Source organism: Trichosurus vulpecula, chromosome 5 (genome assembly GCF_011100635.1).
Source record: "Trichosurus vulpecula isolate mTriVul1 chromosome 5, mTriVul1.pri, whole genome shotgun sequence".
Taxonomy (NCBI): domain Eukaryota; kingdom Metazoa; phylum Chordata; class Mammalia; order Diprotodontia; family Phalangeridae; genus Trichosurus; species Trichosurus vulpecula.
This window is the reverse complement of record NC_050577.1, coordinates 271,665,380-271,737,110: the sequence shown is the minus strand read 5'-3', so window position 1 is coordinate 271,737,110 and position 71,731 is coordinate 271,665,380. Positions and strand designations below refer to the sequence as shown.

The following is a 71,731-nucleotide window of genomic DNA, read 5'->3' as shown; positions in this document are numbered from 1 at the left end:
ATTGCTTTAATAAGGCAAGCAGGTGTTGTAGTGGATAGAACACTGGACTTGGGAATTGGGATGACTTGAGTTAAATCCCTGGCTCATTCACTTACTAGATTGCGACACTTAACCTCCCCCAGCCTCAGTTTTCTCACCTGTAAAATAATAGCACCTCCCTTACTGTCGTAAGGCTCAAATGAGATAATATATGTAAAATGCTCTGCAAATCTTTGCAAATGCAATCTTTGTAAAATGCTTTACAAAATCACGATGCTGTTATTATTAATATTAGTACCAACACTAAGAAGAAGAACCTTTTACTAGCTTGTTCTTGGCAGTCATTTATCTCTCTTTGGTTAGGATATCAATTATTTGTTGACTGAGCAATTTCTAGGTTCTTTTGGATTGTTGATTGTTGTAACTGTCTTACATTCATTAAATTTCTCTAAGAAATGATCATAATGAATCCATATCTTTCTTTTTATCCATTTCCCATTTTTTCAAACTCAGTAGCTCACTTGAATAGGCTAGGGCATTTGTAATTATATGCAATGTATTCCCTTCATCATTAGCCTTTCTTCTAATTTAGTATTGATTTTGACCTGAATTCTAACAAATCCATGATCTGACTGCACAAAGATAACTGATTCACAAAACATTTTCACATCAGTAGCCAGCAATTTTTTTTTGAGGGGAGAAGGCAGGGCAATTGGGGTTAAGTGACTTGCCCAAGGTCACGCAGCTAGTGTGTCAAGTGTCTGAGGCTGGATTTGAACTCAGGTCTTCCTGATTCCAAGGCTGGTGCTCTACTCACTGTACCACCTAGCTGCCCCCAGCCAGCAATTTTCTATCTGTTAAGGTATAGTCTATTTCATTTTTAAGGATATTGTTCAGAATTCACCTTATCCAGCACCTTCTAATTCTTTTCTTGAAGAATACATTTGAGAGAGAATTCTAGGAAGATGGTGGAATAAGGAAAGAAATTTCTCTCCTAAATTCCCACACAAACAATATAAAATAATGCCTCAGAGAGACAGCAGTGGACATAATTTAAAGTCAGGTAAAGTAAATGTCTGCTTAAGACAACTTCCCAGGTTCAAAAAGCCCTGACCTCCTGGGTAGTGGTTTGGCTTGACAATACCTCCAGGCAGTACTGCTGCATCAACCAACAACAAGCCATAGGGGTAGTTGTGTAGGCTGCAGCCTTAACTTCAAGGACTTTTGCCTCACAGACAGTGTGGGGATCAGACAGCTTGATCAGGGAAGATTTCAGGGCCCTCAGATGGTTCTGGGCACCAGGCCCAGGCTGTGGATGTGGGTGAGTAGGAGCAAGTGCACACTGGTAAATACAGTTGTAGGGGGTGGGGACCTCACTGACTGTGGGCACTCATAGAGTCCCTGGATTTCATTCCAGGGAAGAGGAGTGAGCTAAAGCTTGTAGCTGCAGAAGGGACCACAGGAAACAAGAGCATTTGCAGTGACAATGTTACAGGGGACCCTGGTCATGGCTCTGGAGCATAGAAGAGTACTTGAAGTCAGGTCCCCAGATATGTCTCAGAAAACAACAACACAAAAAACCTGAAGCCTGAGATATTATCCCCCACACCTCAGGACTAGAGCCCAACTTTAACACAAAATTAAAAGACAAGAAATAATTTGTAAAAAAAAAAAAAAAAGAGTAAGCAAAAGAGGAGGAACCCAACCATAGATAGCTATGGTGATAGAGGAGATTTGGGTTCAAACTCAGAAGAATATAGTGAAATTAAAACATCAAAATGGTTACAAGCCCAAAAAGAGTTTTTAGAGGAGCTTAAAAAGGACTTTAAAAATCAAATAAGAGACATTGAGGAGAAATTTAGCAAAAAAAATGAGTAATGTAAGAAAATCAAGAAAATTATGAAAAGTCAACCAATTGGGAAAAAACTTATGGAAGAAAATAACTCCTTAAAAATTAGAATTGGGTGAGGGAAAGCTAATGACTTCATAAGACACCAAGAAATAATAAAACAAAATCAAAAGAATGAAAAAATAGAAGAGAATATGAAACATCTCTTTAGAAAAACAACTGACCTGAAGAACAGATCAATATAAGAATTGCTGTACTACCTAAAAGTTATGAACAACAACAAAAAAAGAGTCTAGATATAATACTTCAAGAGATTATTAAGGAAAACTGCCCTGAAGTTTTAGAATGAATTTCAATTTAGAATTTAAAATTTCAATAGAAGTTGAAAAAACCCACCAATCACCACCTGAAAGAGATCCCAACATGAAAAAAGTTTCAGAGCTCCGAGGTCAAAGAGAAAATACTACAAGCATATAGAAAAAAAAAATTTGAATAGTGTGGAACAGGATAGTCAGGATAACACAAGATCTAGCAACTTCTGTATTCAAAGGCCAGAGGTCATGGAACAATATATTCCAAAGAGCTGGGCTTGCAACCAAGAATAACTAACCCAGCAAAGCTGTGTATTGTCTTGAATGGGGGGAAAATGGATATTTAATGAACTAAAGGACTTTCAGGTATTTGTGAAGAAAAGACCAGAACTAAATGGAAAATTTGACCTACTAGACTAAGGAGAAACATAGGAAAGTAAGCATTAAAAACCAATTAAAGGGGCAGCTAGGTGGTGCAGTGAGTAGAGCACTGGCCCTGGAGTCAGGAGGACCTGAGTTCAAATCTGGCCTTAGACACTTGACACATCTACTAGCTATGTGACCTTGGGCAAGTCACTTAACCCCAATTGCCCTGCCTTCCCCCCTGCAAAAAAAAATAAAAATAAAAACCAATTAAAATTGACTTAATAAAGTCAAAATCTTTATTTCTTCTATGGGAAAAAGCTTATCTGTAATGCTTAAGAATGTTATCATTACTTGAAGTAGTTTTAAAGAGCACACATAGATAGAAGGCTTGGGGTTGAGTTGAGTATAATGGGATGATCCTAAAAAATACAATTAGGTAAGGAGAGATAAAATGGAGCAATTATGATATAAATAAGACTACAGTAGAAGCAAGAGGGTGCAGAGTGCTGGTAATTCTTATTCTCATCAGAACTGGGTAAAGAAGGAATAATATATACATCTATAAGGATATAAAAGTCTTCTTAACTTAGAAATAGGGCAAGGAGATAGGATAAGGGAGGGAATATTAGAAGAGTGAGTAAATTAAGAAACAGGAGAATAAGAGGAGAAGATAAGGAAGAGATTCTTAAAAAGGGGGAGAGGAAGGGGAGGGACTCTTAGAAGGGTAGGTAGATTAAGGAATTTGAAGGTAAAGAGAGAAAAAGGGGAGGATTCTTAGAAGGGGTGCAGATTAGGGAGGTAGTGCTTAGAAATCAATCAGATGTTTGAGTAGGGATTAGGGTAAAAAGAGAGGGAGATAAGGACAAACAGTGACAAAAAAAATAGGATGGAGGGAAATGCACAGTTAGTGATTATAACTTTGAATGTAAATGGGATGAAATCACCCATAAAATAGAAACAGACAGCAGAAACCAGAATCTAACGATGTGTTGTTTACAAGAAACACATTTGAAAATAAAAGAACGCGTGGAGTAACAATAATGGACTGGAGTTGAATTTATTATGCTTCAGCTGATGCAAAATAAGCAGGGATAGCAATCATGGTCTCAAAGTTAAAGCTAAAATAGATTTAATTAAAAGAGATAAACAGAGAAACTACATTATGATAAAAGGCATCATAGGTAATGAAGTAATATCAATACTAAAGCTACATACATAAATACTATAGCATCCAAATTTTTAAAGGAAAAGCTAAGTGAATTATAGATGGAAATAGATAGCAAAACTATAGTACTGGGGGACTTCAATCTCCCCCTCTCAGAACTATATAAATCTAACCAAAAAATAAATAAGAAAGAAGTTGAGATGAATAGAATCTTAGATAAGTTAAATATGATAAATATCTGGAAAGAATTAATGGAAATAGAAAGGAATACACCTTTTTTTTTTTAGCATTATATGGCACCTTTACAAAAATTGATCATATATTTGGGCATAAAAACTTTATAGTCAAATGCAGAAAAGCATAAATATTAAATGCAGCCTTTTCAGATCATAATGCAATAAAATTATATTTAATAATGGACCATGGAAATACAGATTAAAAATTATTGGAAACTAAATAGCCTAATCTTAAAGAATGAGTGGATTAAAGAACAAGTCATAGAAATAATAAATAATTTTATTAAAGAGAATAATAATAATGAAACAAGATATCAAAGCCTATGGGATGCAACAAAAGTGGTAACTAGAGGAAATTTTACATCTCTAAATGCTTACATCAATAAAATAGAGAAAGAGTGGACCAATGAATTGGCTATGCAATTAAAAAAAACTAGAAAAAGAACAAACTAAATCTCCCCAATTTAACACTAAATTGGAACTCCTAAGAGTTGAAGGTGAGGTTAATAAAATTGAGTGGAAAAAAACCATTGAATTAATAAATAAAACTAGGAGCTAGTTTTATGAAAAAACCAATAAAAGAGATAAACCATTGGTTAATTTGATTTTTAAAAAGAGAGAAGAAAACCAAATTGCTAATATAAAAAATGAAAAGGATAAATATATCACTAATGAAGATGAAATCAAAGCAATTGTTAGGAGTTATTTTGTTTAATTATATGCCAATAACTTAAAGAATTTAAGTGAAATGGAAGAACATTTACAAAAAATATAAATTGTCTAACGGAAAAGGAAATAGACTATCTAAATAAACCCATTTTAGAAAAAGAAATTGAATAGGCCATGAATGAGCTTCCTAAGAAAAAAGCATCAGGAGCAGATGGATTTATTGAGTTCTACCAAACATTTAAAAATCAACTAATTTCAATACTAAATAAATTATTTGGAATAATAGGCAAAGGAGTCCTATGAAACTCCTTCTATGAAACAAACATGGTGCTGATACCTAAACCAGGAAGAGAAAAAACAGAGAAAGAAAATTATAGGCCAATTTCATTAATGAATATGGATGCAAAAATTCTAAATAAAATGCTAGCCAGAAGACTACAACAATAATCACAAAGCTTGTACATAGTGACCAAGTGGGATTTATACCAGGAATGCAGGTGTGGTTTAACATAAGGAAAACTATTACCATAATTTATTATATCAATAACAAAAGTAACAAAAGTCATAATTATATCAATAGATACAGAAAAAGCTTTTTGACAAAATACAACACTTATTCCTACTAAAAACACTGAAAAGCATAGATATAAATGGATTTTTCTTTTAAATGATAAGAACATCTACCTAAAACCATCACCAAGCAATATGTGTAATGGGGATAAGCCAGAAGTCTTCCCAGTAAGATCAGGAGTGAAACAAGGATGCCCATTATCACCAATGTTATTCAGTATTGTACTAGACATACTAGCAATAGCAGTAAGAGAAAAAAAAAAGAAATTGAAGGAATCAGAACAGGCAATAAGGTAATAAAACTATCTCTCTTTACAGATGATATGATGATATACTTGGAAAATCTCAGAGATTCAGCAAAAACATTAGTTGAAACAATTAATAATTTTAGGAAAGTAGCAGGATATAAAATAAACCAACATAAATCATCAGCATTTCCATATATCACCAAGGTCATAAGTTATACCCCATGTAAAATAGCTGTAAACTGTATAAAATACCTGGGAGTATACCTGCCAAGACAAACCCAGGAACTACATGAACATAATTGTAAAATGCCTTTTACATAAAGTCAGATTTAAATAATTGGAGAAGTATTAATTGTTCATTGGCAGAGCCGATATAATAAAAATAACAGTTCTACCTAATCTAGTCTTATTCAATGCCATCCCAATTAAACTACCAAAAATTATTTTATTGAGCTAGAAAAAATAATATTAAAATTCATTTGGAAGAACAAAAGGTCAAGAATATCAAAGGAACTAATGGGAAAAAATGTAAAGGAAGGAGGTTTAGCAGTCCTAGATCATAAAGTATATTATAAGGCAATAATTTTCAAAACTATCTGGTACTGGCCAAGACATAAAAAGGTGGATCAGTGGAACAGGGTAGACATACAATACAAAGCAGTAAATTATTATAGTAACCTAGTGTTTGACAAAAGTAGATTTAAGTTTTGAGGGTAAGAATACACTATTTGGTAAAAAAAAAAAAATTGTTGGGAAAACTAGGAATCTGTCTGGCAGAAATTGGATAGCTTATACCATTTACCAAGATAAAGTCAAAATGGATACATGACATAGATATAAAGGGAGATATAAGAAAACTAGAAGAACATGGAACACATTACCTATCAGACTTATGGGTAGGAAAAAACTTCATGAACAAAAAAGAGAACATTGTGAGATATAAAATGGATAATTTTGATTACATTAAACCAAAAAGAGTTTATACAAATAAAACCGATATAGCCAAGATTAGAAGGAAAGCAGAAAATTGGTGGGGGAAATTTTATACAGACAGTTTCTCAGATAAAGGTCTCATATCTCAAATATATAGAGAGAACTTTGTCAAACTTATAAGAATGAGTCATTCCTCAAGTGATAAATGGTCAAAGTTTATGAACAGTTTTCGATGAAGAAAGCAAAACTATATATAATCATATAAAAATGCTCAGTCATTATTGATTAGAGAAATGCACATTAAAACAACTTTGAGATATCATCTCACAGCTATCAGATTGTCTAAAATAATAGAAGAGGAAAATGACGTGTTGGAGGGGATGTGGAAAAATTGGGACATTAATACGTTGTCAGTGGAACTGCGAACAATTCAACCATTTTGGAAAACAATCTGGAGTTATGCCCAAAGAGTTAAAAAACTGTGTATACCCTTTGACCCTGCAATACCACTAATAGATCTGTTTCCCCAAGTGATCAGAGAAAAAGGAAAAGAACCTACACGTTCTAAAATATTTATAGCACTTCTCTTTTGTGGCAGCAAAGAGCTGGAAATTGAAGTCATGCCTATCAATTGGGAAATGGCTAAACAAGTTGGTGGTATATGATTATTATGGAATATAATTATGCTATAAGAAATGGTGATGATTTCAGAAAAACCTGGAAAGACTTATATGAACTGATGCAGAGTGAAGTGAGTGGAACCAAGGGAATGTTGTTGTATACAGTTAACAGCAATATTGTTTAAAGAATAATTATGAATGGGGCAGCTAGGTGGTGTCAGGAGGACCTAAGTTCAAATCTGACCTTAGACACTTGACACACTTACTAACTGTGTGACCTTGGGCAATTGCCCTGCCTTCCCCCTTCCAAAAAAAAACAAATAAAGAATAATTGTGAACAACCAAGTTATTCTGAGTACTATAAATACTCAAATAAACTATAAAGCACCTATAAAGGAAGATGTTATGTACTTCCAGAGAAAGAACTGATTAATAAAAGCACACACAGTATGTTTTTACTTATATTTATAAATCTGTGTCAAATGATGGCCTTTTCTAGTGCGGGATGGGAAGGGATGGAGGGAAATAGGTTGAACTTAAAATGTAACCAAAAATAAATAAGTAAAGAGAAAAAACAAAAACAAGAACAAAAGAAGAATGCATTCATGATAGACAGGCTTGAGAATCTGGAGTAATTACAAGTTCTTTTGCCTTTTTTCATTTCTTATTAATGCTGCAGGAGGAGGAACCGGCAACTGGCCTTGGCAGTTAAACCCCTTCTCCCTCTAAATGTCTTATGGCAAAATTGGAATTCTCTCACTACTTCACAAATAATGGTTTTTGTTCTAACATTGTCTAAAGCTCATGGATTTATTCATGCCCTCTTGGACGTGGGTGTATTTATTCATACACTCTTGGACATGGATTTTAATAAAGACTACAAATAGCGAAAACAGTCAAAGATGCAAGTGTTTTGGGAAGATACACTAATACAGTTTTGGTGGAGCTACAAGTTATTACAATTGTTCTGGAAAACAATTTGGAGCTATGTGAGAAAAGTTAATAAACTATTCTTACCTTCAGCTCATTTGAACATAGCTGTTTGCCTTTCTTTGTAAGAGTGCACACAGTAGGTACTTGATAAATGCTTATCATCCCACTACTGTGAATATTCCCCATGGAAATCAAAGACAAGGCCTATATTAACCAAAATGTTTATAGTATCACTTGCTTGGTAGCAAAGAACTAGAAACGAGTAGGTGCCTATTGAAGGGCTGAACAAATTGAGGTAAATGAATGCAATAGAATATTATTGTGCAGTAAGAAGAAATGACAAATATAAAGAATTCAGAGAAACCATGTTCCGGACCAGTGTTCAAGACTCAAGCTAGGTCACTTTTGAGATTCAAATTTGGAACAAAACAAGACACTCCTAGACTAGCCATACATTTACCAAAATAGTTTATTTAACATTCCTGTGAAAAGGGCAGCCAGCAAGGATATAACATTGATTCAACAAGGGCACAGATCCCTTATTATGCAGTTTGCCATAGTAAAGCCTAACTCCGTGTGTGCTGAGCTTTTTATGTTTATGTGACCAGGAAACTGTCAGTGGTTCAAGGCTTAGTTTCCTGGACCAACTGAATCTTGGGATCATTGCCTTAAAGGGACCTTAGTAAAGGTCTCAGAGGCCTTAGTGTCATGAATCTTAGTAAGATATTCCTACAATACATGGAAAGACTTGTATGAACTGATACATAGTAAAGAAAGCAGAATCAGGAGAAAAAATATAAAAATAAAATTTCAATATTACAAAAAGTGTAAAAAAAATTACAATTCCAAAAATGTAAAAAAATCCTACAAATTACAAAAATTACAATATAAATTGAAACAACACTAAACAGAGTCAAACTCACAGTAATTGTAATGATCAACCTTGGCCCAAAAGAAACAGATAGTATCTCCTTCCCTGGAAGATCATAAATGTGTATTTAGCATATATAGTTAGACTTGGTCACTGTATTAGTTGATCTTATTTACTGTTTTTCTCCATGCAAGGGAAAATTGAAAAAAGGGTTTGTAGTGGAGGAAGCTATATCCAAAAATGATTGTGAAATAAAAATGTATCAATAAAGCTTATTTTTAATCATTATTTATTTTTAACATTCGTTTAAAAAAAATTTTAAGTTCCAAATTCTCTCCCTCTCACCCCTTCCCCACCCATTGTGAAGGTAAGAAATGCAATGTCAATTATACATGAGAAATAATGTAAAACATTTCCATAATAGCCATGTTAACAAAAAGGAAAAATAAAGAAAGTATGAAAAAATTATGCTTTAGTCTTCACTCAGTTCTTTCTCTGGAGGTGAATAGCATTTTTCATCATAAGTCCTTCAGAACTGTCTTGCATTATTATATTGATCAGAATAGCTAAGTCATTCACAATTAATCATCCATCACACAATATTGCTATTACTGTGTACAATGTTCTCCTGGTTCTGCTCACTTCACTTTGAATCAGTTCATATAGGTCTTCCCAGATTTTTCTGAAATTATGTTGCTCATCATTTCTTATAGCACAATAGTGTTCCATCACAATCATATGCCACAGCTTGTTTAGCCATTCTTCAATTGATGGGCATACCCTCAATTTCCAAATCTTTGTCACTACAAAAAGAATAACTATAAATATAAGTCCTTTTCTTTTTTTCTTTGATCTCTTTGGGATACAGACCTACTCATGGTATTGCTAGGTCAAAGGGTATGCACAGTTCTATAGCCCTTTGGGCATAGTGCCAAATTGCTCTCCAGAATGGTTGGATCAGTTCACAACTCCATCAACAATGTGTTAGTGTCACAATTTTTCCACAACCCATCCAACATTTGTCATTTTCCTTTTCTGTCATATTAGCCAATCTGATAGGTGTGAGGTGGTACCTCAAAGTTCTTTTAATTTGCATTTCTCTATCAATAGCAATTTAGAGCATTTTTTCATATTACTATAAAATAGCTTTGATTTTCGTCATCTGAAAACTGCCTGTTCATATCCTTTGACCATTGATCAATTGGGGAATGACTCTTATTCTTGTAAATTTGAAAATGAACTTAGAAATGAGGCCTTTATTAGAGAAACTTACTATAAATTACTATAAATTTACTCCCTAATTTCTTTCTTTCCTTCTAATCTTTGCTGTGCTAGTTTTGTGTAAAACCTTTTTAATTTAATGTCATCAAAATTATCCATTTTATATCCTATGATCCTCTCTATCTTTTGTTTGGTCTTAAATTCTTTCCTTAGCCATAGATCTGACAGGTAAAATTTTCTATGTTCCCCTAATTTGCTTATGATATCCTCCTTTATGTCTAAATCATGTGCCTATTTTGACTTTATCTTGGTCAAATTAGGTAATACAGTGTGAAATGTTGGTCTACACCTAGTTTCTGCCAAACAGCTTTTCCCAGCAATTTTTGTGAAATAGTGAGTTCTTGTCCCAAAATTATAGATCTTTGGATTTATCAAACACTAGATTACCGGTCATTTACTACTCTAAAAGCTAGGTGGTGCAGTGGATAGAGCGCTGGGCCTGGAGTCAGATGAGTCTTCCTAAGTTCAAATCCAACCTCAGACGCTTACTAGCTATGTGACCCTAGGCAAGTCACTTAACCCTGTTTGGCTTAATATCCTCAAATGTAAAATGAGTTGGAGAAAGAAATGGTAATCCACTGTAGTATCTTTGCCAAGAAAACCCCAAATGGGGGTCATGAAGAGTCGGACACAACTGAAATGACTGAACAACAGCAACAAATTGTGTATAAAGCTTACTTTTTTAAAAAAAGAAAAAAGTTGTCCAGAGAAAGGTCAGAGAGCAGACACAGGAGGTAACTGATCCCTTGGAGAAAGACATACATCCTGATAGTCTCTCCAAGGAACCATGTACATCAAGGAACTGGCACCAGGTGGAGACACAAAATGACAAGGAATCAGAAACACAGACTTACTCATACTAGGAAATGGAGGGAGATCTCTACACCCAAGAAGGCACTCTGGGAAAGGAGCTATCCCCAAGAAAGAGACATGGAAAGGGAAAACCTTGGCATAAGGTAAGAGAGGAGATGAAGATACTCTGCCTCAGCTGAACCTGCATTGACTGTGCCATCTGCGTGGCCCCAAAGGGGAGGAAGGATTTTCACAGCAGGGCACCAGAATATACTGGTAGGAGCAACCTGGACTTAATTAACCCTTTGTTCGGTCATTCAGTCACATCTGACTCTTCATGACCCCGTGGACCACAGCACCCCAGGCCCTTCCATCCTGTGCTCTCTCTCAGTCTGTCCATGACACTTTCTATTCATCTCATTTCTTCTGTCTCCTTTTCCTTTTGCCTTCAATCTTTCCCAAGATCAGGGTTTTTTCCAATTAGCCTCGTCTTCTCATTATATGGCCAAAGTATTTAAGCTTCAGCTTCAGTATTTGACCTTCCGGTAAGTAGCCTGAATTAATTTCTTTAAGTATTGACTGATTTTATTTCCTTACCGTCCAAGGCACTCTCAAAGGTCTTCTCCAGAACCATAATTGGAGAGCTTTGATTCTGTGGCACTCAGTTTTCCTTACAATCCAACTCTCACAGCCGTACATCGCCACCGGGCAAACCATAGCTTTGACTATGCAGACTTTTGTCAGCACAGCGTCTGTCTCCGGTTTTTAGTATGCTACACAAATTTGTCATAGCTTTCTTTCCAAGGAGAAAGCATCTTTTAATTTCATTACTGCGTTTGCCATCTGTAGTGATCTTTGAGCCCAAGAATATAAAATCTGATACTGCTTCCATTTCTTCTCCCTCCATTTGCCAGATAGTGATGGGACCAGTTGCCAAGATCTTAGTTTGAGGAGGTTTTTTTTTTTCATATTAAGTTTCAAGCCAGCTTTTACACTTTCCTCTTTCACCCTCATCAAGAGGCTTCTTAATTCCTCTTTGCTTTCTGCCACCAGAATGGTATCATCTGAGATTGTTGATATTTCTCCCAGCAACCTTAATTCCAGCTTTTGATTCATCTAGGCTGGCATTTCACATGATACATTCTGCATAGAAGTTAAATAAATAAGATGACAAGATATCTATAATAATTTTTAAAATAAAGATTAGGTTCCAAATTTTAGGTGCCACTCAATCTTGGATTGGGTGGATACCTTTTAGATACACTCCTAATAGCTCACTCTGCTGCGTTATTTCTGAATTTGTATATTTATTTTCTAGGATGATCAGGGGTTGGAAGAGTTTAGCTTAGCACCAGCGCCTGCTTCTTTTTTTTTTTTTTTGGACCCTAAGGGAAATGACTCTGACTCGTTACTCAGCCTATCTTCCCTGTTAGCTCATTCTTTGTCCAGGGGAATCCATGGATGATCCAGTTTCATTTTTTAATCTCTCTTGGGGGAGTTAAATAATATGCTATTAAAAAAAAACAAACCCTTTGTCTAAGCCTCCAGCTGAAGATCCTAGCAAATGGGAAAGAAGTTATTTTACATTTTTTGTGTGTGTGCAGCTGACTATGACCTCATGAAATACACAGAGACCAATAATGCTTTTGGATTAACCACAAATCGACGTTAGTGCTGCTCTTAGAGACTAAGTGGAAAGTAATGAAAGACAAGTTGTTGGGTTTTGTTTTGTTTTGTTTTTTAAACAGGAAAGTAGAATACAGAGCCAAGATGATGGAAGAGAAAGAAGCAACATAGCTGAGCTCCCAGCCACAACTCTTCCCAATAGATCTATAAAATGTATCAGACCATATCTTGGAGGAGAAATTCAGAGTCACAGCAATTCCTTTGTTTGGCCTAAGTCCGTATAGGGAGACAGACATGTCTGCAGACACTGGGGACAGAATTGGGACAGGAGCATTTGACAACAGATTACTCCAGTATCCAGGGAAAGCCTTCTTGCTAACACAAAAGGAGGTCCCAGGACCACACTGGGGCACTTGGAAAGGGGCAGCTTTGTTACCTCAGAACCCAGTCCCAGGTCATAGCTCTAGGGAAGAGTGGGAAGGAGAGCTACTGAGTAGGGAGGACTAGGGAGGTATATGGAGGAAGAAGGAAGTTGAGAGGTCTGTAGCAGCAGCAGTAGCGGTGTGGTTCAGACCCCACACCCAGAGCAGTCTCACTTTCACCAACTAGCCCAACCATCAGAGGAATAACTAAGGCAGGAAACCAAGACCAAAGGGAAACCTATAATTCTGCCATGATGAACTAACAGGGCTTGCCAGGTGACTGATAGGAACCGAATCCAGCAGCAGTCTGTTCCTGCTCAGACCCAAACCCAGATCAAAAACTTGCAGAGCTCTAATCAAGGGGGGCAGCAATCAGACTTTACCCTGGATCAGACCACTCTGGGATCATTGAAAGTTTGCAAGTTCTCAGCATGTCTCTGAGATCTTGGAATAACCCAGCGCCCAATACCCCAAGAGAGTAGCGACAAGGCCAGCCCATAGCTTCCTGCCAGAAATGTGGCAACCCTAACATCAAGTCTGAAGTCGGGAAGTAGGCAGAAAGAATGGACAAACAAACTCGCCATGATGAGGGTTGCTCAAGACACAAACCCAGAAGAAGAAAATGACTCCAAAATATCAGTGCCTCAGTGAAAAACACAGTTGAGCACAAAGAAACAGCGATAAGCTCTGGAGCCGGGAGTTACCTCTTCTACTCTTTGTAGAAAAGAGAGAAGGGGAGGAGACGGAAAGGAAGGTCAATGTCACCATTGTCATTCTCAACAAACATATGCACCTACAGTTTCTCCATCAGCCTTGGTGACTTAGGAATGGTTTAGTCATCCACATCCAGTCTTACCGCCCCCCCCCAAACATGGTAGCAACATTGGTGGTTCCCTAGAGATCTGCCTCTCTCCTTTGTTCGTTAGCCTGTTATCTTTTTGTATTGGAAGCAACTGAGGTATGTTGGGGATGGGGAGGAGCAACCTCCCTTGCCACCACCCCTATGAGGATTGTGACATCTTTCAGGAGCTCCTTACTAGACTTCCAACATACTTGCCTTTTTCTCTTTCTCTGATGTCATCCCCTCTTGTTCTCCTCTCTCGGGGAGGTTTTATAATGCCATAGTTTTATAACCCCATAGTTCTCCAAACAGACAAACATTGGCGAGCCCTTAGTTACACTTGGAAACAAACTGGAAAATATATTCAGGGACCAGGATGATCCAGGGCACTTGGGGCCTTGTGTTGGAGTTCATTTGTTAGAGAAGTTTAGAAAACATTGAAAGAAACATACATCCTGCACAGCAGAAAGGTGAAAGGCTACTGGAACATAGCAGTACATATTTGTAAGACAAGATCTTCGTATCAGATTTTTCTTTGCCACAAGGGAAAGGTCAGTCAGGATAGTGGATAGGAAATGACTCTCTGATGTAAAGACATCAAACATGTTTTTTTTAAATTTGTTTATTAAAAAAAGAAGAGATGAAAAAGCCCCAGTGTCAAAATCAAAGCCTGCAGGATCAGCTCAGAGAACAGGCAGCCCCTGCTTTAGGAAGCTGCCTGTACATCACTAAAGTCAAACTCTGGATCCTTTATACAATTCAAGATATAGACAGTATATGTCAGTGACATCCAACCCAAATAGAAATGGGGGCCGCTAAACCATACCTAAGGATCCTTGTGGGCCACATATTGAATTAGAAAACCACCTATTCATATTATCTATGTTTTATTGTATTTTTATTTACTGTAAAATTATTTCCCAATTACATTTTAATCTGGTTCGGGCCATTCTCAGGAATGCCATTGACACCTTTGGTGCACATCATCTAGCCCCCGTGTTACAGGTGAAGACACTGCGGAACAACAAGATTAAAAGTGACTTAGCCAGGGTCACATACTTAGTAAGTGGCAGAGCTGGGACTCAACCAGATCTTCTCGGTACTTTTCCCACTATACCAGACAAATGCAAAAATATTCCAATTTAAAGGTGAGCCCAGAAACCCACTGCTGAGGACTTTGTTGACCCTGCTGATATCTCCTTAACAAGGTGTGAAATTCCTTGACTAGGTTAACCCTGTGATCAGAAATAAGCTCTCTTTGTTCAGGGAATCACTCGGTTAATGATGCTGAAGTTCATGGGTATTTACTTGAGTTTGGTGGTGAAGTTCATGGGCACCTACCACCTCCCCCATTCCCTTAGCCTTTACAAAGAGAACTAGGTGACACAGAAGAAGAAGCCTGTCTATAGAGAGGAGCCACGCCCAGGAAAATTTAGGTTTTTAAAAATAATTTATTTGTTTTAATGAGCCAAGGTCTGTCCTTTCACCCTCGCACCCCATCCTACCCCTACTCCCACCTGAGAATACAGGAAAAAAAGTCATCACAAACATGTATAATCTTTGTATTTAAGCATAAAAAAAATTACAAAAAACCCCAAACAATGCTACATCAATCAAAATAAATTTCCACATTTTCCACATCCAAATTTTTGTCTCACTCTGTATTTTGTTTTCTGTAATGTTTGTCTCATTCTACATTTTGAGGCCATTACCTCTCTATCAGGAGGGTAGTATGGTAGTATGTTTCATCATTAGTCCTCTGGAATCCTAATTAGTCATTGTGCTGATAGTTCAGCACAATAGTATTCCATCCCATTTATATTCTATCACTTGTTCGCCCATCCCTCAATTTATGGGCAGCCTCTAATTTTTCTATTCTTTGCTGTCCCAAAAAAGAGCTATCAATCTTTTTGTACATCTATGGAGTTTGTTTTGCTTAGGACTAATCCCTTCTTTAATCTACCAGCCTTTAATTCCCCTACCCCCTCCTCCTCTTTTCCTCCTATTTTATTTCTATTAAGTGAACCCAACTCTGTGTGTGTTTTCTTCCTTTTTTTGACTAGTTCAGATGACAATGAAGTTTAAGTGTCAACCACACCCCCACATCCCCTTTTCCTCATGTGTGTGAGTGTATTTATATATGTGTGTGTGTGCATTTGTATGTGTATACATACATATATACATATACACATACTATATACATGTGTCTGTACATATATATATATATATATATATCTACATATTTATATATACTTATGCACCCTGATTATGGGAGATAATTTTCCCTAACCTTCCTTTATCTCTTCCCTCACCACCAGTGTATTTTTCCCCCCTTTCCATCCTTTTCTTTAGATCATCAAGCTATAACAGAACCACTCCCAAGCCTTGTCTAATTGGACTTCCCCTATGGACCCTAATTGGACTTCCTCTGTGGACCCTGGGAGTATTCAGAGGGGACACATGTATCCTCTCCCCTTATTTGAGTGTAAGCAGTTATCCTTATCTAGTCTTTTAATCATTGTTTATTCATGTTTACCTTTTCATGTTGCTCTCAATTCTTTTGTTTATACTTCAGAGTTTCTCCTTAGCTCTGATCTTTTTATTAGAAATGCTTGAAAGTCCTCTATTTCATTAAAAATCCATTTTTTCCTTTTATAGTATTATACTCAGTGTTGTGGGTTGAGTTATTCTTAACTGTAAGCCCGTATCCTTTGCCTTCTGGAATATTATAATCCAAGTTCTCTGCTCCTACCATAGAGGTGGCCTGTGTGATCCTGACTGTGGTTTCCTCAGTACTTGAATTCTTTCTTTCTGGCGGTTTGCAGTATTTTTCCTTTTTACTGGAAGCTCTTGGATTTTGGCTATGATGTTCCTGGGAGTTCTCATTTTGGGGTTTCTTTTAGGATTCTTTCTATTTCCACTTTAGCCTCTGATTCTAAAAGATGTGGGTAGTTTTCTTTTAAGATATCTTGAAATATCATGTCTAAACTCTTTTCGGTCATGGCATTCATATATTCTTAAATTTTTTTCTCCTCAATTTTTTTCCCAGGTCAGTAGTTTTTGCTCTGGGATAATTAACATTTTCTTCTATTTTTTCAACCTCTCTTTATTTTAATATTTTTTTTCCTTTCTTATTTATTTATTTTTTTTTTAGTATACAACATTCAGTTCCACAAGTTTTGAGTTCCAAATTTTCTCCCCCTCTCTCCCCTGCCTCCTCTCCCCCTCCCCAAGACAGTCTGCAATTCAATATAGGCTCTACATATACATTCATATTAAACATTTGCCCATTAGTCATGTTGTAAAGAAGAATAACCAATAGAATGAATCACAAGAAAGAAGAAACAAAACAAAACAAAACAAAAAAGACAGCAACTAGTATACTTCAATCTACATTCAGACTCCGTAATTTTTTCTCTGGATGTAGATAGTATTTTCTATCATGAGTCTCTCATGAGTCTGTCTTAGAACCTTGCATTGCTGAGAAGAGCCAATCTGTCAAAGTTAGTCACTGTATAATGTGGCTGTAAACTATGTACAATGTTCTCCTGGTTCTGCTCCCCTCACTCAGCATCAGTTCATATAAGTCTTTCCAGGTTTTTCTGAAGTCTGCCTGTTCATCATTTCTTATAGCACAATAGTATTCAATTACATTCTGTTTTAATATTTCTTGTTGCCTCATGGAGTCATTGACTTCTACTTGGTCTATCATAACTTTGAGATAGTTTGTTGCTTGGGCAAGGTTTTGTATGTCTCATGCTAAGCTGTTAATTCCCTTTCTAATTGTTTCTTCCATAGTTCTCATTTCTTTTCCAAATTTTTCTTCAAGGACTCTCATTTTAAATAAATATTTAAAAAAAAATTTTAACTCTTTCTTTGACTCTTCCAAGAATTCTAGTTAAGCTTGTGCCCCAGTTATGTTTTTCTCTGAGGCATTGTTTGTAGATGTGGAGTCATTCTCTTCTGATTTTGTGTCTTAAGTATTCCTGCCACCATAATAATTCATTATAGTGGGGTTGTTTTGTTTGTTTATTTGTTTGCCCATTCTTTCAGCCTACTTTCTGACTTCAGACTTGATGTTAGGGCTGACCCAGTTCTGGAGGGAAGTTCTGGGCTGTTGTGTTATTCTAAGATCTGAGAGACAGGCTGGGGACCTCTAAGCTTTCAGTGCTCCCAGAGTGGTCTGATCCAGGGCAAAGTCTGATTGCAGCTCCCCTTGATTAGAGCTCTGCAAATCTTTGACCTGGGTTTGGGTCTGAGCAGGAACAGACTGCTGCTGGATTCAGTTCCTATAGCCACCTGGATAGCCCTGTTGGTTCATTTTGGCAGAATTATAGGCTCCCCTTTGGTCTGGGTTTCCTGCTTTGGTCATTCCTCAGCAAGCTCAGCTTAGATAGTAGAAATCAGACCCTACTCAAAGTGTGGGGTCTGAGCCATCCCACCGCTGCTGCTGCTACTGGTTTCTGAATTTCCTCTTTCCTCCATACACCACCTTAGTCCTCCCTACTCTGCTCTCCACCACTGTGGTGGGCAGGTCTCCTTCTCACTCAGCCTTGAAATTGGGACCTGGGACTGGGTAATAGGGGACAGAGTTGCCAGTTGGCACTTATACCTTTCATAATACCCTCCTGTGGGTCTGAAGGTGCCCCAGTATGGGTCTGAGACCTCCTCTTCTCCTAGGGTACAATCTCTCCCTCAACTCTGGAAGGATGGTTCCAGGTCTAAGTGCTCCTGGCCCAATCCCCATTCCCAGTATCTACAGACCACCTTGTCTGTCTCCCTGTGCCGGGCTGGGCTAGATAAAGGACTCCCTGTGCCTTTTCCTGGGTTTCCGCATCAGAATTCAGTCTGGTGCGTTTCCTAGATTTATTTAGAGGAGTTTGTGAATGGGAGCCCACTTCACTGCTTCCTACCACTAAACCATCTTGGTGAACATAAGAGCACATGCAGAAAGTTGACTTCAAGCTGTTACATGAGAATTGGGTTGGGCTGGGAGGTAGTTTGTGCTCAAGGAATTTCTCAGCTCCTAAGGTGGCAACAGTGAAATGGCAGTGGTCACTGCAGAATGTCTCCAACAATCTCTGACCCAAGTCTTGCCCCTTCCAGGCATCTCTAGGCTTCTCCTCTCCTGCTGGCCTTCCCCTCACCCTTTGTTTCCCCACCTTTTGGAAGTTTTGCCCAGGTATTGTTTGTCTCTGCTTCTGGGCCTGTGCTGTAGCTGTAACAGAGTTGCTGAATCACTTGGAGTGATGATCCTGTATTCTTGAACCCTGATCCCCATCACGGGGATGATCCTGTATTCCTGAACCAATTCTGAGGCAAAGCCAAGAAGCCTCGAGAAATGGAGCCATGATATAGAGCAGAAAAACCAGACCTTGACTTCACTGGTCCTGTGAGTTGTGTGGACTGTCTAGGTTGGGAGAGTCAATTCTTTATCAACTTTGCATTCTTATTCCTCTCCCAGAAGGCCCCATCCAGAGCTGTCTTGAAAATCTGGAGGACTGACTAGGCCCCTGGGAAAGTAGGGCTCCCGAGAAGGAAGGGGTGTTTGACCCTCTAGCAACACTTTCTGCTTTTTCTTTCTGGCAGGGTGGGGCTCAACCCTAAGCCAGCAGTATAAATCTGGAGGATTATAGAGGTCCCTAAGAGAGGTGCTAGTCTACAGGAGAAAAAAGGACAGCTGTTTTGGTCATTTGTGGACTTGGGTGTAAACCCTTGGAAAGGCTTAGTGGTACAATGTAAACAATGGATCTGAAATCTAGAGAACCTATGTTCAAATCCCACCTGTCTCTCATTACCCTGGACAAATCATTTAAACTCCCTGGGCTTCAGTTTCTCCATCTGCACAATGAAGAACTTGGACTAGTTTACTTCCTATGATCATTTGGGTTACCAGATGGTGAAATAAAGCCTGTCCTGCAGTCCATGTCTTGTTAGGCTACATAAGACCTGAGGACCCTTTTCCTCCTGTAACAGAAACCTAGTCAGGGACCAAGTTCTGCCATTTCCAGGGTAGTGGCAAGATCCAAAGAGAAATTTCCACGAGAAATCCCCAGAATTGAGCCGGGCCGGTGGTTCTGGGCAAAGCCTACATCTAAAACAAACAAACAAAAAAACCTGAACTTTTAGTCAGCAGCTGGGATCCGAAAGGGGACACGGCCATCTCTTCCCCAAACCCCACCTCTAATTTCCTTTCCCTCTCCCTTTCTCAGTGCCAGAGGGTGGAGCTGGAACCCCCAGGGAGCCGGGGGAGGTGGGGGAAGGCCTGAGTCAAGAACATAGGAAACCAGAAATAAATAATGTTGAGAGTTTGGGGACAAGAACACAGCTCCGCCCTCCTCCAGTACTGACACCTGGAATAAGAGAATTGTTGGGAGAGAAGAAGAGATAGATGAGAGGAGCTGATGTTTCAGCTAATGTCATTTGTTGAACGGAACTGAATTCCAAGTGCTGATATGGCTGTTTCTCTTTGTTGGGTTGGTGGTGAGTGACAGCTGCCTCCTGAGCAGTTGACCTGGGCTCACTTGAAGGTGAATAAAGCATTGCTGAGGCCGTGGGTTAGAGTGGAAAGAGAAAAACTTCCGCAGTCGATACATACTGACATTCCACCCTGATTCTGCTTCTGTATGACCTTAGGCAAATGGCAGCCTCAGTTTGCTCCTTTGAAAAATGAGGGGTTTGGATTAGACTTTAGTTGGTCTCTAAGGTCTTTTCCAACTCTTTAGTCCTATGGACCACACCTTGTGGCCTCCTCTTCCTCAGGTCCTACCCTCTTCCCCAAACTTTGCAGCTGCAAACTCTAAGTAGCCCGATATCGCAGGAAGGGTGGGAGCAGGATTCGTGCTTCTTTTGTGATTAAGGAATAGTTTGAAGGCCTTGGCTGAAATTCTGGCTTGGGGGCCCAGAATTTAAACTTAGTCACAGCCTTGAGCCTTGTTTTAGGAAAGAATGAGGTGGCTATTGCATAACCAGGAGCTGGGAGGGTGTGGGCTGAAGAAGGAAAAGATCCTGTCTTCCTGTGGCCTGGGCAGTGAGCGCTGAGGGCGTGTATGTGTGAGATCCGAGGGGAGGAGGGAAGCCAGCAGAGGGTGGGGAGGGGGTCAGGAAGGGAATATGAATTTCGGAGCTGAGGCAGAATATGTTTTTTACTAGCTTCTGCCCTGATCGGCCCTAGCCCCAACCCTCTCCCTAAAAACAAATCTTCATCTCTAATGGTTCTGGTTTCAGAAGTTCTCTGGGAAATAAATGAAGTAGAAAGTTGAATAAGTGATATTGGGGAGCTAGTAATGAGCAGATGCAGGGAAAGATCAGTTCTGCTGAACGGTATAGAGTTCCATCTCTTCTCTCTCCAGCTCCTAAGTACCCTCCCCCCACCAACTTTGGGGTATTCCTTCAACCTCCATCTGCTTCTCAGGATCCCAGACCCTCTGCGCCGTTTACTCTGGCTCACTGCCCTATCCCAGCCCCCACATGAGATGACCCTTCCTACCCAGCCCACAACTGTCCCCACTGAACCCTTTATCCCCACCCAAGCTCTCCTCTGCCCTCTCTGAGATAATCTACCTCCTTCCCATGGACCCTCCTCCCAGTCCCGGTTTAGCTTTGCTATCTCTTCCTTCCCTAACCTTTACCCTCCAAGCTTTTCTCGTTCCTGCTTAGATGGCTCACTTCTTTCTCTTCATTCTCCATCCCGTCAAGCTTTTCCCATTCCTGCCTTCAACTCTATTGTCCTGTCTAGCCCTGTTCCCTATCTGTACTCCATATCCCCCTTTCATGATTTCCACAATTGTGTCATTCTTTCTCTTCTCAGCCTCAACCCTACCCTTTCCCTTCTTCCTCTCCCTCAAAATCCCCACCACTTAGGCTGCCCTCAGTCTCCCTCTATACAAGCGCTCTCTCAGGTTCTCTCCCCTACATCCCAATTCCCCGCCTCCCCTTCCCCCACACCCTCCTCCCACTCCCACAACCAGCTGCCCTGTTCCCAAATTCCGGGCGAGATTCCCAGGAACAAAGCAAAAAAAAAAAAAAAAAAGACAATTTGGGAAGTAAACAGAGAATGGGAAGGGGGAGGAGGGAGTACCCAGGTGGGGGGGGCCTCTCGAGTCCCACCCAGTTTGGGGAATGCCCCTGCCCCCCCTCCTTCACCTGGCTCTTAAAGGGGCCGGCCCGGGGCTGGCCAGCTACTTAAGGCGGAGGGGCTGCGGGAGCCTGCAGATGCGCTCCGACTGCTCCAGGAGGGTGGGAAGGGGTAGAAAACCAGGCCATGACCCCCCGCGGGCTCTTGTTGCTGCTGCTGCCCCTGCTGCTGGGTGCCCGCCTGGGTACCTCGGCACGGTGTCCAGACTGTGGGCAGGGGGCGCCGGCGGGCTGCCCCGGGGGCTGCTTGGAGGAGGAGGAAGGGGTAGCACAGCCGCAGCCAGAAGGGTGTACAGAGGCCGGAGGGTGCGTCAGGCGGGAGGGGGAGCTATGTGGGGTTTACACCCCTAACTGTGGCCCAGGGCTCCAATGCCACCCCCCAGAAGATGATGAGACACCACTCCGAGCATTGCTGCTTGGCCGGGGTCGCTGCCGAAGGTCCAGGGGGCCATCAGGTGAGTTCGAAAGCCCGGCCCCACCTCCTCCCAGGGGCCTGGGTGAGCCCAGCCCCCAAAGGAGGGCTAGAGAGACTGGCCCCCCTTGGGACTGTGAGTTTGACCCGTCCCCAACTCTACTCCCTCATTCTTAGCTCTTCATTGTCTGTGCACCCATCCTCCTGGCCCTGGAGTCTCTCTCTACCAACCAGCACTCCCTCCTCCTAGGTTAAGTGCTGGAGAACTAAAGCACAAAAGGGGAGCCTCTAGGGAGATGTAGCTAAAGTGGGGGTGGGGGGCAGCAGTATAGATTACAACTAAAAGAGGCAGGGTCTCACACCTTATTACCATTACCTACAATATTCTATTACTCCCTTGTCCCCATGGAGTAAGTGGGGAGAGTGGAAGAGTCTGAAGGTCTGAGTTCTGGGGGCCCAGAGGAGATTTTAGAATACATGCAGGATTTTGATTTCTTTATCATGAGGGAACTCCTGGTATCAGAATTCCCAAGTCCTAGGAAGTTGTCAGAGAACCCCCCCCAAAAAAACAGTTGTGACTTGTCCAGTCAGATGGCCAGTAAGCACAAGAGAAGGGATCTGAACCCAGGTCTTCCATGACTGAGCTCCAACGCTCTTTATCTCTCCGTTATTTCACAGGGCCTCTTTAGGTTCTTATTCCTTTCTTCCTATTTCCCTGAGAAACTGGGGTGGCAGGTAGAGTTGGGAGTCTAACTGTAGTATCCCAGCCCAATATGTCCAGTTCTTGTTGCTCAAGACTGAGGAACCAGAGAAGGGACCAAAATTCCTGCCTCCCATTTTCCACTTCTCTGGGATGGAGAGGAAGAGCTAGAACACAAAAAATCCTCACTATATTCACAAATGTATTCCCTGTGCAGTCAGTCACTCTTAGTCTGGAAGAAAAGAAGAATCAGAACAGCAGTCCCTCTATTTCCAGCACCCAGGGAAACACACTTGGGAATGGCATGGAGAATAAACCCAGCCTGCAGGTTTCCCTGATCCTGCTAGCCCTACCTAATAGCACTGGACAGAGGTCGGTCAATCTACAAGCATTTTTTATATGCTTCTAGATGCCACGAACTGTGCTGGGTATTGGAGACACAAAGGAAGGCAAAAACAATTCCTGCTATCCACAAGCTCACAGTCACATGGGGGAACAACATGAAAACAACTAGGTACAAACAAGATATAAACAAGATAAATTGGAGATAATCAACAGAGGGAAGGGACTGGCATTAAGGGGGATCAAGAAGAGCTTCTCATAGAAGGGGAGCTCTTAACCAAGATGTAAAGAAAGCTAGGGAAGTCAGGAGGTGGACATGAAGAGGGAGAGAATTCTAGGCCTGGGGGAGAGTCGGTGGAAATACCCAGTGTCAGAACATGGAGTATCTTGTTCAAGGAACAGCAAAGGAAGTCAGTGTCAGGGTCAAAGTAAATGAGCCTGAGTGAAGTTTGAGAAGCCTGGAAAGGTAGGGGCCACCAGGTTATGAAGAGGGCAGAGGTGAGTCAGAACTTGAAAGGGTATTAGGAGTAGGGGGAGCAGAAGGGAAGGGGATAGAAGAAAACACCAGTGAAAGAAGGGGTATCACCCCTTCTGGGCAGGGGTATCACCAGGCGGTCGGGGGTGGGACAGAAGGATTGCGTCAAACCCAAGAAAGTTGGAGGGACAGGAAAGTGGTGGAGAAGAAGATAAGAAACCCTCCCCTCACCCCAGTACATATGAGCTTATAGTGGGTGCAGAACAAAGCTTACAATTACTTCATGATCCAGACTGGTTAGATCTAGGATATCCAGGCTCAATCCAGAATTGACCGCATGACTTGGACTGAGGTCAATTGTTTGGTATATCTGAAAGGTAGGCTGCTGTTGCCGTACATCAACCTTATACAGTTCAAGAACTTCGGGATTTGCAAAAAAAGATTTACAGATTAAAGCTGGTGGAGGTAGAAAAAGACGATGTTCCACAGGAGACTTTCTCATTGGCCACAGACAAACGGAGGAAAGGTCACAGAAGAGAAATAGATTTTGTCTTTGGGGCAAGAGGGATATAGACTAGAGCCAGTGAGGAGATATAGCTGATTCCTTTACCTGGGATAAGTTCCAAGAAGCACACAGTACCCTCTCTCTTTGTTCTCTGATGCTCAGCGCTGCCCCCCACCATCCTGAGTATCCTTCCCCCCATTCCCCAAATCCCTTTCACCGACTCCCTTGCCTGGATCCTTCCCAGTGGTGAGAAACAAGTCTACAGATCACAAGGCACTCCCTGCACTCCTTCCTAACGTTCCCCACTCTCCCCATCCCAGAACTACCGAACCCTTCCTCCACCTCAGGACGGGGCTAAGGGACCAAAAAGAGATCCAACAGGGAGGGACCCCTCCCCCAGCCCCTGCTGGATTTCTCTGAGAGTAACCAAACCTCAGGCACCGGGAGGGGTAGGGGTGAGTCACAAGCAGGGTCAGGAAGGGGACACACATTCCTTTTCTGTCCCTACTGACCCCCTCCTCTCTCCCCCGCTGGATCCCCATCAGTTCCTGGGCTTGGCACTCCCCCTTCTGGTTATTTGTGGAGTGCTCATTAAGAAATTGGCTCAGGGGAAGTTTCTGAGCATGTCATACATATAAATAAGAATAGCAACCTCTCACATTTTTATAGCGCTTTACATTTTTCAAAATTGGTTCACATCTATTTCCTCCTCACTGTAGTCTAATCAGGTGGTTAAGGCCAATTGTATTAAGCATCGTCTGACAAATAAAAACATTAAAACCCAGAGAGGTATTAGACCCAGCATTTCTGACTCCAAAACTTGGGCTCTTCCCAAATCAACCCAAAGCTTTTCTCTTCTTCCCACTTAGGAGGGGGCTGAGGAATAGGGGTCTCTATCTCTTTTCCAAGTCTGGGATGAGGGGCCTCCTCTCACCTCCCCATCCTGATTATAGATCTCCCGTCTATCTGTCCACAGGGGAGAGTCCTAAGGGAACCAAGCCCAGCCCAGGGGGCCCCCAGCAGCAGGATGCGAACCGTGGAGGTCGAGAGAAGAACTCGGGCACCCCCTCCACTCCTTCCCGACCCAGTCCTGGGGGTGGACAAGACAGTGAGATGGTGGGCAAGGGGGTGACAAGGAGTGGGGCGGGTTGATGACAATACTGTGGGGAAAGGGGGGGGAATGGTGGAAAGAAAGACCTTGGGAATAAGCACCCCTGAATCTGCCTCTTAGGGAAGGGCTCCATGGGTCATCTGTCAGCTCTAAAGGGTCCAGCCCCTTGACTCATAATGGAGTAAGCTTCAAGGGTGGAGGTAAGCCCTTTCCAGAGGCTTGCTTTGGCTAATTCTTTCTTCATTGGTAAGGAATGAGCCCCTCTCCACGCCAGAGTGGCATATGACAGAAGAGATGGAGGGAAGCCAAGCCTGCAGCAACCCCCCTACCCAGGGATGTCAGGGAGGAGAGAGTATATGACCTCTGGTTCTAAGAATCCTCTTCTCTCCTCTGCCCCACCCCTCCCCCATCACACTGACCATGTTCCCCCAGGGTCCGTGCCGCCGCCACCTAGACACAGTGTTACAGCAGCTCCAGGCTGAGGTGTACCGAGGTGCTCGAACTCTTTACGTGCCCAACTGTGACCACAAAGGCTTCTACAGGAAGCGGCAGGTGAGGACACACTTTCACCCCCTTCCCTACATCCTTCAATTAGCCCCTAGACATTTATTGAGTCCCTATTACCATTCATGCAAGGTGTGGCATTAAGCACTCTGGGGGCGTGTAACAAAAGAACAAGGCACAGCGGCTGCTCCCAAAGAGCTTATCAATTAGTTGGGGAGATAGATTTTATACGCACACAAATGTGTGTATAGGATATATGGGCATGAAGAGGGAACTAATAATTCAAGGCAGTGTTGATTAATTACCCAATGATTAGTGAAGGTATTAAGCAGCATGAAGGAGGAAACTGTCACTGGGGGGATCAGAATGGTCAGGGGATTTGAGTTAGGTCTTGAAGGACAGACAGAATTTGGATAGCGAAAGGGAGAAAGTGAAGCAAGAGTCAGAAGAACAGAAGTCATGGTGGGTGGGTCAAGTCTAGGAACCTAGGGGCCACCTCATATATATATACATACATATATATATACATACATATATATATACATATATATATATATATATATATATATATATATATATATATATATACCCACTTATGGATCTGCCCTGTGCCCTGCTTGAAAGCTTGAAATAGGAGGCAGGAGTCTAACATCTCCTTCCTCAAATTCGTCCCCCTCTCCCACTGGCTTACTGACAATCAGGTCCTGCCAGCCTAACCCTGTAGAGGTGAGACCTATTCACTTCCATCTCTGTGTCTCTACCCAGTGTCGGTCATCTCAAGGGCTGCGCAGGGGACCCTGTTGGTGTGTAACCCGAATGGGACAACCTCTGACTGGCCCCACTGAATCGGATGCAAACTCCCTCTGTCTTTCTGACCCCAGTGGTTGAGGCAGAGGCAAGGAAGAGTAGCTGGGGCCACTGATGGAGCTGGTCTGGGGGAGTGCCATCATGGGCTATTTATTGAGTGATGAAGAACTCAAGGAAGAGCAGCCCTGGGTTCCCCCTCCCCCTTCCCCCAGCATCTCCATCTCCCCCGGTCCTTCCTCAAGCTGGGCTGTGTGTGTCAGTGACTCAACTACATGATAGTTGAGAAGGCTATTGGTGTTGGGCTGGGTTGTTAATAAAACCGAGTTGGGGTCTTGGTGTCTGTGTGTGATTACCTCCTTCCCCTGCCCCTCTCCCTCTTCACACACATACCTGTAACCCCCTGGCTTATTCTATCTTCATTCCAGCTCACTCTCCAATTTCTTACTACCCCATCCCCAAGCCAGTCATTAAACCCTTCCTGTTGCCTAATCTCCATCCTTCCTGAGATATTTGGAAGTCCTTTGGTTGCTGATCTTCCAGACCAACCGCATCTCCCATCCACGGTGCAGAGAGATGGGGGCAGAGAGAACAATAATACCTGCCTTCTGTCACGTTGTCTATCCTACTTTGAGGACTTTGTCCCTGATGCTGATCTCCGAACGCCATGGGGAAAGAGAAAGGTTAATGGTTAATCTTCGGAGTCACCTCCCCCAACCTCTACTCTGATCCTCAGGGAAGAAACATAATAAAAACAGAGTCTTATCCCTCCAGGTGTATCTCAGGGAAAGTGGGACCTGAACCCTCAGGGACCCTAGCAGGTGCTTAAAAAGAAGCTAGGTAGCTTCTTTTAACTTGCTTGAGGGGGTGGAAGTAGGGGAATAGTCTCTTCCCTAGAGATTATCCAGATATTCATATCATCTTCAGTGTTTCTAGTGCCACAGAACTAAGGAGGGGGACTTGGTACCTCTAGGGTGCTATGAGTCAGCAAGGAGGTGTTGGCCTCCTACCAATAACACAAACATATTTCCCATCTTTTTTTGACCTTCAGTCTTCTGTGTGGCAGGCAGCTGAGAGGATATCAGATTGATAATAGTTCTAGATAGGCAAAGAAGCCTTGTGCAACTAACCCAGCTACCATTGTTGGTGAAAGGCCTATAGAGGAGCGGGATGAATTGGAGAAGACAGGAAGCTGAACTAGAGGTGAGGGGTGAACTCTTAGATCTCTCTGACAGGTGCAAAGTTCATTCTTAGGAACCCTCATCCTCATAAGATAACCTTATCAGGGGCCTAGCAGGCCCCCTTCTCCAGAGAGGACTTTAGTCCTCACTAGTCACACAGTGCACGGGCACCGACTGGGGCAGGTGCTGTGAGGGGAGCCAGTTATCTGCTCACATATCATGGAGCCAAATGGGACCCAGCTTCGGAGGAGAGAGGGTCTGGGAGAGAAACAAGCAAACAACTCCCCCCTCAATGGTGAGTCCCAAGGGAGTACAGGAAGACCTGTCAAGGACAGGGAACAGAGGAATGCAGAAGTGGGGAGAGGGGAGGAGGACAGGGAAGGAGGGGACAATGTGTTGTTGAAAAGGCCTTAGGTCACCTCAGTCCTTTTCCCTACACTGGAATACCAGGAGGTTGTAGATGGAGCCTGTAATTTCAGACCTTGTCTGCCTGAGAGAAGAGAAATACCTAATGTTGGAATGTTTGCCCGATTAGTCTGATCCCAGCTTTGTCACTGGCCTTGAACTCCTATGGAAGGGAAGTTGGGGGGTGTGGAGTGCAGTGAGAGAGGGAAGGGACATAAGGATTAGTATTCTAAAAGGTGGCTGAGGCCTCCCTAGGGTCAACGACAATACAGTCCAGATACTTCCGACCTCTTAGATGTGGCCAATGGCCCCTCTCTCCTAGAAAGTACCAAAGAACGTGAAATTCCTGACCTGGTGCAATTGACAAGGCATATGGAGGTGAGTGGGCTGGAGGGGGACTGGGTTAGAGGTCAGAGATAAGGTCCCAGAATCAGAGGTCCAGTTGGATAGATGCTGAGGTGAGAGGGAAATCATGAAGACTGGCTTAGAGGTGAAAGTCTTGTCTTGAGGTTAAAAATCAGTCATGAGTCAAGGGTCAGTAAGGAGGTAGGGTCAAGTAGCCCCGTAGTTTCAATCACAGGGTCAAAAAGGGGGGAGGGGGCAAGGTTGGAGATACAAAATCAGTCTTTAAGGAATCAGAAGTCAGTGAAGGTCCAAGACTAAGAAATGAAGGAATCTGGGGTGGTCTGTTTTACTCTGGCTCTAAGTCCCTCAGGCTGTGAAGGCAGAGTTGCTGGAACAAGCCCACCAGCAGCTGTCTAAGCTGTTTGATCAGGCCATGTGGGAAGCTGTGCAGTCCTATTCACCTCAGGGCTGGGGAAAAGCCTCAGCCTCCCAGGAATCCCCAAAAAGGTAAGGACCAGAAGATGGGCAGCAGAAGCCCTCCCATTCCGGGACATTAAACATCTCCCCACCAGCCCCTTTCCCCAGGTTGGCAATGAACGCCTCCTCAGTTTCCTTGCTTCTGTCCCCTGGCACCGCCCCTGTTCTATGGAATTTCTCTGTTCCTCATCTCCATTCAGAGCCCGGGAAGCAAATCTTGAGAGACGGAAAGTTTTCATCCACCGCAAGTCACTGCTCGAGTGAGTCAGGGTGAAGGCAGTAGTTAGGGGTAGGGGAAGAGATGAGGGCAGATAGAAACCAGGAATCCTAACCTCCAGTCTTGGGTGGACCGGGGAAGATGCTCTAAGTCTTAGTTTTCCCAGGAAAGGAAGGGGAGGGAAGGATAGCAAGATGAGATATGATTGAGTCAGAAAGGGGTTTGGACAGACCAATGACTGAACTCCTTAACCGCGCCCAAACTTGTCCTTCCAGCGAGCTGATGGAAGTTAAGCATTTTCGAACCATTTATCACATGTTCGTTGCGGGTCTATGTGTCTTCATCATCAGCACGCTGGCCATAGACTTCATTGATGAAGGAAGGTATGGGTGCTCTGTGTACCCCAACCTATACCACGGTAACAGGCCCCCCCCCAACACCATCTTAATCCTTCCTTAGGAGTCTCCCTCCCCAGATGCGTTCCATTCTGTTTTCACATTTTCCCTGGAGAGAGAGAACACAAGGGCTAATTAGGTTAGGGAGATGGGTAGGTGAGAACCCAAAACCTTGGGGAAGATGGCTGGAGCCATGAGGCCTGGGTTGAAATTCCAGTTCAGACATTCACTAGTTGTGTGACTTGTCACTTTTCTAAACGTAATTTCCCAAATGGCTAGAATAATACTTTCACCGAAGAGTCAGTATAAGGAAAACAGTAGCCTAAAAGCCTTACATCTGGTAACATTAGGAACATCAATATCTAGATGGGGGTGTCCAGAGGAGGATAAAAGTACTCATACCACCTGTATAGGTCATTTCCAAAGTGTCCTTGGGGAAATTCCACCTCCTGAAAGAGACCCTACTTAGGTCAGTCAGTCCATAGGAATCTGCTAGTTACCTACCATGTGCCAGCCACTGTTAAGAGATAGAAATAAAAGAAAGTCAAAAGACAGTCACTGCCCTCAAGGAGTTTACAATCTATTAGGGGGGACAGCATACAAACAGCTATGTAAAAACAAGCTACATACAGGATAAATCAGAAATAACCAATGGCGCTAAGGGGGAGGTCAGGGCTATGAAACCCACAGTATTTCATGTAGTCCGGATTGGATCAGGATGATGAGCCAAGTTGAAGGGTGTCCCTGGGGTCCAGGTCCCGTCAGGGCAACGTGGAAAGGAGAAAATCAAAGACGGCAGGTGACTAGAGTGTATCTTCCCTGTATCTCCTCTTTCTACTCCAAGGCTAGTGCTGGAGTTTGACCTCCTGATCTTCAGCTTTGGACAGCTGCCCCTGGCCCTGGTGACCTGGCTGCCCATGTTCCTATGCACACTCCTAGCCCCGTACCAGGCTCTTCGGCTATGGGCTAGACCCAGAGGCCAGGGGACCTGGTACGCAGGGGCGGGGCTGGGGGCAGGGCTCCTAGCCATCCAAGTGTCGGTGTTGGGTGTCCTCCCAGTCCACGTGGCCCTGGAGTACCAACTGTCTCCTGCCTCCCGATGTATCCTAGTCTTTGAGCAGGTGGGGGCTGAACTTGGGGCATAAGGAGGTGGAGTGGGGGTAACTCTGATGGGTGGGTAAGGCTCTGTAAGGACAGTTAAGTCTGTAAGGGATGGGGCCAACCTTAAGAAAGAAGAGGAAGAATAATGAAAGTGGGGTCAAACTGAAGTCCCTTCCAAAGAAGTCAACTCAGAGGTGGCCCAACCAGTCCAGGGACACTGGAGGCTGCCTACTGCAGGATCAGTAGGACTAGGGAGAACCCAATTCTGACCTGCTGTTCTCTGCCATCTTCAGCCCCTGTCCTCCCTCCAGGATCACTGAGTGTTTAGGTACTATGAGGCACAGAGTAAGCCTAAAACATTGTGGTAAAGTGGAGAGCACTTTGTATTTAGTGTCCGGGGACCTGGGTTTGAATCAATCTACTAGTCAATCATTAATTATTGACTGCTGTGTTCTAGGCACTGTCCTAGGTGCCAGAGCCAAATGGTCCCTTTCTTCAAGGAGCTTACATGGGGTGAAGGGTCAGGGTGGAAATATGTATATACAAAATAAATCAAGATTAGTTTTTGAGGGGAGAGCGCAGCAGTAGCTGTGAGGACCAGACCGAGGTGTGGTGCGAGTGCTTTCCAGTCAAGGCGGACAACCAGAGCAAAGAACCAGAGACAGGGATGGAGCATCCTGTGTGAGGAACAGTGGAAAAGCCAATCCAGCCAGGCTCCAGAGTGCAGGGAGAGGAGGAATGTTTAAATAGGCTGGAAGGGAAGATTGGGACGTCGTGGAGGGCTATAAAAAAGCCAGAAAGAGAAGCTCAGGTTACATTCTGGAGACAATCTGGAGCTGCTGGAATTGGAAAGTGCCACAGTCAGATGGAGCTGTAGGGAAAATCACTTTGGCAGCTATGAGGAGGGAGGACCGGAGAGAACAAACCGGAGTCAGGAAGATTGATTTGGAGGCTATGGCCGGAGACCAGGAGACAGGTGCACTAAAATGGTGCCCGTGCAAGTAGGGAAGGGAAAGAGAATGAGAATTTATAGAGAGCACCTACTATGTGCCAAGTGCTGAGCTAAGCCCCCCCTTTTTTTTTTTACCAAATACTATCTTATTTGATCCTCATATATCCATATGAGGCTTTATTTTATAGTCGAGGAAACTGAGGCAAACAAGTTAAGTGACTTGCCCAGGGTCACACAGCTAGGATGTGTCTGAGGCCATATTTGAACTCAGGTCTTCCTGACTCCAGGTGTGCATTTTACTGCAGCAAAAGCTGCCTCTAAAGAGAGGGAGACCCAGTGTGAGATGTGTTGGGAAGACTGAAAGGATAACATTTAAATCCTGTCTCTAACACTTACCAACCTGTATGACCTAGCACAGACCAAGTCACTTCTCCTATATGGACTAGACTAGATAAGCGCCAATGTTCTCTCCAGCCATGAAATCTAAGGGTTACTTCAACTCTAAAATGTACGCCCAAGGAGCTTTCAACACTGACGTTTAATAGCTGAGAGTGCCACTCTCCAGCCGACCTTCCCTCTCTCGCAGAAAGCACTAAGCTGGGCGTCACAAAGCCTGGCTTCTAGTTTTGGTTGCTCCATTAATTCCCTATGTGACTTTGGACCGTGCCTTTCCCTTCTCCCGGCCTCAATTTCCTTGTCTGCAAAGTGGGACAATACTCCAACGACCTATGTCACAGCATTATAGTCACAGCTATAAACAGCAAAGGGCCACGTGAGGATCGTCCTTATTCTTTCAGACTTGTATCCCTCGTACCCAGCACGGGGAGGTGTTCAGTAAATATTTGTTGACTTCAAGCTCTGATATCTCTTTCCAATTTTAATGTAATATGATTCTCTCCCAACTCCTACCCAGGTCCGGTTCATGATGAAAACTTACTCCTTCCTGAGGGAAGCCATACCTGTAATCCTCCACGCTAAAGGAGGTGAATCCTCTGATGGGTGTATCAATTCTTCGGTCCCCACACCGCCCATTTCTCTGAAATTCCTGCTCCATCACGCTCATTCCTCACCACATGATCTCTGCATAGACAAAGAAGGCAGATGCAGATCATGGTCTCTGCTGTGTGGGCTTAAACACAGCTCCCTCATTAGGCACTGGCTAGCTCTCCACCTTGACTTAGATCGCCACCATCATCCTTTCCCCTGGGATAAACGATAAAGGGGGTGGCATTGCCTCCAGAAGGCCCCTGTGAAAAAAATGACATGGTCAGAATTGTTAGGAAGGTAACTTTGGGCCTGAGATGATAAATGGAAAGCCTGAAGACAGAAGGGTGCCCTGGGCAGGGTAAGACCTCACCTCAGAAGATAAAGTGCCTCTGGGGGAGGGGCAAGGGAGGTAATTACAGAGAGGCCAGGAAAAATAAGATTGCCTGCTACTTGCTGGCTTGGAACAGACATTATTCCTTACATTCTTCCCCTACAACCATCATCCGTTTGTGCCTCTGTCTCCCAGTCTTTTTTCTTTTTTTTTGAGGGTGGGAGGTAGGGCAATTGGGATTAAGTGATTTACCCAAGGTCACACAGCTAGTGTGTCAAGTGTCTGAGGTCAGATTTGAACTCAGGTCCTCCTGACTTCAGGACCAGTGCTCTACTCACTGTGCCACCTAGCAGCTCTGTCTCCCAGGCTTAATCCCCTTATTAACTCCTATGGAACCCCATCAGAGTCCAGTCCTTCTCCACCTCTCCCCTTATGAATCCATTAGTCCCCAACACCCTCTGGCTCCCCCAACCTAGACCCATCCTTCTTCTTCACTTTGCCTCTGTCTCCATCACCACGACAGGTGAAGAAGCTCAAGCTCCCAGTTTCTCCAGCTACCTGTACTTCCTGTTCTGCCCCACACTCATGTACAGAGAGAGTTACCCCAGGTGAGAGTTTTCTGCCCTACCCTGAGTGCCTGGTCCCATCCAAAGCCCTGTCTTTCTCCTTTCCCTTTCTCCTTGGGGTCCTTAAGCCTACCCTGAATCCCTCCTTCTTCCTGAAGGCACCTCAGATGTCCCAGATCCCAATCCCTCAGGTACTCCCCCCACCACCACCATAATTGAGCAACTGAGGTAGAGGGGACTCCAGGGGTTCAAAAGTAAGACCTCTTGGGGAGTCTGTGACACTCCTCCCAATTACTGCTCCAGGACAACCTATATCAGGTGGAATTATGTGGCCAAGAACTTTGCCCAGGTCAGAGGATGGGAAGTGATGGTGGTGGGGGGAGGGAAGGAACCTGCTGTTGGGGGGAAGGGGAGGTACTAGGGAATTGGGTGGGAAAAGGCCTGGTGGAAACTTTGGGTAGAGAAAAGGTGTGGGTTCAGGGAGAAGGATTCAGAAGCTGGGGGTCCAAATGAGATAGATATTCAGGATGGGTGGACGCTCAAGGTAGCTGCCAATGATCTCCGGTGCCTCCATCCTCTCCCCAGGCCCTGGGGTGTCTGTTCTATGCCTGTTTCATCCTTGGCCGTCTCTGTGTGCCCGTCTTTGACAACATGAGCCGTGAGCCTTTCAGCACCCGAGCCCTGGTACTCTCCATCCTGCATGCCACACTGCCTGGTGGGTCCATCCTAGAGATGGTGGAAGCAAAAATGGGATGCGAGATACAGGATGCTTCTTTTGGCCTAGTGGGAAGACTTTGGCTGGAGTGGAGGGGGAGGATATAAGCAGCCAACAGCAGTTTTTAAAACTAAGAAGATAAAGTTGGGCATGAGATACTGAAGTAGAGAGCTTCCACCAGAAAAGGGAAGGACAAGAAGCGTAAAGGAAGAGGGAGACTCTGGGTGGAGCAAGGCCTGACCTCAGATGATGGAATGGCCCAGGGAGAGGGGAGGAGGAGTCTGATCTAAACTCCCTCCATCACCCCCAGGTATCTTCATGCTGCTGCTTATATTCTTTGCCTTTCTTCACTGCTGGCTCAATGCCTTTGCAGAGATGCTACGGTTTGCAGACCGAATGTTCTACAGGGTAGGTGGGAAGAAGGGGAGAGGGAAATACAAGTGGAGAGAAAGGAGAAAACTTCACCAGTAAACAAAGTAGATGGTCTCCCAGGGGTATGATTTCAGGAATTTGGAATGTTCCTCTCTCCCAAAAGATACCTCCCCAGTACTAGGAGTATTGTTGAGCTGTTCAGACAAATTTCACAAGTCAGAAAGCCCAAAGTTCAAGGCTTGTCTCTGACACATCCCACCTATATGACCCTTAACCTCTTAGCTTTCCAGGCAGCCCTAGAACATCTGGGAATTTTTGACACATATACTAATCAATGAGAAAAAATTTTCATTCTCTTACTATTATAAGACTTTCTCCATAATTGTTGTTTTCGTTCAGTTGTGTCCAACACTTTGTGACCCCAGTTGGGTTCTTCTTGGCAGAGATACTGGAATAGTTTGTCATTTCCTTCTCTAACTCATTTTACAGATGAGGAAACTGAGGCAAACAGGGCCCTTGTGTGACCTTGCCCAGGGTCACACAACTAGTAAGTGTCTGAGGGTGGATTTGAACTCAGGAAGATGACTCTGTATCCAGTACATAGAGTGCCAGGCAGTCTTCAGACTGCCCTAATTAAAAGTACAAAATCCCACAGTGAGAAGTAAACTGTTATCAAACTTTATCAATCATTGACACCTTCATGTAAATTACTTTATCAGACCCTTTTTAAAAATATTTTATTTTTCCCCAGTTACATAGGAAGACAATTTTTTTATTTCTTAAAATTAACAAATTTATTTATTTTTAGTTTTCAACATTCACCTTTGCAAGATTTTGAGTTCTAAAATTTTTCCCTCTCCTTCCCTTTTCCCTTCCCCAAGATGACCTGTAATCTGATATAGGGTATACATGTACAGTTATATTACATGTATTTCCACCTTAGTCATATTGTGAAAGAAGAAACAGAACAAAAGGGGAAAACCATGAAAAAGAAAAAAAGAGAGAAAACAGTATGCTTCAATCTGCATTCAGACTCCATAGTTCTTTCTCTGGATGTGGACAGCATTTTTCTTCATAAGTTGAAGACAATTTTAACATTCACTTTTTAAAAATTTTTAGGTTCCAAATTTTCTCTCTCCCTCTCTCACCTCCCCCCTCCCTGAGAGAGTAAGCAATTTGTTATAGGTTATACATGTTCAATCATGCAAAACATATTACCATATTAGTCATTTTGTGAAAGAAGACACAGACCCCAAAAAGAAAAAAAAAATACAAAAAGCAAAAAATAGTATGCTTTGATATCAGATCCTTTTCTAAGAGCAAATTTGGATAGGGATCTAGGAATGCAGGAAGGTGCAGTTCCTTCAGGTGACATCTCCCAGGAAAAGGTGAGATTTTGTCCATTTCACAACCTTCTAGGGAACACAGGGATGGAGGAGGGGGAAGGAAGGGGAAGGGGAATTCTGGGACCTGGAGAATCCACGCAGTCCACGTTGGAGCTGGGGAGTGCTAAGGCAGAGCAGATAAGCTGTTAGGAGCTCTCTCCTCAGTACTAAGCAGCTGGCCCCTGACACCTGCCCTCCTGTCCTCAGGACTGGTGGAACTCAACATCCTTCTCTAACTACTATCGCACCTGGAATGTGGTGGTCCATGATTGGCTCTACAGCTACATATACCAGGATGGACTTCGGGTAAGAGGGAGCCCCCAGACCACCTGTTCCCAGAACTCCCCAGAACTCTCAGACCTTCTGAGAGATCTCTCCATGTCCCTCAGCAAGAAGGTTTCCTTGCAAACATTCAGGAGATAAGATTGGCCTTCTTAACTTAAGTCACTGAACCTTCTTAGACCCCATAGACTTCACCTGTAGAATGAGGGGGTCACACTAGATGGCTTCTGAGGTCCCCTCCAGCTTTAGGGCTAGTGCTGGGATCCTAGAACCTCCTCCTAGCCTTTTCCCTACTCACTCCTCTCCTCCAACTCAACTGTTGAGAAGTCCTTGGAGTTTTCTAACTTCTTTTTCCCTTTGCTACTATTTATCCAACATCTTATTCTTCAGCCCACCTCTCTCCCTGACCTACCATCCCTCACTCAGCTTTAGAACAGACTCATAAAAGGTCAAAGCTGGAAGAGACCTTAAAAGCCACCTAGTGCAACCCTTTCCTTTTATTTTTTTAAAGAATCTTCATTTTACAGATGAGGAAACTGAGGCAGAACTGGACCTTGTGCTTCCCTCCTCCAGCTCCCTACACAAGGGCTCTGGCTCTGTTGCTAGTCCCCTGGCCACCCACCTCCACCCCCCATACGCCTCCTGTCCTTGTACTAGTCTTTCTCTTTTTTTTTCTTTTGTTGGGAGGGTGTAAGGCAGGGCAATTGGGGTTAAGTGACTTGCCCAAGGTCACACAGCTAGTAAGTGTCAAGCGTCTGCCTCCTGACTCCAGGGCCAGTGCTCTACTCACTGCACCACCTAGCCGCCCCTTACTTCTCTTACAAGTCTGGAATTGCAAAGGACCTGAGACTATAGAAAATTAGAACCATAGAGATTGTCTAGTGCAGGAGTTCTTAACCTTTTTTTATGCCATGGATCTCTTCGGCAGGCTGGGGAAGCCAATGGATCTCTTCTCATAGAACATTTTTTCAAATGTATTTTTTAAGCACAGAGTTTTTTTATTCTTTTCTTTCAGTTCCAAATTCTCTTCCTCACCCCATCCCATCTCCCATCTAATGAGAAGGCAAGAAAAACAAAACCTGTTATAAATATGTCATATAATGTTTTTAAACGCACAAAAGAAAATATATAGGATTATACTTATATTTTTATTTTTATATATATTATATATCAGATATATTATATATATTTATATTTTATATTTAGTTACCAAAAAAATTTTTGAAAGTTCTTGGGCCCTAGTGCTAGTCCAACTTTTTTGATTTTTGAGTAGAAGAAATTGAGACCAGGAGAAAAATGAGTTAAGACCACATAGCTAATCAGCATCAGAAAACCAGGTTCCTCTGATTGAGTCCAGTGCCTCTCTCTTCTCCAGTCCTTCAGACCCCATCACTTTTGCCTCTTGACTTGCTTAGGAAGGTCTCATGGGAAGAGGGACAGAGGAAAGGAAGAAGTTAGAATACAGCTTGAAGAACTCGCTCCTCTGCCCTCTCTCCCTCCCCAGCTTTTGGGCTCCAGGGCGCGAGGGCCAGCCATGCTCACTGTGTTCCTGGTCTCTGCTGCCGTCCACGAATACATCTTCTCCTTTGTTCTGGGATTCTTCTACCCGGTTATGTTGAGTCTCTTCCTTTGTGGAGGTAGGCAGAGCCCTTGTCATCTACAGCCAGGGCCAGTTGATCATTCTGATCTTCCATGAGGCATCTTTGCCCTTGGTGAATCACTATGGAAAGGGTGCAGGGTGGGGAGGAACACAGGAGATCCAGAGGGAAGAGCATCAGACACTCAGGGTCTTGTTGTTCAGTTATTTTTCAGTCGTATCTGACTCTTTGTGACCCCATTTGGGGTTTTCTTGGCAGTGATACTGGAGCAGTTTGCCATTTCCTTCTCCAGCTCGTTTTACAGATGAGGAAACTGAGGCAAACAGGGTTAAGTGACTTGCCCAGGGTCACACAGCTAGTAAATATCTGAGGCTGGATTCAAACTCGGGAAGATGAGTCTTTCTGACTCCAGGCATTGGGCCACCTAGCTGCCCCATGCTAAATGAGACACATCTTGGCTAAGAATCAACCTTACTTTTTCTCAGCATTGGGAAGAGAGAAGGGAAATGAGATGAGTCCTCTCCCTCTGGTACCCCTCTTAGCAGGCTATTACCTGGATAAAGACTGAAGACAGGAAAAAGCTCTGTGGGACATAGGGAAGCCCAAGCACTCTCTTTGAACAGCTTGGGGAGATGGCACTCAGGAATCATTGAGGGATATCATAGCAATCCCTCTGGGCTAGGGAGGAGTGCTGATGGTGCCTAGGGGCCAGGAGGAGATGTTTGGGAGAACATTTCTTGAGGAGTTAGAGGCATGATTGGCGGGGGGAGGTAATTTGAGAGGGGCAATTCCCAAGGCTGAGGTGGGATGCCTGGGAGAGACACTGAAGGCAAAGGGGAAGGCTGGGGGATGATGAGGGGAATGGAATCCCATACCCATCTAATCTCTTCTCTCTAGCAATGCTTAACTTCCTGATGCATGACCAGCACACTGGGGCCGCGTGGAATGTCCTCCTTTGGACAATGCTTTTCCTGGGCCAGGGAATAATGGTCAGCCTGTACTGTCAGGAGTGGTATGCCCGGAAGCAATGCCCGCCGTCCGAGGTAAGGGACCACTTCCCTAATTCCTTCCTTCCTACTTCTTTTCCTAGGCCAAGGCCCTCAGATTGTCCCAAATGTAGCCGTCTTTCTAGGTGAATGACAAGGCATCTTTCTCACCAGTCAGTTTACTTTTCCCACCCTTGCTCCCAGATGCCTCAACCTCCCCACTCCTCCAGCCCCCATTGTACCCACATACACTGGCTCTCCGGCCAATGAAACTCCTTTCCCTTTAAACTCATAAACTTAGGACTGGATTTCATATTGTAGAGGGGGTTTCTGTCTCCCCACTGCCAGCCCAAATTCACTTCAGGGTGGAAGTTCTTTTGGATCCCTCACAGAAGGGGCCTTTGCTCACACTCTCCCTTCTCTGGCACAGACGAACTTCTGGGGATTGGTTACCCCACGATCCTGGTCCTGCCACATCTAGAGGTCAACATGCTGCTATGTTCCTCCAGCCAAAGTCTAGACCTGGGATTTTACTCCCAGAGTCTCAGCCCCATCCCCTGGAACCAAGGCAGTACAATCCTGAGTACCACTCTGGTGGCAAAAAAAACAGCTGGAGTACATCAAACCTGCCAGTGGGTTCCAGAGAAAGAAACCAGGAGACAAACAGAGAGCTGGACAGAGGGAAAGGTCCTCTCTCTTCCTCTACCTCAGGTTTCAGACACAGAGCTCTGCCCACTCTACACCTCTCCAGAGTTGAAAAGACTTGGGGGAACCTTGGAAGGACTTGAGAGAATGAGGAAACTTGCATAAACTGGGGGGTGTTGGGGTGTGGGGGAGTGGGGGTGCTGTCTCCTGTTCCTCTTACCCCCAGCAATAAACTTCCCTTTTTGAGTCCATTCATTGCAAAATTGTCACTGCACATACAGATTAACTCTGTGGCTGGGAGGGAATGAGGACGGGGCTACCTTAATGAATGAAGATCTGTTACTTCTGTACTCCCCAACTTCCCCTCTGGTCTTTGTCCCATATATACACATTCTCAGATTCTCCCACTCCTGCTCCTACAGCTCTGCTACCCCTGCATCCCTTTTGTGACCCTTCTACTCCCAGCCACCATGGCCTCCTCTTACAACTCCTGATACCATTTCCTGGCTGGATATATACAGATAGATAGATAGATACATACATACATACACACATATATATACACACACACACATACATACATACATACATACACACATATATATACACACATACATACATACATACACACATATATATACACATACATACATACATACATAATACACACACACATATATATACACATACATACATACATATATATATGGGACTCAATAAATGGTTATTGGTTGATTGATGGGCAATATGGTACAGGAAAATGAGCACTGGGCTTGGTTTCAAACACTAGCTCCTATGTTCACCAGCTGTGTGGCTGTGAACAAGACCCTCTTTGAGCCTCGGGTTCCTCATCAGCAAAATGGGAATAACCCCTCCCTGAGTGTTATTGTGGGAATAATGCTTTGTTACTCTTGAAGTACCATGGAAATTTGAGTTATCATTGTAGATATTATCCCTGTTATATTGTTGATTGTGTGTTTGTCCTTCATTCTCAAAGAGGATCGTGACATCAGGGAGATGATGACGTGACTTGCAGTTGACTTTGATGTGAGGGAGGGAGGGCTCTGCAAGGTCACCAGCCTCACTTTCTCCTCCAGAGCCACCTGGGTCCAGTGGCCTGATATTCATCAGGATGACTGAAGATGACCCAGGATGCAATGGGAGACCCTGGACCATTTAGGCTAAGGCCTTTTCAGGTACTCACTTAGAGTGTGGTAATGCCCATTCAGTGAATAGGTCTCTTTAAGAAGTGAGTCAAGGGATGGCCCCTTTAGCTAGAAAAAAGAAAAAAAATCAAGCTGGGAGGGGAAGACACTCAGGGTTGCTCTCCTTCTCCCTCTCCCTCTCTCTCTCTCTGTCTTCCTCTCCCTCTTTCTCTCTGTCTCCCTCTCCTTCTCCTCCTCTCCAAAGGAAGGTAAATTTTGATGGCCAGAAGTTGCCCACTTAACTTGGCTAGACTTCTTTCTTTCTTTCTTTCCTTCTTGCCTACCTTCCTTCTTTCTTTCTTTCTTCCTTCCTTCCTTTCTCTCTCTCTCTCTCTCTCTCTCTCTCTCTCTCTCTCTCTCTCTCTCTCTCTCTCTCACAAAACCTTAAACCCAGTATTGATATACTACTTTAATAATGATGTACCACTTTTTAATATATTGATGTACCACTTTAAGGTTTACACAGAGCTCTACATATATTATTTAATCTTATTCTCACAATACCACTGGAGTTTGGTGATATTATTGAGAGCATATAATAATATCACCCCGTTTTTATAGATGAGCAAACCGAGGCAAACAGAGGTTATATGACTTGGCCAGGGGCATACCACTCATAAGTGCCTTTATGCAGGAGTTGCACTCAAGTCTCCCCTACTCCAAGTTAAGAGCTCCCTATCTACTATTCCACCTTGCTGCCCCTAAAAGCACACCTTTCTCCATGTCTTCTTACTTTCCATGATCTCTTTGTTGAGAATCTTCCTTCCATCGGTGCAGATCACAGCCCATGCATGTGTCCTCGTCCTGTGTCCTTTTTACCCATGCACTCAGTGTAGCACGTGAAGCTGAGATGCAACAGAATATGGATGGATTCTCTGCTGCTTGTGCTAATTTTGGCTAAACAATTAACACCAAGAAAACACAAGTCCTCCACCAGCCAGCACCACACCATCCATATGTGGAACCATCAGTTACAGCAAGTGGAGAAATTTTCAATGCTATGGATAAGCTCACTTACCTTGGCAGTATACTTTCCAGGGGTGTGCACATAGATGAGGAGGCTGACCATTCATTGCCAGAGCTAGCTCAGTGTTTGAGAGGCTCTGAAGGAAAGTGTAGGAGAGAAGAGGTATCAGACTGAAGGTCTATGGAGCTGTTGTGCTGACGTGGACAGCGTACCAACACCATACCAGGAAACTGAATCACTTCTATTTGAATCGCATGAAAAAGATTCTGAAGATCAGCAGGCAAGATAAGGTATGGGATATTGAGGTCCTTTCTCAAGCTAAATTGCCAAGCATTCACACTCTGCTATAGAGAAAGTGACTCCAGTGGGCTGGCCACATTGTTCTAATGCCAAATGGTCATTTGTCTAAAAGACTATTTTACAGAGAACTCACACAAGGCAAGTGCTTACATGGAGGTCAGAAAAATCAATACAAGGACACTCTCAACGTCTCTCTGAAGAACTTTGGAATTGATGGAGTGAAATGGGGCACAGGGCCACCCAGCATGGCGCATCAAAGAAGGCACTGTGCTCTATGAATGAAGCGGAATTGCAACAGCTCAGAAGCAAATTTAGAGACATCTCCACTCCACATGTTCATGTGGACTATCTGTGCCCAACCTGCGGAAAGGCCTCTGAGCTCATATTGGTCTGATCAGCCAAAGTCGGACACACTGTACCTTGACTCCAACATAGTGATGTCATTTCTCTTTGAGAATGAAGGACAAGAACCAATCACCACCAACCAACCAAAGGTTCTCCACAAAGCATCCATCCAATGTACTGGAGATCTTCCTTTAGTATTTTTATGTTCCATTGGTATCAGTGGAATTTTCTGGCTGACCATCTATTATCCTTGGCTCTTGCTATACACCTGTCTCCTTTTCTTATCATGCATTTCCTCAGCGGGCTCCCTTGGGCCAGTTCTTGCAGGCAGGTCACCATTGGAAACATGCTGCAGCCTATCGATGCCTACCATGTATACTCTCCATCACCCTTTTGCTCACCGATAACTTTGATTCTTTGGACATTTTATTCCAAGTTGCACAGCCATGCAGTGCTTCAGAAGGAATGTTCGTATTGAACATCGGTCCTTGTGCTGCGGAACAGCATGCGGAAGCATGGCACACTTATCTAAAACCAATCCATCCCATTCTCTTCTTTTTGGGGGGAGGAGGGAAGGCAGGGCAATTGGGGTTAAATGACTTGCCCAAGGTCACACAGCTAGTGTGCCAAGTGTCTGAGGTCGAATTTGAACTCAGGTCCTCCTGACTCCAGGGCTGGTGCTCTACTCACTGAACCACCTAGCTGCCCCCCCCCCCATTCTCTTCTTACTATAAAATTCTGGAACCCAATTTATTGTCCATGTATGTGCCAATTTCAGATCTCCATATTGATATACTCATTCAGAAGTGTTATGGAGCATTTGAAAATGAGCATCTTTAGTTTTCTTCATCAAGAACTTGTTATCTTGAACATTATCACAACCGATAAACTAGTTGCTCTCTTTAGCTGGTGCTTATTTTTCTTTTGGCTATCCAGGTCCAAGTCACAGTCTACCAGGGATGGGGAGCAGCCTCAAGACCACATGTGACCCTTTCGTTGAAGCCAAACTTCACAGAACAAATCCCCTCAGCAAGATTATTTGTTCTATAAAACTTTGACTCAGTCTAAAGGCTGCACCCAAGGACCTAGAAGGCCACATGTGGCCCTAAAGCCACAGGTTCCCCACCCCTGACTGGCAATAGGCTTTCTACTATATCCATTTGGTTTTTCTTTTATAGATGGTTAGGCCATTCTCTTAACATCTTGTTAAGGAAACTGTTTAATATTCTCAAGGTTGTTGCAATCTGCACAAAGTCATCTATGACCAAGAGCATCTGAAGAATTTTAATATCTATAAGAAACTGAATCATATCTAGAAACCATTCAAAATAGCTGCTAGCAGTGTTGGAGGGGCAGCGGATGGTCCAGCTAAGAGGTGGTTGTCCTGGGAAAGGTGATGGCCTATTTCCCTGGAGAGCCCTACCATGTACCACTCTGGGATTTGGAGGGTGGGGGCTGGAAGACTGAAGATATGGTGTGGAAGGGGCATGATTTAGTAAGGGAGCAGACACATATCTATGCCTTTTTCTATTTCTCACTTTTATGCATTGATGGCTTACTTAAATAGTTTAGGTTGAAGCTCCTACAATTGTTCATAATAGATTTTTTTTTCATTTTGTGAAAAACAAAGAATAAGAAAAATAATTATTTTAGCTTTATTAGAGAAAATCAGGGCATCAGAGAAAAGATAGATGGTTTTTTGGGGTGGGTTTTGCTTTTTTTTCCTGCAGTGACATCCTATTTGGCGAGGGTGATAGGTTTTGACCCAAGCGGCTGTCACATTAGTAAAAATCCTGGCAAGAGATTTGAGGTAACTGAGTACAATATCTGAATAAACCACTAGGTGGCTCTTCTCTCCTGTTCTGGATACACTTAAGGTACAAGTCAACCTTTCAACTGGCTGAGCCATTCCCAAGCTAGAGGGTGCTCAAAGCCCACAAAAGCTTGATGTATCCATTCTCCTACTGTACTTAATTTCATTTTCTAGTTTATTTCAAAAGCCGTCTCTCCTCTTGGGCAAGTTACCATATTGGAATCTCAGCATAGAAGATGAAATATAATGTCAAAACCGTGGAAATTATGACTGTTATCTGTCTTAGGCCCCTACATTTTTTTATCCCCTTATAATCACTCACAGAGCAGCTAGGTGGTGTAGGATAGAGGGCTGGGCTTGGAATCGGGAAAATTCATCTTTATGAGTTCAAATACAACCTCAGATACTTTCTAACTGTGTGACCCTGAGCAAGCCACTTAACCCTGTTTGCCTCAGTTTCCTCAACGGTAAAATGAGATGGAGAAGGAAATGGCAAACCACTTTATTATAGAGATTTGATAGGCTAGAAGGTATACAACCACGCATTTCCCCTAGTCCCCAGGCGTTCCTTTGTCCTTGATGAAATATGCATCTCCCCCATTAGATTATGTGTTCCTTGAATCTATCTTTTGCTTCTTTTTGTGTACCTAACACTTAGCACAGCATCTGGCACATTTGTTGTTTTTCAGTCATTTGAGTCATGCCTAACTGTTTGTGACTCCATTTGCAGTTTTCCTGGCAAAGATACCAGAGCAGTTTGCCATTTACTTCTTCAGCTCATTTTACAAATGAGGAAATTGAGGCAAACAGGGTTAAGTGACTTGCCCAGGGTCACACATCTGGTAAGTGTCTGAGGCCAGATCTGAACTCAGGAAGATGAGTTTTCCTGACTCTAGGTCCAGCATTCTGTCCATTGTGACTCCTACCTGCCCTATAATAAGAATTATAGGGTACAGTTTTTAATAATTAGAATGGAATTCTTTTTGCAGGGAGGGAATAGTATTTTGCTTAATTGGAATTAAAAGTGTTCCCTCTCATCAAAATTGATTGCAAATGTTCATCAGCTAATGTTGCATGGGTTAATGTTGCAGTCAGACACACTGTAACTGGACCCCCGACACAGATGAAGGACAGTTAACCACCGCCACTATGCCCTCTCTCTATGTAGACTCCTTTTGACTACTCTAATAATAAGTTCTTATATGTTACATGGATCATCTTCCCATATAGGAATATAAATAGTTTAACTTTATTAAGTCTCTTATGATTACTTTTTCATGTTTACCTTTTTAAGTTTCTCTTGAGTCTTATATTTGAATATCAAAATTTTTATTCAGATCTGGTCTTTTCTTCAGGAATACTTGAAAGTCTTCTATTTCATTAAATATCCATTTTTTCCCTTGAAAGATGATACTCAGTTTTGCTGAGTATGTCATTCTTGGTTGTAATCCTAGCTCCTTTGCCTTCCAGAATATCATATTCCAAGCCCTCCACTCCTTTAACACAGAAGCTGCTAAATCTTGTGTGATCCTGACTAACTCCATGATATTTGAATTGTTTCTTTCTAGCTGTTTGCAATATTTTCTCCTTGAGTTGGGAGCTTTGTAACTTAGCTATAATATTCCTGAGAGTTTTATTTTGGGATCTCTGTAGATAATTGGTGGATTCTTTCAATTTTTATTTTGCTCCCTGGATCTTGGATATCAGGGCAGTTTTACTTTTTTGATTTCTTGAAATATGAAGCTTTCTAGGCTCTTTTTTATCATGGCTTGCAGGGAGTCTAATAATTCTTAAATTATTATTTCTTCTAGATCTATTTTGTAAGTTAATTGTTTTTCCAATGAGAAAAATTTTCTTCTATTTTTTTTTCATTCTCTTGACTTTGTTTTATTGTTTCTTGAAGTCTTGTAGAGTCATTAGCTTCCACTTGCCTGATTCTAATTTTTAAGGAATTATTTTCTTCAGTGCACTTTTGTACCTCTTTTCCATTTGGCTAATTCTGCTTTTTCTTCAGTTCTTTTCCTCAGTGAATTTTTGTGCTTCTTTTACCATTAGGCCAATTCTGTTTTTTTAAGATGTTATTTCCTTTAATTCTTTTTATGCCTCTTTTACCAAGTTACTAATTTTGTCAGTTGTCTTGCATCACTCTCACTTCTTTTCCCAATTTTTCCTCTATCACTCTTATCTCTTTCTTTAATGCTTCCAGGAATTCATTTTGGACTTGGGTCCAATTAGCATTTTTCCCTTGAGGCTTTGCTTATAGCTGTTTTCACATTGTTATCTTCTAAGTTTATATCTGGGTCTTTCCTGCTGCAGTAGTAGCTTTTTGTGATCAAGTTCCTTTTTGTTGTTTGCTCGTTTTCCCCATCTATTTCTTCACTTTGAATTTTATGTTAAATTTGGGTTCTGCTCACCTGGGGTTGGGGGAGACACCATCCCAAGCATCAGGCTTTTTTGTGCTACTATTTTCAGAGCTAGTTCTGCGGGGTCTGAAAGTTTTTGGTGCTTCCAAGGTAACCGTGATGAAAGGAGAAGTGTGGTCACTGCTTTCATGGGCTGTGCTTTGTTCTTTACCCAGAAAAGGCCCCTGCTGTCCTGCAGCCACAAGCACTAGCACTCCTCTCTGCCTTAAAACTATGACCGGGGCCCCCACTCCCTTGTGACAGACCACAAGTGCTGCTCTCAGCCCTGAAATTTATAAAACCCAAAATTGCATACGGGCAATAGGGTTGCCAATCAGCTCCAGCTCCACCCAGTGCCAATAAAGGGTTGCCTGTAATCTCTTTCTGACCAGTTGTCTGACCCCCTTACCATCTCTGAGCTGAGAGCTCCCAAAGCTGTTGCTGCTACTCCTACTGCCCTCACCACTGTGGCCAACACTGTTGCTGACACCTCCAAGGCCCATGGCTGGTCCTGACTCTGGGCCAACTCCAACCCTGGTGTCACAGACTTCTCCTGTCAACCTCCTCAGCTGTCTTAAGCTATTAAAAAAATCTCACTGACATTTTGTTGACTCTGTCACTCCAAAATTTGATTTGAAGAGTTGTTTTAAAGTTGTTTGGAGGGGAATGTTGGCAGAATTCAGCTGGGCTACAGCCTATACTCTGCCATCTTCAATTTCTCACTGTTTTGTCTTTTAGGAGATACTATAAGTGTTCTTAGGACTCAATTGGTTCAAAGGCTTAATGCTCAGACCATTCTGACATAGCTTCCTTGTGGCCTAAATATAAAACTCAGCCCATGAAGAGTCAGTAAGTAGTTATATAAATGACCCAAAAAGGGATAAGAATATAACCATTGATGTTCATTTCAGTTCTTCTAATAGTATGTCTAGTCATTGGCCACTGGATAAAAATCTATTTAAAGCACTGATAATTAAATCAATTTTTATGGGAAGTCTAAAAACTGATTGATTCTCCAGGAAAAGACTGGTCAGTACTTGAAAGGAAAGGTAGACCAAAAGATTTCAATTTCTCCCTCTGCCTTTTGGGTGATAGGAAAATAAGGTAAGAACATTGTGGGACATCATGGTACAGTGGAAAGAATACTGGCTCTGAAGTCAAGGCCTCTGACAGTCACTTAACCTCCAAAGTTCTCAGTTTTCTCATCTGTAAAATGAAATAGTCAGACTAGCTGGCCTCTGAGGTCCTTCCCAGTTTTACATCTATGATTCTACAGTCTTCTGATATATCATTGCCACTTCTTCACATGAGAAAATTAATATCTTTGCTGCTGGGATCATAGAAAAAGGAGTGTTTTGGGGTCTTTCCATCATAAAAGGAACACTCTGGAAGCATCCTCAAAGTGACTCCACACAGGAGGGAGAAGGTGAGACAAAACTCACCTGAGGAGTTGTGTTTGGGACTGCAGAAGACAGGCTTCTTTAAAACTTCCACTAGTGGGGCAGTTAGGTGGTGCAGTGAGTAGAGCACCGGCCCTGGAGTCAGGAGGACCTGAGTTCAAATCCAGCCTCAGACACGTGACACACTTACTAGTTGTGTGACCCTTAGGCAAGTCATTTAACCCCAATTGCCCTGCCTTCCCCCCCTCAAAAAAAAAAGACTTCCACTAGTGTGGAAGAAATAGATGGAGCAGGGCAAGTTTCAGAAACAGTAAAACAGGGGATTATAGCTTCAAAGGGAAGATGACATGATGTGAAAATGACAAACAATAAAGAAAAAGGCCAAAAGTTAGGTTACAAAACACTCCATAATGCATCCTACTGCTTCAGTTTAGAACGAACATTCCTGGGAATAGATTCTAGATTATTCTCACAGAGGAAAAGAAAAAGTTGAATTAAGACAATGGAAATTAATGTAATTAATTACCATGATTTTGTAATTTATTGAGTTGACCTCATCAGCTCCCATGAGTTATCATCTTTAAGCAAATAAATCTAAGATCTATATATCCAGTCCCTTCTCTCTCCTGAGCTCCACTTCCAACTCCCTAACTGATTTCTGAACATTTTAAATTGGCTGCCCCAAAGGAGTCTCAAATCTAACATGTCCCAAACTAAACTCATTACTTTTTCCCAAATCCCCGAACTCTTTCAACCTTCCTTATTACTGTCTAGGACACCACCACCCTCCCATCACCCAGGTTTACAACCTCACTGCCATCCTTACATGAGCCCTCACCCCAAAGAGTCAATCTGTTACCAAATCTTGTCTCTTCTCTCTCCACATCTTGGGTGTACATCCACTCCTTTCTAATAGTACAGCCACCACCTTAGTTCAGGTATTCATTACTTCTCTTCTAGATTATTGAAAAACTTTCCTATTTGGTCTTCTTGCTTATAACCTCATTCTAATCTATTCTCCACATAGCTACAAAAATGATCTGTCTAAAGCACAGGACAGATCATGGCTCTCCCCTACTCCGCAAATTCCAGGAGCTACTTATTGCCTCAAAAATCAAATACAAATTCTTCTGTTTAGCATTGAAAGTTCTTGATGACCTGAACTCTCCCAGTCTTCTTATACTTCATTCCCCTCCCATGCCCTCTATCCACACTGGCCCACTCCATACTCTACACACACACACACACACACACACACACACACAGAGCACACTGGCCTACTTGACATTCTGCACTTACAACACACTCCATCTCTCCTCTCTATGCCCACCCCCCAAACACACACACTTTGGAGTCTCTGGTTTCCTTAAAGACTGAACTCAAGTGCCACCTGCTTCATGAAGCCTGAGTCTCCTCAGCTGCTAGGTTGCCCCCTCTCTAAACTCTCTTATATTCCTTTTGTATATATTCCATAAATACTTACATATATGTTTCTTTCATTAGAATATAAGCTCCTTGAGGGCAGGTGCCACATTCCTTTTGTCTTCATATCCCCAGCCCTGAGCTCAATGCCCAGCACTTAGTAAAGGTTAATAAATTCTTGTTGATTCTTGTTGGTTGAATGTGATAGACGAGGATGAGGTTAGGGGCCAAATTCAGTTGATATTTCTTTTTTTTTTTTTTTAATAAATTTATTTATTTATTTTTAGTTTACCACGCACGGTTCTACATAGTTTTGAGTTCCAGTTTTTCTCCCCTCCCTCCCCCCTCCCTCCCCAAGACAGCATGAAGTCTCATATAACTGTCATGTATAACTTCACATTGAATTAATTTATGCACTAGTCAAGTCGTGGAGAAGAATTTTGACCAATGGAATGAATCATGAGAAAGAAGAAACAGAACCAAAAAAAACAAAAAAACAAAAAAAAACCCCAAAAACAAAAACAAAAGAGAAGCAGAAAAGGCGAGCATGTAGTGTGCCTCAGTCTGTATTCAAACTTCGCAGTTCTTTGTCTCGATGAAGATAGCATTCTCCATCATGAGTCCCCTGGAGTTCAGTTGATATTTCAATTTAGGTTAGCTGACCTGATTTTGCTCTTTTTATAAATTTATTTTTAGTTTTCAACATTCAGTTCCACAAGCTTTTGAGTTTTAAATTTTCTCCCCTTCCTTTACGTCCCTGCTCCCCAAGATAGTGTGCAATCTGATATAGGCTCTACATACACATTCATATCAAACATATTTTCACATTAGTCATGTTGTAAGGAAGAATTATAACCAATGGAATAAACCATGAGAAAGAAGAAACAAAACAAGAAAGAGAGAGTTGCTCTCTTTTTTAATCCTTGTTACAAGGGTTAGCTCTCTGGGTGGGGAAAGGGAAAGATATATTGGAAAATGTAAAAATAAAAAGCATCAATCAAAAATTTAAAATACAACTATAAAGTTATATATGAAAAATATTTAGAATGGAGGAACTGTTGCTGGGTCCAAAGAGTTAAAGTATCAAGTCACTCCCTATGCTATAATCAGGCATGCTGTTTGGACAAGATTAAGTGGACAGGTGGGAGGAGCCTGCTTCTAATTAAGGGGAAGTGGGTTCCTTGCTCTCACACTCATTGGTTCATTACTAAATTACTAATAATTTATGGAATCAGGGAATAGGAGCACAAGGGGGTCCCAGTTCTTTGGATACTCACCAGGAAAGACCACAATGGCAGCAAATGCTTCAATCACACTTCAATAAGGCACAAAGAGTACAGAAAAGACAGAGACAAATAGCCTGGGGAGTATAGAGGAAGACAGCATGGGGACAGGGATGGGGTGGTGGAGGAAGGCAGGTAGCACAGGGAAGAGAATGGGAGGAGGAGAGTCATGTAACCACAGATAGGATCTGGAAACACTCAGAAAGTATGGATCTGTGGGAGGTAGAAGAGTATTGGTGCAAGATGCCCGAGAGTCTGGTGGGTGTTGTTACCTTATAGAAGGTAAGGTCTAGCTCCATGATGACTGGGATACATTTCAAGTTGAGCAAGAAAGGTATTTGAGGGAAAAGGACTCACATGTACAAAAATATTTATAGCAGCTCTTTTGTGGTGGCAAAGAATTGGAAATTGAGGAGACGGCCATCAATTGGGGAATGGCCGAACAAGTTGTGGTATATGAATGTAATGAAATACTATCGTTCCATAAGAATTGATGAGCAGGGGCAGCTGGGTGGTGCAGTGAGTAGAGCACTGGCCCTGGAGTCAGGAGGACCTGAATTCAAATGTGGCCTCAGACACTTGACACACTTACTAGCTGTGTGACCTTGGGCAAATCACTAAACCCCAATTGCCCTGCCTTCCCACCTCAAAAAAAAAAAAACACAAAGAATTAATGAGCAGAAAAACCTGGAAAGACTTACATGAACTGATGCTGAGTGAAGTGAGCAGAACTGGGAGAACACTGTACATCACAACAGCAACATTTTGCAATGACTGACTTTGATAGACTTAGCTTTTCTCAACAATGCAATGATCTAAGACAATTCCAAAAGGCTCATGACAGAAAATTATATCCATGTCCAGAGAAAGAACTATGGAGTCTGAATGCAGATCAAAGCATACCATTTTCATTTTTGCTTGTTTGTTTTTTCTTCCTTCTGGTTTTCCCCTTTGGCTCTGACTCTTCTTTCACAACATGATGAATGTGTAAATATGTTTAATATGATTGTACTCATATAGTCTGTACCAGATTTCATGCTGTCTTGCGGAGGGGTGAGGAGAGGGAGCAGGTAAAAATTTAGAATCCAAAATCTTATAAAAGTGAATGTTGAAAACTAAAAATAAATAATAAATATTTAAAAAGGAAAAAAGGAGAAAGGTATGGGATAGATATGGTACTGGGAAACTGGTAGAATTTGCCACATACCCCATGCTGCATATTCCTTCTAGAGCTGCCAGTCAGGCTTGATTTATTCAAGTGACCACTGTGGTGTTGAAGTCTGCTGACTCAGTCCAAGTTTCAGTATTGGGGGCACATATCTTCATCTGGAGATGTCTTGAGCAATATGTGACACCCACTGGTGTCATCAGGAATGTCACACAGAGTCCAGTGCCACTGGGCTGAGGTAGTCCATGGGCAATGGCTGGATGAAAGCTGAAAGTATTTTCCCCCCATCTGTTTGCAAAGCTTAATGAAGTTAGATATGCAGCAATCAGTTGTGGGAGTGAATCGTCCTCTCCCAAATTCTGTTGGGTCATAGCATGCCTGGCACTGGGTGAGGTTCTATATGGAAGCTGCAGCTTTGGTCACTGCCGTGTGAAAACTCCTCTGTAATGGGCCAGACAAATACAGTCAGGTCTTTTCAGGACATTTTTGTTGAATAACCTCAGCAAGTTTGAAAAATTTGACACAGTTCAGGGCTTTTCACACTCTGGTTAGCATTGTAGAGTATTTGCGAATTTCTCTTGGGCATGGGAAAGTAGCCAGGATGTGGGGACAGGTGCATGGGTCTGGATGGTCCCCACGTTGACCTGTATCGAGTGTCGAGCTAACTGGATGAGACAGGTCAGTTCAGTTCTGTACCTCCACCACTCCCCCAAAAAGGAAAAGGGACTATATGTACCAAAATATTTAAAGAAGTTTTTTGTGGTGGCAAAGAATTAAAAATTAAGGAGATGCCTGTAAGTTGTGGAATGGCTGAACAAGCTGTGGTATATGACTGTGATGGAATACTATTGTGCTATAAGAAATGATGAGCAGGATGCTCTCAGAAAAACCTGGGAAGACTTACATGAACTGATGCAAAGTGAAGTGAGCAGCACCACAAGAACATTGTGCACAGTAACCAATATTGTATGATGATCAATTGGCTATTCCGATCAATACAAAGATCCAAGGCAATTCTGAAGGACTTTTGATGAAAAATGCTATCTACCTCCAGAGAAAGAACTGTGCAAGTCTGAATGAAGATTGAAGCAAACTTTTTTTGCTTTGTTTTGTGGGAGTCTTTTTGGTCTGTGTTTTCTTTCACAACATGACTTATATGTGAATATGTTTTGCATGACTGCATATGTATAACCGATACCAAATTTCTTGCTATCTTAGGGAGGTGGGGAGGGAGAAAGAGAAAAGAAGGGAATTTGGAACTTGAATTTTTTAACGTTAAAGTTGTTTTTACATGTAATTGGAAAAAATAAAATATTTTTAGAAAGGTCGGTTCAGGTAGAATAGACCCAATAGGTCTCACTGAATGGCCCTACGTTCACAAGGTCGATGTGACTAATGGAATGGACGCATGAGGGTTGTATTTACCAGTGTTATGGTTCCTGGGAAAACAGTACCTTGGCCAGCAGCCTTGGAGGCTGGTCCCTTAGGTTCTGGTGGAGGTGGGGCTAGGTCAGAATATGATAGGACTCCAAGTACCTCTCCAGTAGGTGCTGAGGGCGACAAGGTTCTTGAACAGGTGATGGCCAGGGGTTCTATGGAGGAATCCAGCATAGAGGTAGTGAGGATTTTTGGGGCCCCTTTCCAGGGCAGAGGGGCCATAGGGAGTACCTAGTCTTCCATGGCCAGTGGTGTGATAGACACATTACCATGAGTTGTTGCTTCTTGAATTGTGAGTCCATTTGTTGTGAGTTCTAGGGTAGTGTTGGAGAGGAAGTCCTGGACTACAGGTGTTGTGAGTTGTGACATGACCAGCGTGAGCTCACTATCCTGCACCGTCAGTGGAGTAGTTTCCATGGCAGTCCCTGTGGTGCTTACCGCCTCCTCAGGGTGACGCTTGAATTTCCTTCTGACATGGGCCCAAAGCCCTTGGTTGGAATTGAGCCTGTCGTCTTGTATTGCTGGGCAAGGGCTTTTCCTAGTTTGATGCCTCACTCGATACCCTCTGTGGCTTGGCAGTTACATGGAAGGCGATCATGCCATCAGTGCTCAGGGTTGCCCTCATCATCCCACCTGTCTGTGTGGCAAACATGGTGGCCTGGGGTAGTCTGGTCATTGGTATCATGTCAATATCCCTGCCCTCTATTGTTTAGGGAATTCCATTGCACCACCCTTGTCTGCCACCCATACAGCTTCACCCTCCTCCACTCCCTGGCCTCCAACCACTGTGAGTGGGAAGCAGTGTAGGTCCCTGAGAGTTGGGGGTTGGAGAGTCCAGAGTCCCCTCAGGATACCATCTGAGGTCTTTAGCATTGCCCTACAGAAAGAGTCAATGACCAATATGTAGGTTGTAGGCATTTTGGTAGGAGCTCAAGGGGCCATAGGGGCAACTGTTCCATGTGCAAAGCGCTTCAGGTACTATCTGTGCCCACTTAGGGGTTCAGTCTCCCCCTAGAATCTTGAGCAAGGTGGTTTTGAAGAGTCCATTATGCTTTTCAATCAGTCCAGCAGCCTGTCCTCTCTGCCCATTGTTGCATGTCCTGGGCAGGTAAAATGTGTGCCTTGGTCACTGTGGATGGTTGTGGGAAGGCTGAAAGGTGCAAGGATTTCCTTTGACAATCCAGTGATGAGATGCTAGACCGTGGGGTCCCTACACAGGTGTCACAACAGAAGTCTAGTATGAACATACACCACAGGGAGGGCATATTTAACAGCTCCAGCCTGAGAGGGCAAAGATCTTATGAAGTTCACTTGTCATATCTGGTGAGGTACCTGCCCCTTAATGATGCCATCCTTAAGTTCATTTTAGCTGGCCAATACTGTCTCCCATGGAATACCCTCCACAATGCACCAATTAAATTGCCAATTAATTTATAAAATACAAAATGGTCCAGAAATTCTAGGTCAAGTGGGGAGCGGGTATATCTAATTCTTTGGATATTTCCAGGAAAGACCACAATGGCAGATTTAGGGAATAATACTTCAATCACCCTTTAATTAGGCAGAGAGTTCAGAGGCAAATGGCACATAAAATACAGACACAAATGCTGTGGGGATGGGTTACAGAGGCAGAAAGCATGGGGACAGGGATGGGATGGTGGAGGAAGAAAGATAATGGAGAAGAGAATGGGGAGGGGGAGAGTCACTTAAGTAACGGAGGGTCAGAGTTGGGAGCAGTCAGGCACCATGGACCAGTTGGAGATAAAAGAGTGTTAAGGGATGGAGTTAGGAGTGGGAGATGTCCCAGTTTTTCAGGATTTTGATGGAAGACTGACTCTTATCCATTCATTAACATATCTATGTTATCTTAAAGTTACCATTAATACATCCACATGATCTCAAAGTTAGCAAGATCTGGTGTTCTTCAGGTCTAACTGTGGATGTGTGGATTAAGCATAGGCAATTAGCAAGACCAAAAGGCCTTTATAGCTGTCTTCCCCTCATTGAGCACATAATCTCAGGAGGTGGATTCTAGTTAATTTATGAGACAGTTTGCAAGTAACTGTTATGCTCCCTTTATCTACGAGACAGTCTGTAAGTGATTTCTAGGTTCCCCTTTGCAATCTTACTTCCTGCTATTCAGGGCAAAAAGCTTTATCCTGGCTACTTATAAACTTATTCATTACACTAACTGGGGGAGGGGTGGTCCAGAAGGCTAGAACAAGATACAGTTTTAACACAATTAAGTCCCCCACCCCAATGCCCTGGTGAAAAAATGCTTAAGGTTACAGCTCAAGGTTTGGTATTCCACAAAATGAGGGAGCAAAAAATAACTATAATCAGTGTACAGTATGCATGAAGTATGAATGAAGCATGGGGCAGGAAAATTTATTTATTCCTACATATACAAGAAAGGCTAAACATAAAAAATTCATAAGCATACATTAACAGAACAGGATTTAATAAATTAACTTAGAACTATTGATATAATCTTCTGAGGAAATATTACTTTATTAGAAGATAAAAGCAATTTGTATGATTTTTGATTAGGCATTTTACACTTCACCCAAGCTCTGCACCACCGTTTCATCCCAAACCTGAACCTCCTCCGAGTTTTGCATTTAGCTGATTCCACAGTCAACACCTCCCTTTGATCAACTGTTCTCATTGGGTCCTAGCATTTTTGGACCTTTTGAACTCACAAGGTCACCTGAAAGCCTGGACACATCCACCTGGATTTCAGTGTTCTGTCACCTACTCAGGAAAGAAAACACAAACCAGGAAAGTTTGGGGGGACGTAGGCACAATCTCACCTGGTTAAATCCACACTCCATGAGGGGACAGCAGCAGAGCAGGAGAAGGATCACCTCGCCCCCATTTCCCAACTAACTTAAGGGGACAGTTAAAGCAGAGAATAATCTACTTGCCACAATACAAGGAAGATTAAAGCCCTGAAGGCAGAGCTTTTAAAAAAAAATATAACTTGCTATCTATCTACTACTGTCACAAGGTGGGGGATGATCAGGAGATTTCTCAGGGTTTCATTCTAAAACACCAGATCTTTCACCTCTGTGCCCCACGTGATTAGAAACACAGCTCCAAAGCCCCTAGAAAGTCAGGTGGAACCAGGAAGGGATGCTCTACGTAAATTCCGTGTTGCAGTGAGGAGGAGAGCATTTAGTGAGGGCGAGGGGAGGAATGGTTATCAATGCACATATATTTAAATGTATATGTAGGCTATCATTGTGTGATTGTTAGAGCTCTCCCATCCCCTTCTCTATCATTCTACCCACCTTTAAGGTGGAAATGGAAGCTAATACATTGAGTAACAAAGTCAAGAGCCAAATGACCTTGACAGGCTAGAACACTGGACCATGTCGAATGAGTTAAATTTTAACAGGGACCAATTTAAAGTCTCAAAAACTCAGTTTCACAAATGTGATATGGGCATTGGCTATGCGTGACCCTTCGTGGTTACTTTTGTGATACCTGAGGCAGGAGGCAAGCCCCAGGGCCTCCTGCCCCAAGTCAAGCCCCTAATGGACTTGTGCGCTGTATTCTCCAAGCCTATGAGAAGGCAGAACGTCATTGAATAAACCAGGAAAAAAGTGTAATACAGCTGATTAGTGAAAATAATGAATCTCTTGAAGTTGTCATGTTATCTGAATTTGCATTATTAAGTATTTGTAAGGATATGCCCTTTTCAGACTTGGAATAATTATATTTGTGCTTTTTAAAGGATGCTTGTGAGCAGGCTAGGTGGCACAGTGGATAGAGCACAGAGCCTAGATTCAGGAAGACCTGAGTTCAAATCCAGCCTCGGACACTTATTAGGCTGTGTGACCCTGGGCAAGTAACTTAACCCTCTTTGCCTCAGTTTCCTCACCTGTAAAATGAGCTGGAGGAAAAAAATGACAAACTACTATAGTATTTTTGCCAAGAAAACCCCAAATTGGGTCATGAAGAGTTGAATACAACTGAAATGACTTATCAACAAAAAAGGATGTTCACTTCTCAGATTTGAGATTTTTTTTTTAACTTAGTAAAAGTTGTAAAACAGACAAATGGCAGTGGCAGTTTTTTTTTTTATTTTTATTTTTTTTGCAGTGGCAGTTTTTTTAAATTAAATTTTATTTTTTTTAATGATCAAGCATTTATTTTCCCCCTCACATCCCTTCCCCCACTGTGGGGAAGAAAAACCATTGTAACAAATATGTCAAGCAAAATGAATTCCCATATTGATAATTTCTAAAAACATATGTGTCAATCTATACCCAGAGTCCATCACCTCTCTGTGAAAAGGTGGGTAGCATTCTTCATCACTGGCCCTCTACAATCACGGTTGATCATTTCATCGATCAAGGTACTTAAGTCTCTCAAAATTGTACACAAATAAGTCTTTCCAAAGTCCAGGAAAAAGGCTTCAATTCCCAGGGTCAGTGGGAGTCTTCAGCTTCTCAACTCTTAAGCCAATTCCCAGAACAATGCCAGTCCCCAGGACTGGATAATGGGAATATACCCTCCCCCAAGAATACCAAGTGAAAACACTTAGACTAAGGATGAGAGAGAGAAGTTCCTTCCTCAGTGCAGGAGCTTTGAACAGAGAAGTGTTTCGGGTTGGGAAATTTGGGGGAACCTAGAAAGACTTAGAATAACACACTAAGAGCTAGAAGATCATAAAGATCACTTAGCCCAACACTAACCTGGTTTTACAGATAAGGAAACAGAGGCTGAGGGTTGAAGTCAATCCGTGACTCAATAAGCATTCATTAAGTGCCTACTATGGGCCAGGTACTGGAGACACAAATATAAGTGTGTTGTTTTTTTTAAAAGTCAGTGCCTGCCCTCAAAGAGTTTATAATCTAATGGGAGAAGGCCATACACAAAAAGAAACTGAAGGAGTCGCAGCTGACGGAAGTTGCAATAAATGATGAACTCCAAAAGAATTGTGGCTGGTGGGAAATGGGAAGAAGACTTCAATGAGCCCCTGGACCTGGAGCCAAAGGCCCTGCCCTCCAGTCACAGGGTACAGTCAGAGGACCAGAGTACAGATAAGACTTGAGGACCAGGAAGATTCAGTCTAGCACTATATTGCCCAAGGACTGGAATTTGAAACCATATCCTCTGGCCTCCCAAAACAGTGTTCTTATCACTACAAAACTTCTCTTGGAAAGAGGTGAGCTCCCTGAGGTCTTGTGGAATTGGATAAAGCCAAAAGTTAATTGAAAAAAGTGGCAACCAGAAGTGGAATGTTAAGGTTAGCTTCTGTTCCCTTCTTCCCCCAATACCCCCAGCCAGCTAACAACTAGCCCTTCTTTTTTTTTTCCTTTTACATTTATTTATTTTTAGTTTATGTCATTCAGTTCCTAAAGCTTTTGAGTTTCAGATTTTCTCCCCCTCCTTCTCCTCCCCCCTCCCCAACCAAGACAGCATGCAATCCCATATAGGTTCTACATATACCTTCACACTAAACATATTTTCACAATAGTCAAGTTGTAAAGAATTATAACCAATGGGATGAACCACGAGAAAGAAGAAACAAAACAGAAAGAGAGAGAGAGAGAGAGAGAGACTGAGAGAGAGAGAGAACAAATAGTTTGCCTCAATCTGCATTCACACTCTGTAATTCTTCCTCTAGGTGTGGATAGCTTTTTCCATCATTAGTCTTTTGGAGTTGTCTTAGAACCTTGCATTGCTGAGAAGAGCCAAGTCTGTCAGAATTAGTCATCACAGGTACCAGGTGTCTGCAATTGTGTATAATGTTCTCCTGGTTCTGCTCCCTTCATTCAGCATCAGTTCATACATATGTCTTTCCAGGTTATTATGAAGTCCTTCTGCTCCTCATTTTTATAGCACAATAATATTCCATTACATTCATATACCACAACATGTTTAGCCATTCCCCAATTGAAGGTCATCCCCTTGATTTCCAATTCTTTGCCACCACAAAAAGAGCTGCTATAAATATTTTTTGTGCATACGGGTCCTTTTTCCACTTGTGTGATCCTTTTGGGATATAGCCCTAGAAGTGGTATTGCTGGGTCAAAGGGTATGCACATTTTTATAGCCCTTTGGGCATAGTTCCAAATTGCTCTCCAGAATGGTGGATCAGTTTACAACTCTACCAACAATGCATTAGTATTCCAATTTTCCCACATCTCCAGCATTTATAATTGCCCTGTTTTGTCATGTTAGCCAATCTAACAGGAGAGGTGTGGCACCTAAGAGTTGCTTTGTTTTGCATTTCTCTGATCAATAGTGATTTAGAGCATTTTTTCATATAGACATTCTTTAATTTCTTCCTCTGAAAACTGCCTGTTCATAATCTTTGACCATTTATCAATTGGGGAATTAGCCCTTCTTCTTAGATGGATGTCTTTGGGAATCTGTTGCAGTGAAAAAGAGAGAACCCCAGGTTCTGTATTTGGAGGCAGGGAGGAGTGGGGGCGGGGGGAATGGACTCCTTAGCTCATTTTCAAACTTACACTTTCGTTTTCAGGCTTCTAATAAAGAAAAAGCGCTAAAACCTGGGGGTGGGGATTGGTGTTTTTCCTTTCCCCGCCAGACGGAGAGCGCTAATCGAGGCTGATTGGAGCCTGGTTTTCCTGGCTCCGCGTCCCGGGGCGGAGCTAGCCGGGAGCCGAGCTGCCTTTGTCCAGAGACCCTGGGTTAGAACGGTACCCGCGAACTGAGCTTGCTTAGGTTTCACTCCGCTGAAGCGGACAACCTCATGAGATCAGGTGAGACATTCGGGATGGAGAGGACTACGGTGCCCGGGTGTTTAGCCCCCTCTCTCCCTCTTGGACTGGGGCCGGGGGGTGGGGGCGTGGAGAGGAGGGGTGGCCACTTAAGAGGGAGTGTTGCCCCTGCCTGGGTTGGGAAGCGCGGAAAAACAGGAGCGACCTCATTCTCCGTCTTTCTCTCCATCTTCCCCTCCAACCCCGCCATGATGTAGAGAGCCAGGGTGGTTGGGACAGTATGTGTGTGGCCCAGGCTTCCTCGGGAGAAGTCCTCCAGGAGCTAAAGCTAAAAAGAAAGCGGAGGGTGGAAGGGGAGGGTGGTTAGTTGTCCCAGGGTCCGGTTGACCTGCCTACTGCAAAAAGCCTTGTATTTCCTGAGGTTTGCGTTCTCCAAGACCTACCTGTATTGAGTCATGATCTCTCTCACCTGGGCCCACTCCAAGTTCTTCACCCCCGGTGTTACCAACATACTCCATTCTATGTATCAGCCCCTATAGCATGGCCCCACCACCCGACCTTTCTTCTGTCTTTTGTTTCAGATTGTCACCCAAACCAGGGACTCACACTCCCCCCGTCTCACCCCACTCTTCCTCCCTCCCCCCATCCTTTTAGTCCTTTTCCCCTCCCCCGCCCCTTTCCCCATCCTTACCTAGCCCCACATTTCTTTAAGTGCTCATGGGTTTGACATCTCTCCCTGTTTTGTGGTCACTCAACCCCCTACCACCCTGCTTGCCCAGGTGAGCTGGTCCCATGAACCAGGAAGTACAAATTTTTGAGGTGCTCCGGGATCTGAAAGATGCAGAGTTCCAAACCTTCAAGAAAGCTGTGTCTCAGCAGGAGCCAGAAGCATCAGCCTGGTCACTTCCAACTACCTCCCGGGAAGACATTGCATATCATCTGGTGAGCTCTTATGGCTCCAGAGCCCTCAGTGTGGTAGCCCAGGCTCTGGACCGTGTCCCTGCTCGGCACCTCCTGGAAAGACTCGGACAGGCGAGGCTTGAAGACGATACTCGGGGACAGGAGATCAGCATGGGCTCCCATACTAAAAGAGAGCCACCCGTAGGATCAGGTAAAGATACCCATCTTTAACCTGTCATGGCTCTGCTGATCTTCAGTATCCCCCTTACTCTCCTTAAAGCTTATTAATTGCCATGTTATTGTGTTACCTGTGGCCTAATGGTTAAGGATGTGAAGCCTAATGTAATGGAATCAGTTTTGGATCTGGAAACAGAACTGAGGTTATAACCCTAGCTCTGGTATTTTCTTTTTGTGACACTGGGCATTGGTTTAGTTGGCCTCTGAGGTCCCTCCCAGGTCTAGAGCTGTACTTCTGGTGTTTGCTTGGCATTGCTCTTCGTTGCCTATTCAGTTAATATTCTTATGCCATATCAGTAATTTTAATTTTTTTTGCCTTAAAATTAAAAAAAAATTAGCAGTCATTTATTTTCTTTCCCTTCCACTTCCCTCTGCCCATCAAAAAAAAAAGACAAAATTCTAGTAACAATGATGCATAGATAATCAAGCAAAACAAACTCCCCCATCAGTCTTGTCCAAAAAAGGTTTCTTATTCTGCATTTTGAGCCAGTCACCTTCAGTAAGTAGATAGTATCCTTCATCAGTCCTCTGGAATCATGGTTGGTCATCATATTTCTTAAGTCTACTAAAGCTGTTCTTGTTGACAGTGTTCTTATTATAAAATCTTTCCCCAGTTTCTACTCTTTTCACTTTGCATCAATTCTTAGAGCTCTTCCAAGTTTCTCTGAAACCATCTCTTTTGTTATTAATGGAACAATAATGTCCCATTACGTTCATATACCATGATTTGTTAAGCCATTTCCCAACAAATCAGTGTTTACCCTCATTTCCCCCATCCAACCAAGGCTTGAGTAGGGGAGACATCGAAGATGACCACCTTTACCTTGCCTTGTCTAGCTGAGCCAGTGGTGACCCAAAGAACACTGATGAAGCTAGCCCAGCATGTGGGGCGTGAATGGCGGGAGCTGGGCATAATGTGCCTGGGCCTTCAGCTACACCAACTGGATAGGCTGGAGGAAGACCACTCCAGGACCAACATGCGTGTCTTCCACATGTTCCAACTCTGGCGGAACCAAGAGAGGGGAAAAGCCACAGCTACCCGGCTCTACCAACTCTTGTCCCAAGAAAGCATTTCAATCAGCCCTGAGGCCCTTGCTGTACTTCTGGAGGGAACTTGATCCATGCTCAAAGGAAGGAGAAAATACTTCAGATCTTCTTTCTTGATAAAGGTAAGATTGTTCTACTGTATTTATAAATAGTAATCTCCTCTAATATAATAGGACATAGCAACTTAAATCATAGAACCACAGGATTTAGCTTATACAGGAACAATTGACCATTACCTGACACTCACCATGTCCATCTTCCCTCTTCCTTTCCTTTGTGCCCATTTCTGTCAGTGGCACCACCACAATCTCAGTCTTGTAGACTAGAAATCCTAGAGGCTGTCTTTAATTCTTCCTTCTTTGCCACCCCCCTCTATCCAACTAATCACCAGATCCTGTCACAGAGGGAAGGTTCTAGAGCAGAGGTTCCCAAACTTAGTTGGCCTACTGACCCCATTTCAAAAAAAAATTGCTCAGTACCCCCCTTGAAATCTACTTTCTTTAACCCTTTAATGGTGTTTTTTTTTAAAAATTGCATCATTTTAAAAAATATAATTTTTTAAAATGATGCATCTTAAATTTAATAATTTATTGTAAATTTGTGGGTTTTTCTGCATTGAAAATTGCCTCATGTAATCATATTAGTATCATATTGTAAACAAGTCATTACACGTAAATATTCCTGCTGATGCATACCGGACTTCCCAACAATGGGCAACACAATACCCGACATGCTCACCTGCTGACACTTGCTTGTTAAGACCTATAGCAGACTTGACCACTGATTGGTTATAACTTGAATTTTGTGTGTTTATTTGGAAAATAATGTAATCAATACACTTTAACTCTCTTACACAATAGATGAAATGTGTGAATGGTTTTTCAAAACTGTCTTCTCTTTTTTCTTTATACTTCTACTGCCCCCTTCTTTTTATTCATCACTCCCCGTAATTGTACCTGAGGCTACTATCACCCCTTGCCCCATCATTCCAGTGCCCCCCCAGGGGATGTTATCACCCACTTTAGGAACCTATGTTAAATCTAGAGCAATTACCAGATCTTGTCAAAGAGGGGAGGTTCTAGAGTGATTACCAGATTTCCTCAAAGAAAGAGGTTCCAGAGCAAGGGCTTCTTTAACTGCAATCCAAGGGTCTTATATCTCACTGTTTTGAGGCTCTGGGTATTCCCTAGTGTGGAATGTGGGTACTCCCTCCCCCAGCCCAGCTCGCAGTCTCTTCACAGTTTAATAAGTAGCTGGTCTTTGAGAGCTGATGTTACTGAAAATTCATCCCTCTCAGCCACTGCTTCAGATTTAACCAGGCTGGTCCTCAGGTGGCAAAGTAGATACACAATCCATCACCAAGAATGATGAGCACACAATAAATGCTTTAGCAATATTTCTTTTCCTTCATCCTTCCCTCCCTCCCTTCTTCTCTTCCTTCTTTCCTCTTTCCCTTCCTTCTTTCCTCCCTCCCTCCCTCCCCTGTCCCTCCCTCCTCTAAGGGTTCTTAACCTGACTTCTTAACCTACAGAACCTGAACCCCTTACAGTTCTGTGAACTTGGATAGGGGGAAAAATCTTTATTTTAATATAATTGGTTATCTTTGTAAGCCTATGTATTTTATTCTATGCACTTAGAAATGTCCTTCTGAGAAGAGAGCTATAGGTTTCACCAGACTGCCAGAGGAGTCCAGCTCACAAAAAGGGTTAAGCTCCTGGTCTACAGTGAAGCAAGTGGGACACCGCCATTGTCTGGATAATATATCCTTCTACTTCACTGCTTTTATTGAAGTTTAACAAATGGCCCTCTCTTTCTCTAAGCCAATTGATACCAAGAAAGAAATGCTCTGCATTGCTGACATGATGAACACTTGGAAATGTTTGTTCCCCCAGAAGAAATGAATAAATTGGTGTTCTATTTATAACTTGAGCTCTGGTGAGTTTGTGTGGAAATGAGCCATTTGTTCCTCCACTTGGCAAACCAGCAATCCAAGTTCTGGACATACATAGCTGAGAGATTAGACACTAGACTCTTTTACAGTGCGGTCCCCCCATGAGGCTCAACCTGAAAGAGCTGATTACGTGATGCCGCACCGGGTCTCCAATCAGGAAGACCTGAGTTCAAATCCAGCCTCAGACACTTCCTAGCTGTGACCTCCTAGGCAAGTTCCATAATCTCTGTTTGCCTTAGAGTCAATTGTAAAATGGAGATCATAATAGCAACTACTTCAGAGGGTTGTTGTCAAGATTAAATGTGATAATATTTGTAAAGTACCTTTAGTGCCTGATACCTAGTAGGTGCTTAATAAATGCTTGTTTCATTCCATTCTATTCCCCTTGGAAGGAGTGCAAGCATTACTGTACAGATGGGAAAACATGCTCAGAAAAAGGGACTTGCCAGGAGGCCCACTAATAAGTTTCAGAACCCACCTCTTTTCAATGAGTCCAAATCCAACACTTTTCCCGTTGTTCTGTGTTACTCTTTGATGAAGAGTATTGCCTTCTGGATTAGTAAACAGTAAGCACTTTATATGGTCTGAACACCTCTGCCCTCTGCCACATCCTAGAGAATTATGTGACTGGGAAATGCAGTTCACAGTATGATAAAACACCTTCAAATATAAAAAATCCCTATTTGTGTGTTGTTTTTTAAATAATGAAGGACTGTTCTAGGATTGTTCTTTCTACTCCCACCATGGGGCATCATAGTGTAGTTGAAAGAAGACTAATTAGATTTGTCATCATAAGGTCTAGGTTAAAATCCATTACTATCTAAGTTACTGGGAGTGAGTCATTTAACCTTTGAACCTCAGTTTCTTCATATGGTAAATGGAGTTAATTACACACTCTCTCACAGGGCTTTTGTGAAGGTAAAATGAGATAAATGTATGGAAAGCATTTTGTCACTGTAAAATGATATATAAGCTATAATTATCTGTGTAGCCTCCCCCACCCAGATGTCTCTCTCCTAAGACAAATATAAAGCCCAAGAGTTCCTGGGTAATTAATAATCAAATTATTAATTAGGCTAGCTGACAATAAATTGATGATCAGTGGAGACAATGTTTTAAATACCTTTGGAAAATCAATCCTAATTAGTGAACAATTAATGAGGAGGTGGGCTAAAAAGTCTTCAACTCCTTCTGCTGAGAACTTGGCTTGATCATGAGACTCAGCCACCTCCACCAATCTTAACAAAGGAATCCATCTCTGCCCAGACCATTCTGGTTGCTTTTCCCCTTCATGAGTTGGGTTCCCTAAACTCCAGTGGGGGCATTCAGTAAAAGGCCCAATGCTTTGGGGCTTAAATTCACCTAGATTAGATTCTGTTTACATTCTAAATAGAAGGTCTCCTAAGTGGGGAGGGTCCCAAGACTTCTAAGCAAGTTCCCCAAGGCCTTCAGAGATGCTGACTTGACCTATAGGGACTGGCTCTGAATAAGGAATTAAGAAAAGCCTGGATCCCATTTTAAAAATTGGTGATTAATATAATAAAAAAATAATCACTTCTCTCACTCCTAACCCCAATTTGTACTGACAGGTTGGGTCCCCATGTTCTGGGAGTAACTCTGAGGCATTGGGAATGTTTTTCTACTAAGCATCTCATAAGCCCCCACCAGTGTGCTCCCTACTAATGATCAGTTAGTTTAAGTATCTTAGCTTTTTGTTAGGGATATTTACTACTAATAAAAACAGATGTATAAAACATCCCTAAAAATATGGGACATACTCTTCTACACTTGCACATAAAGTACATAAAGAATGTTGAGGAAAACAGAGAAAGAATTATGGAATCTGAATGCAGATCAAAGCATATCATTTTTACTTTTTTTGTTGTTTTCTTGTTTTGTTCTTTCTTGTGGTTTTCCCCTTTTGTTCTGATTCTTCTTTCACAACATGACTAATGTAGAAATATGTTTAACAAAATTGTATACATATAACCTATATCAAATTGTTGTCTTGGAGAGGGGGGGAGGGAGGGAGAAAAATTTGGAACTCAGAATTTTACAAAAATGAATGTTGAAAACTATCTTTACATGTAATTGGAAAAAAAATAAAATACCATTAAGGAAAAAGAAAGAATGCTGAGGCACATGAAGTCAAGCTTAGGGAACATACATGGATGAGCAATAACAGCTCCTGGTTGAATGGAAATCCTTTTCTCCCTTCCTGGTGTCTTTATGAAGTTTCCTCTTGAAGGTTTGTGCCTTTGTAGAGTTCTCAACCAGCCTTTCCTCTGTCTTTCTAGTTTTTCCTTCAGCCACTGCTGCTTCTGGAATACTGCTACTATCTTCTGTGGGATGTCCAAATCTTCTGACCTATAAAAGTTCACAGGATCATTTTTCTAATGTGTGTGGGGAGAAAAGACTCTCCTTCCTTCCCTCCCTCCATCCTTCCCTGAGTGATTCTTAGGGGCTGTTCCCCCTTACTAGGCTGGCTTAAAAGACTCAATTGAGAACTGTCTTGCTGACTTATCCAGATCCTCATAGGATGTTACTAAATATTTTCCATTACCACAAGATACTTCCCAGCTAGCATTCTGAGTCTAGTTTGATTGATTCAATAAGATTTCTAGGACTTGTTCACGCCTAGTTTGCCCCTTTTAGTGATTCTGCAACTCAGAGGCATTCTCACTAGGTAAAATAGACCATCCTATTAATTATATTAGTTAGGTCTGAGGTACCCTTTTTATATACTTCTATTTGGAATAGTGCTATGGGATGGAAACTGTTAAAGATGAGTTAATAGGCAAAATACTAACTCCACCTTTGTGAAAATAAAGACCAAGGTTGTGGTATCTTCTCTCTTGATATTACTGATTGGAAAATGTCCTCCATTCCACTCAAAATAAGGAATCATGCTTTCTTCTTTGTCCCTCTTCCCTTACTGTTGCAACAATCTGCTAGCGGCTGCTGAAGGGTTGTAAGACCCATCAACAACCAACACACAGAAAGTTGCCAACACAGGTTCTTTTGATATGCTTTACTAACTTTAATCCAACATACAAATATCATTCATTTAGTTCAGGGAAAAAAGCCAGCACCCTGAACTTCAGAGCAAATACAAACAAATTACAAACATAAACAGACAGACCTTGTCTGATTCAAATCTCAATTCATAGTTACCAGAGTTTAACAAAGTCCAAACATCCAGGTTTACAAACTGGAGGGCTCTTGACTACAGCTGCCCAGAGTCTCCACATCAGCATTCCACCAAGAGCGAGGAGCCCTTCACAAATAGCTCTGTTCTCTCAGAAGGACTCCATCTCAAAACCATTCCAGCCCCCTGCTGGGGCCTTGCCACCAATGTATAGTCATGGCACAGCTAGCAGACATCTGCTTTCTCCCTCAGCTCTAAACGCTCTCAGCATTTCCTGCTCCACCTTTTCTTGTTCCACAGGTAACTTAGGCTTCCTGTGATATAAGCAGGTCAGATGGGCCTATTAATGGGTGGGAATGATCTTCAAATTTAACTTACCATTACATCTAGGGAGGATCTGGATGGAGGTGGCCAGTAGGCTGGAGTGACTGAGAGGTAACAGAGAAGGGCTGGGAATGCCAGGGACCTGGACCACGTGGCCAAGGGAGAATGGGGTCTAGATAGGATCAAGTGGGAAGTAAGGGGGGTGTTGATCTGAAGGTAACGGACAATGGAGGGCTAGGCTAGGTTAGGGGTAACCTAGAATTGGGAGACTGGGCTAGGCTACAATGAAAGGATTATTGGGGGGGATCGATGCCTCAGGCACAGAACCCCAGAGACTTGACCAGGTGGGAAAATTCAAAGACAGTTCAGGGAAAAGTTCAAACAGGAGTTTCCAGGACCCATAAACAAATGGGACGTGGCTCCCTCAGTTCGGGCTCTGAAGATTCACTATACATAGGATTTTGACAAGGATGCCCACACCGGAACCCATAGGTACACAATTAAGCAAAATTGCTAAGCGGGCAACTTGAAAGCAAAGTAGATTGTTAAGGGCTGTTAAGAGGTCTTTTCGAGTTGCGATATTTTCCAGAAACACTGGACCCAGAGTGTGCAGGAGGCCCTGAATATGTCAAGGACAAAGCTCCCCGAAGCTGACATAATTTGTTGTTGAAACCAGGCTGAACTCCCTGGATGTTCGAGGTACTAGCCAGGCTGGGATAAGGCTTGTGCAGCTGGGGTCCTATATAGATAAGCAGATGAGATTTTGTAGATAAGACCCTATCTTCATAATCTAGAAGTTCCAAAGGGAATAGAATGAAGCTTGTGCCATCACCTCTTTCCTCTCTGTGGGTAGTGGTATTGCTTTTTTTTTCCTACCTTTGCCGCACCATTCCCCCTCCCCTGTCACGCCCCTTCCTGGATCCCCTCCTCCCTTTGTCCTGCTATTATAAAAATGTCAACCTCTGTAAAGCCTGGGAACCCTTTGGGTTCCACATACCTGTTCATTTCTCTTGTAATAAACCTGGTTTTCACATAAGTCTCGTTGTGATTGCCTGTTAAACAGTAGACATGAGTAACTGTAAACATTCAATAAAATCTGAGTGAGGCCAAAACACAAGCTTGAGTGGACCCTTCAAGTCCTGGGTGTGGTAACCCAAAACAAAAATTCTTTAGGTAGAGACAGGACCTGGGGGAACCCAAAATACCTTGTAGCCGTCTCCAGGATTCCTAAGGAGTTACTGGGGTTACTGGGTGCAGACAACCTTTAATCTCATAGGATTGGATTTAAACAGAATAAAAATTTTTCCCAAGCAATATAATAAATCATTTTTACCACGAGACCAATAGTGCACTTTATAATCAGTCCTGGAACTGGCTGGCATACAGTAAGCACTTAATAAATGCTTCATGTATCTATAGAGAATCCTAGTTAGTCAGAAGCAACTGGGTAGTACAATGGATAGAACACTGGATCTGGAGTCAGGAAGACTTGAGTTCAAATGCAGTCTCAGACATTTCTTAGCTGTGTGACCTTGGGCAAGTCACTTTCATTTGTCTGCCTCAGTTTCCTCATCGGCAAAATGGGGATAATAATAGAGAGTTGTGGTGAGGATAAAATGAGATATTTGCAAAGCATTTGGCAAACCTTAAAGTTCTATATAAATGCCAGGTCTTATTATTATTATTGCATTAAATAGAGTTCTCGTCTTTCAAAGATACTTTTCTTTATGACATTACTATATGAATTACATGTCATTTTTAGTTCCTTTTTTATAATATTCTTGAATAAGATTTATTTCACAGTCAAGATTGAGCAAGCGCCCAGAGTTTCGCTAGAAGTTCCTTGAACAATGCTTCCTTAAAAGAGATTAACAGTCACTTGATTTCCACTAAAGTGAAACCTAAAACTACCTAGTCCTTCTATCATTACTCTCCTCAAGGAGTCCCTGACCCCCACCCTGGCTTCTTCATTCCATTCTGTGGATCATCACCTTAATCCAGGGCTGGGGAACCTGCAGCCTCAAGGCCACCTGTGGCCCTCTAGATCCTCGAGTGTGGCCCTTTGATTGAATCCTTTTGGAGGAGGTCATGGCTCCCCAACCTTGGAATCTGTTCAGGCACTTTGGGAAAGAGATTACAGTTGTTCAGTTGTTTCATTCTTACCAGACCCTTGGTGACCCCATTTGGGGTTTTCTTGGGAAAGATACTAGAGTGGTTTGCCACCTAATTTCTATGTCTCATTTGACAGACAAGGAACTGAGGCAAACAGGGGTTATTGACTTGCCCAAGGTCACACAGCTAGTAAGTGTCTGAGGCTGGATTTGAACTCAGGTCTTCCTGACTCCAGGCCCAGCACTCTATCCATTGAACCACCTAGCTGCCATAAAAAGGGGCTACTACTCTTTTGTAGGTTGGTCAAGAGTCCCCTTGCCCTTTTCTGTTGACTGCCCTAATTCCTTTGACAGAAGAGTCCTCCTTGGGATGATCTGAGAGTGGACCAGGATGCTGCTTGGGAATTAGTAGGGAAAGACCAATAAGTGTTTCTCGTTCAGATTAGAACAAAGATTTAGGACTAGGATATTTTATTTTATTTTTTATTTTTTTATAAATTAATTCATTTTTAGTTTTCAACATTCACTTCCATAAGTTTTAAATTTTTTCCACCTCCTTCCCCTCCTCAAGATGGCATGCAATCTGATATAGGCTCTCAGTATACATTCTTATTAAACATATTTTTACATTAGTCATGTTGTATAGAAGAATTAGAATGAATGAGAGGAACCATGAGAAAGAAAAAACAAAACTAGGATAATTTTTAAATGCTTTTGTAGTATTACTAAAAGGAAGAGAGAGTGAGGTAGTTGTTATGCTTCCACAAGACCTTGGAGATCTCTCTCATTTTATAGATCAGGAAACAGGCCCAGAGTAACTTGTCCAAGAACACATTTAAATGGCAGAGCTGGGACTAGAAACTAAATTCCCAGGCAGTCAACAGGTACCTAGGAAACCTCTGTTACTGGTCAGGCACTGAGCCGTGTGCTTAGATACAGAAGTGAAGTAGCCTCTGCCTATTAATAATAGATAATTCATAAATAATAGTAGATGCTTATAATTATGTTCACATAAGCCCTGGGTTTGTCTTGGCAGCTAGACTCCCAAATATTTCATAGTGTTTACAGTAACTTTGAATGGAGTTTCTCTTTCTATCTCTTGATGTTAGGCTTTGTTAGTAATGTATAGGAATGCCGAGGATTTATGTGGGTTTATTTTATATCCTGCAACTTTGCTAAAGTTGTTTGTTATTTCAAGTAGTTTTTTACTTGATTCTCTAGAATTCTCTAAGTAAATCATCATATCATCTGCAAAAGTGATAATTTAGCTGCTTTTTTTCCTATTCTAATTCCTTCAATTTCTTTTTCTTCTCTTACTACTCCAGCTAACATTTCTAGTACTAAATTGAATAGTAGGGGTGATAATGGACATCCTTGTTTCAACCTTGATCTTACTGGAAATGCATCTAGCTTATCCCCATTATAAATAATGCTTGTTGATGATTTTAGGTAGATGCTATTTATAATTTTAAGGAAGGCTCCATTTATTCCTATGCTTTCTAGTGTTTTTAATAGGAATGGGTATTGTATTTTGTCAAAGGCTTTTTCTGCATCTGTTGAGAGGATCATATGGTTTCTGCTAGTTTTGTTGTCGATATGATCAATTATGCTGATAGTTTCCTAATACTGAACCAGCCTTGCATTCCTGGAATAAATCCTACTGGGTCTTAGTGTATTATTCTCATGATAACTTGCTGTAACACTTTTCATGCGAATAAAGTCAGATCTAAATAAATGGAAAAATATCAGTTGCTCATGGTTAGGCTAAGCTAATATAATAAAAATGACAATTTTCCCAAATTAATTTATTTATTCAGTGCCATACCAATCGAACTACCAAAAAATTATTTTACAGAGCTGGATAAAGTAATACCAAAATTCATCTGGAAGAACAAGAGGTCTAGAATGTCTAGGAAATTAATGAAAAGAAAT

At 42.6% G+C, this 71,731-nt stretch overlaps 2 protein-coding genes across 3 annotated transcripts; both read left to right on the top strand.

The window, feature by feature from the left end:
* Positions 1–21,919: 21,919 nt before the first annotated feature.
* Positions 21,920–27,036, top strand: IGFBP6 (insulin like growth factor binding protein 6). The gene is made up of 4 exons (XM_036761239.1): positions 21,920–22,303; positions 25,259–25,398; positions 25,826–25,945; positions 26,663–27,036. The coding sequence occupies exons 1-4, from the start codon at positions 21,976–21,978 to the stop codon at positions 26,783–26,785; spliced, it is 711 nt and encodes a 236-aa protein (XP_036617134.1). The 5' UTR covers positions 21,920–21,975; the 3' UTR covers positions 26,786–27,036.
* A 741-nt stretch (positions 27,037–27,777) lies between these two features.
* SOAT2 (sterol O-acyltransferase 2) lies at positions 27,778–39,880 on the top strand. 2 transcript variants are annotated; one of them, XM_036762093.1, is made up of 15 exons: positions 27,778–28,177; positions 28,610–28,665; positions 29,003–29,139; positions 29,310–29,369; positions 29,602–29,709; positions 30,566–30,842; positions 32,688–32,757; positions 33,616–33,700; positions 33,962–34,007; positions 34,244–34,373; positions 34,684–34,781; positions 36,338–36,436; positions 37,917–38,049; positions 38,908–39,053; positions 39,427–39,880. In XM_036762093.1, the coding sequence occupies exons 1-15, from the start codon at positions 28,102–28,104 to the stop codon at positions 39,475–39,477; spliced, it is 1,572 nt and encodes a 523-aa protein (XP_036617988.1). In that variant the 5' UTR covers positions 27,778–28,101; the 3' UTR covers positions 39,478–39,880. The 2 variants fall into 2 exon arrangements, with proteins under 2 accessions (XP_036617988.1, XP_036617989.1); XM_036762094.1 differs by lacking the exon at positions 27,778–28,177 and having other exon boundaries at positions 28,586–28,665; positions 28,995–29,139.
* Positions 39,881–71,731: the final 31,851 nt, after the last annotated feature.

Coding starts and splice junctions, on each gene's coding strand:
- IGFBP6 (XM_036761239.1), top strand. CDS start 21,976: ATGACCCCCCGCGGGCTCTTGTTGCTGCTGCTGCCCCTGCTGCTGGGT. Junction 25,399..25,825: donor GTGGACAAGACAGTGAGATG/GTGGGCAAGGGG, acceptor ATGTTCCCCCAG/GGTCCGTGCCGCCGCCACCT. Junction 25,946..26,662: donor GCTTCTACAGGAAGCGGCAG/GTGAGGACACAC, acceptor GTCTCTACCCAG/TGTCGGTCATCTCAAGGGCT.
- SOAT2 (XM_036762093.1), top strand. CDS start 28,102: ATGGAGCCAAATGGGACCCAGCTTCGGAGGAGAGAGGGTCTGGGAGAG. Junction 29,710..30,565: donor GACTTCATTGATGAAGGAAG/GTATGGGTGCTC, acceptor TTCTACTCCAAG/GCTAGTGCTGGAGTTTGACC. Junction 32,758..33,615: donor AATCCTCCACGCTAAAGGAG/GTGAATCCTCTG, acceptor TCACCACGACAG/GTGAAGAAGCTCAAGCTCCC.